The sequence below is a fragment of the Myotis lucifugus genome, unplaced genomic scaffold (assembly GCF_000147115.1).
Source record: "Myotis lucifugus unplaced genomic scaffold, Myoluc2.0 scaffold_20, whole genome shotgun sequence".
NCBI classification, from domain to species: Eukaryota; Metazoa; Chordata; class Mammalia; order Chiroptera; family Vespertilionidae; genus Myotis; species Myotis lucifugus.
This window is the reverse complement of record NW_005871068.1, coordinates 1,618,129-1,688,391: the sequence shown is the minus strand read 5'-3', so window position 1 is coordinate 1,688,391 and position 70,263 is coordinate 1,618,129. Positions and strand designations below refer to the sequence as shown.

The 70,263-nt window shown below is 39.4% G+C and overlaps 1 protein-coding gene and 1 pseudogene across 1 annotated transcript; one reads left to right on the top strand and one right to left on the bottom strand.

Moving 5' to 3' along the window:
* Nucleotides 1-43,626: 43,626 nt before the first annotated feature.
* LOC102431337 lies at nucleotides 43,627-50,967 on the top strand (annotated as a pseudogene).
* Nucleotides 50,968-52,190: 1,223 nt separating this feature from the next.
* On the bottom strand, nucleotides 52,191-54,113 carry DDX53 (DEAD-box helicase 53). The gene has a single exon (XM_006085669.1). The coding sequence runs from the start codon at nucleotides 54,111-54,113 to the stop codon at nucleotides 52,191-52,193; it is 1,923 nt and encodes a 640-aa protein (XP_006085731.1).
* Nucleotides 54,114-70,263: the final 16,150 nt, after the last annotated feature.

Here is a 70,263-nt window from a genome sequence, read left to right as displayed (position 1 = left end):
GGATGTCCGACTTCCGGTTTAGGCCGATCCCTGTAAACCGGCAGTAGTACATCCTTCAAGGGGTCCCAGATAGGAGAAGGTACAGGCTGGGCTGAAGTTCGTGCACTGGGCCCACTAGTATTTAATATAAAATTATGTGATGGTATTTGTGGTAGGCAGAATAACGGTCCCCTCAAAGGTGTCCATGTTTTAATCTCCAGAACCTGTAAAATGTTACCTTCCATGGCAAAAGAGAGTTAGAAGATATGATTAAGGTTAAGATGTTAACCTTAAGGGATAAAGAGATTATCCAGAGACAGAGAAGCATCGATCAGACTGTCAAACCTCAGAGGGAAGGTAGGGGAGGGTGGGGGTAATAGGGAGAGATCAACCAAAGGAATTGTATGCATGCATATAAGCCTAACCAATGGACACAGACAACAGGGGGATGAGAGCATGAGTGGGGGGGGATGAGGGGCAATGAGGGGATAAGGACAGATATGTAATACCTTAATCAATAAAGAAATTAAAAAAGATTATTCTGGATTATCCAAGTGGTCCTTGTGTAATCACATGAGTCCTTAAAATCAAAGAACCTTTTCTGGCTATAGTCAGAGAAAAAGATGGTAGCAGGAGAATGACTCAGTGACCCTTTGCTGGTTTTGAGATGTAAGGATCTGTGTTTAAGGAACTAAATTCTGCCAAGAACCATAATGAGCCAGGAAAGAGATTCTCAAAAAAGGAACACAGTCCTGCCAATACCTTCATTTTAATCTGATGAGACTTGGGTTAGACTTCTAACCTACAGAATAGTAGGATAATAAGTGATTTGCTTTAAGCCACTGTGTTTGTAGTACTTTGTTATGGCAGCAATAGAAAGCTAATATAGTATTGCTATATGATTTGTGGATTTATAGATTTTAATTCCATTATTGGCCAAGATTATGTTTTGTTCACTGGTATATGTCAAGTGCTTATAACAGTGCCTGGGAAATAGAAGCACTCAATAAATATTAGCTGAATTAATTTATTGGTTATCCAAATCAACAAATATTTATTGAGTGCCTATGAATACATGGCTCTGTGCTAGATGTTGCATTGGGATGTAAAGATATAGGACTTTTTCTAATACAATCTGGGTCAAGAAATTTGGATCAGTCTCGGGTAATAACCAGGGTGAGAAAACTATAGCCTGAAGGCCAAATTAGACCCACTGTCTATTTTTGTAAATAAAGTTTTATAGGAACACAACCATGCTCATTAGTTTACATATTGTCTATGGCTGTTTTTGTGCAACAACCACAGAGTCGAGTAGTTGCAACAAAGACCATATGACCCACAAAGCCCAAAATGCTTACTATCTGGACTTTTATAGAAAACAACAACAACAATTGTCAACTCCTGAGTTAGAAACCTGTCTTTTCAACTTTGGTAAAAGTATCAAATCTCTTTAATCTTCTTTTTTCTTTTCTGTAATATTGAGTTGGTGGTGCTTTTCTCACAGGATGATTTTAAGAATTAAATGTTGAATGAGAATTAAATGAGAGCTTCCAGTGTACAGCATATAGCAATAATTCAATAAATAGTGGTTATGATTTTAGTTGATTCTACTACTGCTACTTCTGCTGCTATCACCATCACTACATAATCAAGTTGAAGAAGATACATGTTCTGGAAAAGTATATATACCCCAGTTATTAATTAAAATTCAGATCTACTTTTCTACTTTGAATTTTACGGTCCATTTAGCTGGTCCAAATAGCTACCATTTAGCTGATAACTTTGTTGCTGGTTTTACCTATGCCTGTTATACCATTCTGATGCACAGCAGGGTAGATTCCTCATCTTTACAACAATTTATAAATGTTGTTATACCATTTTGCACAAGTTTTTCATGACATTCACTGCTGAGTCTTAAAGCGTCTGTGTGTGCATTGGTGCCTAGACTTGTGTGTGTAAACATGATTGATTATGTTTTCAAAGATAGACTCAACTATATCTCCCATCTCATATTGTATTTGCAATGTCATCTTGCCACACTCCCATCAACGGGTAGAGTGTGTTTTTCCTCCTCTTGAGTCTGGTCTGTCCCTGTGCATGTTTAGAATGGAATAGAACTCAGGAGAAAGTGTATAACACTCAAGGGTGAATATTAAGAAATCTCATTCACTTTTGGAATGGTCCTTCTTAGAACCCATATGCTATGTTGTCTAGGAGCCCAAGTAGCTATGTGGAGAATCCTATCTGGAGGAGAACTAAATCCTCCACCTGCAAACCCTGGCTCAGTATCCATCTGGCAGCCAGCCATCTGAGTGTAGGCATTTTGAACTTTCCAGATATCCGTGTCTCAGCCAACATCATCAGAAGCACAACAAATGCCTGTTAAATTCACCAAATCATGGAAGATAATAAATTGTTTTTGTAATTCACTAAATGTTGGGATGTTTGATACACACCAAGAGATAACTGAAAAACTAAGTTCATGAGACAAATAATCTTCATCTTCAGGATCTCTAATTGCCCATAGGAATCTTTGACTCTAGAGTTTTGTAATTTCAGATGAGGACTGGCAATACAGATATTAAATCACAATTGGGAATTATCTTTGAAAGTTTCAAGGTTCAAGGTCTCTTTGAAGGCTGAGGAGGGGGTGAAAAGCAATAAGCAGGTTTCCAACACTGGAGGAGACATCATTTAGAAAATAGTCTGAATAAAAGTAAAATTTATTTATCCTGGTATTAAAGGTTCCATAATTTAGCAGTGGATTACTGTTTTGGTTGGGTATCTTTAGAACTCATAATTTTGTTTTTGTTTTTGTTTTGCTGCCATCCCTTTACTCATGTAGATTCCTCTGTTGTTGTTTTTTTTTAAAATATATTTTATTGATTTTTTACAGAGAGGAAGGGAGAGGGATAGAGAGTTAGAAACATCGATGAGAGAGAAACATCAATCAGCTGCCTCCTGCACACCCCCTACTGGGAATGTGCCCGCAACCAAGGTACATGCCCTTGACCAGAATCAAACCTGGGACCCTTCAGTCCGCAGTCCAATGCTCTATCCACTGAGCCAAACCAGTTAAGGCCCTCTGTTTTTAAAAGGCCTCTCTACTCTTGAAGTACTTGATGAATACCTAGTTATTGTGTGAAGGGCAGCTAAAGTGTCACTTCTCTGAGAAAAATATTACTAATTCAGCCCAAAATTATGTATATGCCTGCATATGAGATAATATGCATATCAATTCATGGACAGAATAAAAGTATATTGGCTAACTTGAATATATAGACTGCAGGGATGTAGATTGGGTCAAATGTCTACTTTAGTATTGCATGTATTAAGGGACTTACACATGCATATTTAAAATCACATATAAAATACCAATTATTTCAGAAATACTACTTTGTTATAGTCTCACATTTTAAAGACAATTTTATTCAAACTATGCACCTACACCCTCAGCATCATTGAATTTCATGATCACTAAAGTCACTCCTTTTGGTTTCTAACATGGTTTTCCAGAAGATACCATCTTCTCTTCCACCTATGTTGTATAATATATCCCAGTTCCTGTGATGCTGCTACTAGAAACTTTAACCCAAAAATCCATTCCTGTGTGATTAGAGCAGTGTTTTATTTCTTTACTTCCATTTTGTCTTAGGCATGCATTAGTGATGTCCACAAATCAACAGCATATCATCATTTGCAAATGTAAGATCACATGCCCCAGGAATAATTACTGAATCCAGGTCAAATGTATTTGCCTCTTTAAAAAATATTTTAGCTAAAATTGATTGGCATTTATCCAAAAGAGGTTTTCAACCCCAGCCTTACCCTAGAATCACTAGAAAAGTATTAAAAACTACATGTGGGGTATCCTGGTGGCCCTCTCCCCCCAATATTGTAATTTAATGTATCTGAGATGGTGCCCTAAATTTTAGTTTTTGAAATGTCTCCCCAGTGTGCAACCAGAGTTGAAAAAACCCTGACCCAAAACTAACATTGTTAGAGTAGTGGTCCTAAAAAATGAGGTTCTAAGAACAGTGGCAATAGCATTACCTGGATATTAGTTAGAAATGCAAATTCTTAGCCCAGCTGTGGTGGCTCAGTGGATTAAGCTTCGTCCCATGGACCAAGAGGTCCCAGGTTCAATTCCCAGTCAGGGCACATGTCCGGGTTGCAGGCTCGATCCCCAGAAGGGGGTGTGCAGGAGGCAGCCAATCAATGATTCTCTCTCATCATTGATGCTTCTATCTCTCTCTCCTTCTCCCTTCCTCTCTGAAATCAATAACAACAACAACAAAAAAGAAATGCAAATTCTTAGGCTCTACCCTAGACCTACTAAATCAGAAGCTCTAGGGATGGCGTGCAGCAATGTGAGCTTTAACAAGCCTCCCAGGAAATTCTGATGTACACTAAAGTTGGAAACCCACTGATTCAGGCCATGTCTTTCTCAAATAGTATTGCTCAAATTAAATTAATTGCTAGAATAATATGTAATATGACAAATTTAAAAGGAATCTAATATAAGGGAGAGGTAATTTGGAGAAGAACTATTTGCCTATTATACAAGTATATAAATAGTAAACTATTCTATTGTTTTTAACTCCTGTAGAACTTTGTATGTCTTTTAAGCAATGGGCAATGGTAGGCCAAGTCATTCTTCTAAAAGGGTTGGCCAGCTCTGTGCATCTTTAAAGGGTAAGCAAGTGATCTCTACCCAGGATGCTCACTAACTCTGAGTCCATTTGAATATATCATATACCATACAGGTATTTTGGCCCTAGAATTTCATACTTTCATTTTTAAAAATAGGTTTTAGAATGGTACCATTCACCAGGATATCTTAGGGTATAAGAAGAGGTAAGTGAGACCACTAAAGTACAAACCTCCATTTTGATGGTAATTTTAGGATTTAGACACAAATGGCTTCTTCATTTGTACAAATTAAAATTTTACCTCAAGGCCTTAATTTAAGAATTGTAGACTTCTGTTTTTCATGCTGGGGAAGGAATCAGTAGTAACTTTAAAACACCCTTGAGTTTCCCTCTGCTCACTTGTCACCCAGATCTGTGCTTCATGTTTTGTTCAGTGGCATCCTTTTTCTTCTTGTAATTGACTTCTGAGATTAATAAATTCTTTTAAAAATATATTTTATTGATTTTTTTTACAGAGAAGAAGGGAGAGGGATAGAGAGTTAGAAACATCGATGAGAGAGAAACATCCATCAGCTGCCTCCTGCACACCTCCTACTGGGGATGTGCCCGCAATCAAGGTACATGCCCTTGACCGGAATCGAACCTGGGACCCTTCAGTCTGCAGGCCGATGCTCTATCCACTGAGCCAAACAGGTTAGGGCGAGATTAATAAATTCTTGAAAGCATCGAAAAGGATGAAAATTTCTCTTCTTGAAAATAGGAGCAAATGATTTTTTAAGAGAGAGAAATGGAAAGATGCAGTTATTGTTTTTAAAGCCAGTGGCAGATTGTGCTGGCAATAAAGGAGAGTTTGTGTGGTGCTTTATGGAATTGAAAGTTTTGTCTTTGCTTTCCTTGCATACTGAGGGAGCCTATTCAGCTGTCTGTTCAGTACCACCAGCATTTTTATAAACATGAAAAATACAGCAAAAAAAAAAACACCCCACAACACCCTTCAAACCTTAATTGCTGTTGAAAGAAGCTGTAGGAAAAATACAAGACTGATAATGTACACACTGAACATTTGTTGCTGTGTAACATTATTGGAAGAGAACGAACACCTTGAGATGGCACCAATTTTGATCAAGCTTTTCTTTGGAGACTACATGCAGGAGCAATTCTGCGAGTTTGCATGAGATGTGAATTGAATTTCTTGAAAAGGTTAATGGGAATCTAGAAAGTAGTTCTCTGCTATGTGTCACACAAGAGACTTGCTTGCTCAATGCCACCCCCATCTGCTTCTACTTGCCTTATAGCGCCCCCAAAGATGGGAATGTAAAAGACTGCATTACCCAGATTCCCTTGAAGCTGGTGTTTCTCATGTGAGCTAGCTTCTGACAAAGTGATATATGCACACTGGAGAGCAGAAAGGCAGAAGCAAGCACCATATGGCATGAGCCAGCAGTTCTTTGGACAGGCATGGTGGTGAAATAATTTGGTTCCATCGAGGCATGCAAGGTGAGGTTGTAGTGTCCAGTCTTAGGTTCATTGGCGTGAAGTAGAGGGCAATGGCAAAAACACCCGGGGTTTTTTCCTGGGACACTCCTGTGATGTGATGGGCATTTCTCTTGCCTGAATGGCTGCTGGCTATGGTTCATCCAAGCTTACTGGCTCAAGTCCTTCACAAACTACTTAAAACCTCTGGCTTCTAAAGGTTACAAGGAAAATTTAGGGCCCAGTACAACTTTGAGATTCTAAGAAGAGAAGGGATATTGTGAACATGAATATAAATATTTTAAGACAATAAAATACATTTGCCATATGCTTCTACACCACCCTAAACTCCCAGGCACCCTTGCTCTTCTGCAGTGCTCTACTTATACATCGCCAATGCTTGTGTCTTGTGTTCACATGATATTTGGTGCCACAGAAGCTGAGGTGGTATCCAGGCTCCCCCTCTTACTGGAGATGTGCCCTGTTCCTCTCTGAGCCCACATTGTAAAACCATACCACCTATTCATATCTATGTACCACCATGTTGTTTCTATTAAATGGATCAGTTAAAATAGATAGGATTGGTTTTTTGAGTTACTCTACTTTTGCATTAAAACAAAACTAACTCAACCTCTCTCTCTCTCTCTCTCTCTCTCTCTCTCTCTCTCTCTCTCACACACACACACACACACACACGGGTGTGCCTGAGTCTGTCAGGTTCCTTGGTTCTCTGCTGAAGCTGGAAAAATTAGTGTTTCGAACCTGCAACTCCCAAGCACATGCAAGGAGAGCTTACCACAGTCCTCCTGTGATCTCCATCATTGGTTTCAGGAGAGGCCAGAGTTAGAGTTACCGAGAACATTTCTGTTTACCACGTAGGCTATTGAAAAAGGGGCCTAGCCCTGGCTGGTGTTTCTCAGTGGTTAGAGCATTGGCCCATGCACCAAAGAGTCATGGGTTCAATTCCCAGGCAAGGGCACTTACCTGGGTTGCAGGTTCAGTCCCTAGCCCAGGTCAGGGCATGTGCGGGAGGCAACCAATCGATGTGTCACTCTCACATCAATGTTTCTCTCTCTCTCTCTCTCTCTCTCTCTCTCTCTCTCTCCCTCTCTCCCTCTCTCCCTCTCTCCCTCCCTCCCCCCTCCTTTCTTCCCTTCCACCCTCTCTAAAAATCAATGGCAAAATATCCTTGCATGAGGATTAACAACAAAAAAGGGGGGCTATAGATGAATAGTGAGAAGATCAGTGAAAGACCAAGGAATCTGATAGAGCCAGGATATGAGTGAGTGAGTGTGTGTGTGTGTGTGTGTGTGTGTGTGTGTGTGTGTGAGAGAAAGAGAGAGAGAGAGAGAGAGAGAGAGAGAGAGAGAGAGAGAGAGATGAGTCTTTTTTGATTTGATGGCATAACAGGGCAACACAAATAAATTGACTCCCATTTGTTGTAAATGATTCATTATATATGAATAAGAATGGGAAAGTGTGGTGTTTTACAAAGTCAAAATAGGAGAATAGGAGAGGAAACATTTTTTTTTAGTTACAAAGATCATTATTTATTTCAAAAACATTTTTTAAAAAGGAGGTTATCTCATTGCCAATGATTTTATTTTATCATTTTTCATTGCCAATGATTTTATTTTATCATTTTTTTCATTGCCAGTGATTTTAAAGCACAGCTGAAATATAACAGAAGGGACAGGGATCAACAATGTATTGCTGGAGAGGAGCCATCTACATAAACTATTGTGATGACGAAAGGAGGTCACTCATCTGTCTAGATTTTTGAAAAGCATTCCCAAAAGGAAGAGGGATTACAAAAGAAACAATAACTTGAATTATTCAATTCCTATTTTAGGTTTTTTACTTTGAGAAGAATGGTACTGAAAGTATAGCAAATAGAATGAAACCGATTAAGAGGGAAGTAAACAAAATGATATGTAAGAAATAAGGCATGCTTAGCTTCTTTAAATGAATCTAGCTTCTGAACTAGATGAATTACTTATAAGAATACAGGAAAATGTTTGCATATGATAAAAATATAGAAGTTTTTAGGATTTTGGAAAACATAAGTTTAATAGTCTCCAGTTGCAAAATACATATCCTACCAATGACTATAACACTAATTCTTGCCTGTTCAAATTACAAACTAGATTAATAGAGTGGGATTGAGGGATCAGGAAGTAAAACAGCGATTACTAGGATATAGCATAGGTTCACTAAGAATAAGTCATGCCAAACTAACCTTATTTCACTGTTGAGGGTAAATGGAAAGTCAGAGAAATGTATTTTGATTTAATTAATATTTGACAAAAATATTTTATGGAATTTACATAGAGAAAAAATGTAGAAATGTAGGCTGGATAATATCCAGTTAAATAGATTTATTGTTTGCCAAACAATTTCAACTCCTTCCCCAGCCCCATGGATAGTCCTTCTTTCAAAACAAATATAATGTCTCTGCCCTTGGTCTTGTCCTACTCAACATTTTAATGATATGGATAATGACATAGAAAGCATACTTATCAAATTTGCAGATGACATAAAGCTTGGAGCAATAGCTAATACACTGTGTAACTGAATCTTAACTCAAAATATTTTTGACAGGCTGGAACTCTGGCCAAAGCTAACAAGATGAAATTTAATAGTTACAAATGTTAACTCCTATATTTAAGTTCAAAAAAATCAACTGTACAAATGCTGGATGAGAGGAAATTTAGCTTTTTTTAAATTTAAAGAAAAGTCAGTTTTTTTCTGCCTATAAATTCAGTGTGAGCCTCCAATATTCATTGGTAGAAGCTCTTTCATTGAAAAAAATGTTTGTTACATCCTCACTATGTGCCAACTGTAGTCTGTAACTTATTTAACAGAGAATCTCTTCAAGACAGTTATATTTTCCCATACTTTACAGATAAGAAAATGAATGCATTTGTTCACTGTATACTGCTATTAAATTTTAGAACTGCAATTCAAAATTAGCTCTTTTATCCCTAATTTGAGCATTCCAGTATAGCTTTGCTACTCAATGTATGGCCCATTGTGGAGAAGAAATGTAGAATATCAGGTGTCACCCCAGACCTTCTGAATCAAAATTTGCATTTTAACTAGATTCTCAGGGGACATGTGGGCACTGAAATTTTGAGGAACACTGCATTGTATTACACCTCTCTCAGGTTACCATTACAGAGACAAGATAGTAACATCATTTTGGGAGGCAGGCTGGTTCACCAGTGACTGGAGCAGGTCTCATGGGACGACATTATTTTTTTAATCATATTTGTCAGTAACCATGTTTGTGTTGATTAGATAACACTTGAAAATTCTTACTCATTTCTGTATGCCAGATGAAATACTAGTAAACTAGGTCCAAGAGATGTAATTAAGTGATGAGAGATTTTGAAACAGGTCTTAAGAAGAAGAACTGAAGAAACCGTGAATGTATAGCTTTGAGAGGAATCCCAAATAATGCAGGATAATTTCCTTCATGTGGTTTTGGGGGGATGTCACTAGGAAACAGCGCTGTTAAAATTTCATTGATTCATCTTTCCTATTTTTTCTCATCAAATCTTTATTGATCACCTCCTGTGTACATGTCATTGAAATATACATATTATTAAAATATTAAGTAGGATAAGACCAAGGGCAGATACATTCTACCCTTTATTTATTTTTTGGGAAAAAAACTATGTGTGGCATTGGGTAAGAAGCCAGGCATTAAGATTACTGTTGTGAATAAGAAAGACAAGATGGCTGTTCTAAAGAAGTAAAAACCCAGTGGTTACATGGCACACAGTTTATTATGTGTACAGGTAATATGCACATAAATAAACATATGCCACTATTATTTCAGGAATTGGTAAGTGCTTTCCAGGTAATAGAGACTTGGTGAAAACTAGTTTAGTTTGAGCTCAGTTGGTCCGGGAAGGCCTCTCTGATGAGATGGCATTTGAGCCAAATCCTGAGTGACAGGGTGAAGCCTCCATATGATGAGCTTGTAGAACATTCCAGATATAAGGAAGAGTAAATGCAGAGGCTCTTGGAAAGGAGGGAGCCTGTCATGGTCTAGGGCAGTTCCAAATGGGGCAACATGAGGATGATGAAAGGGCCAGATGTCCAGAGGTAGATTTTGATTCATGGATTTTGGAGGACCTTAGTACCAATGACAACATCCAACAATGCAATGGATAGTGAGCGCCCTGTCACATATTATGTTCCAGTGGAGGCTAAAGGACTAATTAGGGAAGGTCCAGAGAATAATTCAAAAGAAAGAGATTGGAGGGGATAATCTCCAAGTCCTGTCCATCCTAAAAATCGAGGTCATGGTTGACTATAATTTTATATATTTCTAAGAAAATATCTTTGTTCCTAATCATTATAGTTCTTCCTATAAAGGAAAATACATTGCTGTTTTAAAATGTCGATATTATTAGTGTCTCTTCTTCCCTTCATTCTTTTTCTCCTCTCTCTTATTCTTTACACTTTCATGATTGCATGCACAAGTCAATCCCAAGGGAAATTGTGGCTATTATTAAAACACTATATTAGCTTAATTATAAATAAATAGCCCTTCTGTAGTTATCTCAAGATTGAATGTATGTAATGATGGTAAGAATACCTTATTTCTCCTCTGTACCACTCTCAGCTCTGGCAGTCGATGAAAACAGTAACTGATTGGTTACCATGGTTTCCAATGGAGGCAATGTAGCATGTAATTATTGCATACAGCTATCATTACTAAATTCTTTATGGCATTTTGATGTAATTCAATAAATAATTTGAGTTACAATTCTAGAAGGAGGGTGCAACTACTTATAGGGTAACATTTTTAGAAATAATACATAAAATAGTTTTTTACCATATAGCTTGCCTGTCAGGAGCATCGATGAATAAAATTTGGTAGTTGGTTCTAATTGCCTTTCTCTTATCACAAGCAAAATTGGTAGGTAAAGTTGTGTTGATTCAGGTACTAAATGAAGCAAAACCCTTCATTTGGTTTTTAGCATGGTATTTAGTGAATCATATTTCTTTGGGTTTGTACATCTTTAACAATGAAATAAATATGCATGCTTTGTGAAACATATAATAGAGAACAGAGAGAGACTTTTAAACCATTTTAGCATCTCCCCCCTCCCTATAAATTCCAGAGCAAGTTTTCCCAATTTGTCACCAAGTACTAACTAATTAAGGAGTTGTCACTTTCCTGGCCTTCTTTCAGTGTTATACACACTACAGGATATAAATGTGGGTGTGAGGGTAATCCTTCATTATATATTCAAGGGAACTGCCAAGTGTTTCCATTTGAATTGTTATCATTTGAAGATAAATCATTTCAATTTATTTTAATAAAAGACAAGCAGACATGTATCTGTTAAGTTTCCTGGTGCCATTGATAACCCCACTCTTAATCGACTTTCCCAATCTCTTGCTTTCTGTATTGCTGTGTGAGAAAGCCAAAGTCTTAACTAAGTCACATATTAGCACTAGCACATGGAAATGGAGACTGATGTAAAATTGTTTCTAATCTTTGTATAAACTGTGTATTTTTTGTTATGTTTTTAATTCATCAGGAATAATCTGGAATACTTACAGAAACCTACTCATTGACTTCCCTATTTCACGTTTTTCTCCTTGTTTTTCTCTAACATGTGCATGGTGTTATATGCTCTTTGTTATTCAAGATGTTGTGGGGTGGGTACAGAGAAGTACAATAAAGGCGTATGATACACAATTCCTTCTCTCAAGAAATGTGTCGTCTATAGGAGGGAAATCAGAATCACACACAATATAGCAGCATAGTAGTAAGAACACAGACATTGTAGTATATCTAAACTGGGTGTAACATCCACTCCCATTTTACCTGAAGTGCTAATTCACCCCTCTAGGCTTCTGTTCTCTTATATGTCAAATGGGGATGCTCGAAGCAGTCTAAGATAGTGCGTGTAAGGATTCAATTCTGTACATGGCACATAGTGGACAATCAATAAAAGACAACCAAATATAGTGGTCAAGGTCAAATATTTGACAGAGCCATTGAGCATTATGCATTTGGGTAGGAAAAGAGATTGGAGTGATTGGAGAAGACTGTATGAATGGAGGATATAAACTTAGACTTGAAGGAGTAGGCATGCTTTCAAGGTGTGGAAGCAAGGGGAGTGTTTCAGGTGAAGGGAATAACAACTGTAAATGTGTGGATATCTTCACAGATGATTTTTTCTATAAATTTTACCTTCAAAAGTCAGTTACGTTAGCATTGGACAGTTTTATTTTTTTAAATCATATTTGTATTTGCTTTTCCACAAGGTCATATTAAAATTTTATGTTGTTTTCTTCTTATTTGAAGAATTAGTAAACACATTCTCTATTTACCATCAAGTAAGTGTTGGGTGAAAATATCCTATGGCATTATATGAAGGTACAAATGTAAGCAACATTTGAAAAGTGGAAGTCTTCTGCAACTGTCGTTTATTTATTTTTTTGGCCCACTCTGCTCCTATGTTCCCCCTTCCCCTATTCTGTATGGTTATTACTTTCATCCAATAGCTTCATATGGTGCCTTGAGTGTGCTCTATGATCCTGATAAAGCAATTTGATAAATGAATATTACTAAGCCTGTATGATAACTGGCCGTAAATGTAGTGCCACTCAGGGAATATTGACATTTTCAGAGTGAAGCCAGAAAGAAAAAGCAAAGTCTTCATTGTAGACCCTGTTTTAGGTTATATGTCAGTACTCCTAAAGTATAGTGCATTGGTGAGAATCAACCCCAGATCCAAATATGGCGGGTAAGCTAGACATCTATATTTAAAGTCGGGACAGTGGTTAGGCCAAATGAGAATGGGTGTCTAATGCAGTATGTTTTGAAGGAGATGAGAGCACAGGTAAAGGACTCTTTCCTTGGGAACAGACTTTTTTTTGGATTTCATGTTGGGGTGAGAAGCAGCTATGCCTCCAGAGTCATGGAAGTGTCTCTTTCCCCGTCCCTCTCCCCATTGTATCTACTGAGAGATGCTCTGAATAGAAATGTGTTGCAAATGAATGGTGCTGAGGCTGAGCAATGTTTAAGAATTCTAGTTTGGAGATCTGAAATAGGCATTGTGATGTTCTTCCCAGATCTCCCTTTACTGAAATATTTGTTCTCTCAGTTGCTAGGAGAACTGCCAGCAAATAGGCTTCAATTTTCAGCCCCTTCAGGCATTGCCTCAGTGTGGAGGGCAGTCTTATCTAAGTCACACCCCTTCCTGAGGTAGCTTATATTCATTGACTGTTGGCTATGGGATACAAAGGCATGACCATCTTGGCCCATGTCAGGACCACTTTGTGGGGTCATTCTAGCCTCAGAGCTAGAATGTGGGTTAAACTGAGGCTTTCATTGGCCTGAATTGTAGCTTGACTTCTCTCTTTGCCCACTCCTCCTTCCTTCCCTCCCTTCCATAAGTGTTGGTACCAAGGATATTCCTTAATAAATGCCCTGCATTCTAAACTTCACCTCAGAGGGTGATTACTAGGGAACCCAACTTGCAACAAGATCGTTTTTTCTAGGTTAAGATAATTTCCCAACTAGTGTAATGTGGGATGCTGGTATTCCATAAATGAGATTAAATTGTATTGAGTTGTTAATTCTCTCAGCATTTAGCATGACTGGACCTAGTGGAGCAAATGGAAGCCCAGCTGGTCATCCAGGATTGCTAGGTGCTATGCAGTTGTATTTTCTATGTGAGCCATGCCATTTAAAGGTTGGATGAACAAAAACTCAAAGACACAGACAACAATATGGTGGTTTTCAGAGGGAAGGGGGTGGGGGTATAGTAAAAGGTAAAGAGGGTCAAATATATGGGGATAGAAGATTTAACTTTGGGTGATGAGCACACAATGCAATATACAGATATTGTATTATAGAACTGTACACTTGAAACCTATATAATCTTATTAACCAATGTTACTCCAATAAATTTAATTTAAAAAGAAAGTGGAAAAATGTAATGATAGGACTTCCTGTACATTTCTTTGCAATATACAATGCATGTCTAATTGTTTCAAAATAAAAATTCTGAAATCTCAAAAAAATAAATAAATAAAGATTGGGGTGTTTCAGGAATCCTCCAAGAATATGTTTTATTCCTAGGAGGTATACTTAGTTTTTACTATTAGACATTATCACATCAAGGTTGACACATTTATCAGTTAAACATCTGTAAACTGAAAAGAAGAGCCTAGAATTCTGAGGGACTGAGGCATATGATAGTTTTGTTTGACCTATAAACGAAGTTGGGAGAATATATTGAACTTGAAGAAGTGTCCAGTTAAAGGGACTTTACAGATTCTTTCCAAATAAATCACAATAGCTGAAAGTCTCTTTCAGACTGTGTGCTGCTATTGCTTTATCTTTTTCTCCATCACCCACTCAGTTGTATTCATTTCCAACAGCTGCACATAGCATTTTCCCACAATACATTATATTAATCTCAAACCTACACTTTATTATTATTATTATTTTAACCTTCTGCTGTCAAATAATTATTTTTAAAATTTTATTGAATTTATTGGGGTGACATTGGTTAATAAAATCATATAGGTTTCAGGTATACAACTCTATAATACATCATCTGTGTATTGTATTGAGTGTTCACCAACCAAAGTCAAGTCTCCTTCCATTACCATTTATCCCCCTTTACCCTTTTCTGCTTCTCCCCATCCCCCTTCCCTTTGGTAATCATAATACTGTTGTCTGTGTCTATGAGTTATTTTTTGTTGCTTAATCCCTTCACCCTTTTCACTCAGTTCCCCAACCCCCTCCTCTCTGACAGCTATTAGTCTGTTCTCTGTATCTATGAGTCTGTTTATATTTTCTTGGTAGTTCAGTTTATTCATTAATTTCCACATCTGAGTGAAATCATATAGAACTTGTCTTTCTCTGACTGGCTCATTTCACTTAGCATAATACTCTCCAGGTCCATCCATGCTGTCACAGAGGGTAAAATTTTCTTCCTTTTCACAGCAGAGTAGCATTCCATTGTGTAAATGTACCACAGCTTTTTTATCTACTCATCTACTGATGGGCACTTGGGCTACTTCCAAATCTTGGTTATTGTAACTAACACTGCAACAAAATAGGGGTACATACATTTTTTTTCCAATTAGTGTTTGAGGTTTCTTCAGATATATTCCCAGAAGTGGAATTGCTGGATCATAAGGCAGTTCTATTTTTAATTTTTTGAGGAAACTCCATAGCTGCACCAGTCTGCAGTCCCAACAACAGTACATGAGGATTCCCTTGTCTCCACATCCTTACTAACACTTGTTGTTTGCTGATTTATGATGATAGCCATTCTGACAGGTATGAGGTGATACCTCACTGTGGCTTTAATTTGTATCTCTCTGATGATTACTGACCTTGAGCATTTTTCATATGTCTATTGGCCATCTGTATGTTCTCTTTGGAGAAGTGTCTATTCAGGTCCTTTGCCAACATTGATACAGGTTCAAACTATGTGCCAGCGCTGGGTCTGAGGCCACTCCGTAGAGGTCCCAGGGTATGCCAAGTCTAGCTGTATACTGCCAGGTACCCACAGACCTTTGTGGTGGGGTGGGGTCTCAGGGAGTCTTATGGTTGAGATCAGCAGAGTTGATCAGGCCCAAACAGACCAAGATTTGGCCGTGTGAAGGGAGGGTTCTGCACTGGTTGGGACTCGAGGGAAAAATGGCCTCCATCCTAGAGCCACACAACCCAGTCAGTATCAGATTCTGCAGGGAGCCTTAACACAGCAGGGCAGGCCTCTGGGAGTCAGAAAGATGGGATGGGGATAGTGGATCTCCTGTGTGTGGGAGGTGCCAATCAGATTCACAGGGAAGTCGGGGGAATTGCCCCCACCTCAAAGCCACACAACTCAATCGCTGACAACCCCAGACCTCTACATTGACTCCTCAGCAGGGTGTGAGCTTTACAGGGTGGGGTGATGGGGAGTCTAGAGCAGCGGTCCTCAACCTGTGGGTCGCGACCCTTTGGGGGTCGAACAACACTTTCACAGGGGTTGCTTAAGACCATCGGAAAACACATATATAATTACATATTGTTTTTGTGATTAATCCCTATGCTTTAATTATGTCCAATTTGTAACAATGAAAATACATCCTGCATGTCAGATATTTACATTACGATTCATAACAGTAGCAAAATTACAGTTATGAAGTAGCAATGAAAATAATTTTATGGTTGGGGGTCACCACAACATGAGGAACTGTATTAAAGGGTCGCGGCATTAGGAAGGTTGAGAACCACTGGTCTAGAGGGTGGAACTATTGCATTCCCTGGGCTGATGTCCTAAGGAGGGGAGTGCTCCACCCAAGAAAGCTGGTGTCTGTGGTGTGGGAGAGGGACTCAGCACACGGATCCTGGCAGCTGTCCCATCAGCTCTCTCCTCAGAGCCATAAACCTCAGTCTCTCTTCACAGGACTCTAGTCCACTCCACTCTGCCCTCCCTCTGCCTGGGTCCAGGGTCAGTGACTATGGAGATTAGGTGGGCTCCTGGGTTTTTAGCAGTCATCTATCTTTCCCTGCAGACAGAATCCCCTGCAGCTTTACCCAGCAAGATGCTATGTGGGCACCTCTTCCCAGCTATGTTGCTCTGGACTGGGGAGCTCCATGTGGGATTGAAACTGCAGCTGGTCAGGGGGAACCTATGCAGCTGAGATATCCCCCCAGAATCTCAGCCATTGCCCATGGGTGCAGAGCCAGCCCTTTTCATGTTTCTCACCTTCCTACCAGTCTCAATGTGGCTTCTTCTGTAAATCCTTGGTTATAAGACTTCTGTTCAGCTAGTGTTTAGTTGGTTATTCAGGTTGCTTGCTCTATAATATAGTTTTACTTCCAGGTTGGTCCTGGGAGGTGAGTGTATCTTCCACCTACTCTGCCACCACATTGGATCCTCAAAACGTCACTTTAGATAGTGACACAGCTGCAGTTTTTTCATTGAACAGTGTATGAAATAACCTTGGAGTAGTAACTGTTACTTATTCTTACAGGGGTTTGGGTTTAATTCCATGTGGGCTTTGCCTTAACTTACTAGTATAAAAGGCATTTTTGTAATTCTCATTAATAACTGTAATTCCAGAAGTTAAAAGTTACATTTTGTTATCACTGTTCATACTAAGGACTTTGTAAAAAAAAAAAAGGAATTCTAAAGGGCAAAACTGCTATTATTTGGGTTTTAAATATTTGTAGGCTTTGGATAGAAGGAATTATTCCAAAGTCACCAGGGAATAGAAAAGGGTTTCTCTCTGTTTACTTTGCCTTCCAACAACATTGCCTCCTTTAGAACAAAAAAGAGCTGCATGGCAGTGCTGGCAGTGGAAGGCTAATCTTGCATATTTTGAACTATTGTTGAAGTTATCACAGTATTATATTTTAAGCTATTTATCAGTGGTGTGCTGGAGCTGTTTCCCACAACCTTGAGACAAGATGATTGTGGTCCATCCATTCTCACTGCTGTATCCATGACATCAGGTTGGTAGCCTGAAATTAGCTGTGGTGGGAGTGTTTATACCACTGCAGAAGTTTGAAGTCAGGGCTCTCTCCCACTCCATCCCAAGAGAGCTAATTGTTAAATATTTACCAGTATACCACTGCCATCGACTCGTATCCTTCACAGTAATAATTATAGTCTTTTAAAATATTTTTATTGATTTCAGAGAGGAAGGGAGAGGGAGAGAAAGATAGAAACATCAATGATGAGAGGGAATCATTGATTGGCTACCTCCTGCACGCCCCCTACTGGGGACCGAGCCTGCAACCTGGGCATGTGCCCTTGACAGGAATCGAACCCGGGAACCTTGAGTCCACAGGCTGACGCTCTATACACTGAGCCAAACTGGCCAGGGCTAATTATAGTCTTATATGGAAATTTAAAAAAAAGATAGAGTGTACAAACTCAGACTGAGCAATGATATACTTTGTACAGTTCAAATGCATCCAGAATCTGGAATCTTGATGTAGGCTGGATGCACTCACAAGGTTTGGGTATCGTTGGAAAGGTAACTCCCCTGCATCTTATACTATGCCTCAGACCCAACATTTTCCCCCCAAAATGAATGCCTCTTTGTAGGTGTTGTCTATGGCCAAGTTTATACTCACTCGAAGAAATAAAATAAAGTACTTTTTTTAGGGGGTTGAGGTAACTTTCCTTTGTGTTTTTTTAAAATATATTTTTATTGATTTCAGATTGGAAGGGAGAGGGAGTGAGAGATAGAAACATCAATGATGATGGTCCTATGCGTCCCCCACTGGGGATCTAGCCTGCAACCCGGGCATGTGCCCTGACCGGGAATTGAACCATGACCTCCTGGTTCATAGGTTGATGCTCAACCACTGAGCCATGCTGGCTGGGCTCCTTTGATTTTGAGTTTGAAGGCATTGTACCTGAAGTAAACATGATGACTGATTGACACGTGATTAAGCTCACTTGAATTTGGGCACAAATCATTTTAACTTTAAGGATGTTGGTTCAGAGTGGAGACAGAGGGTGATGAAGGGGTATCCAGCAGTTGGGGTATGATATGTCCATTCAGAAAGATGGCCAGAAATCTGGAAATCCCACCTCTAGTCTTTGAAATTACTCTCTTTCCCTTCTCAGGGTGTGTGTAATCTAACATCGTACTAAGGCACATCTGAACACATTAAACTTTGTAGATGATATAGCTACAGTTTTAACATAATATATGAAACTTTCCATGTATTTTTACTTTGACTATTACACTTGGGAGGGTCATAGTGTATGCCCTCTATATTGCTCCTCACTGAGCACTCAGTAGTTATTTACTTGAATAGATGTAATTACCTCTATATAGACAGCCCCTAAGTATTTAAAAAAAGATTATACATTTGGTAGTGGATTTGATTGTAATGATTAAGTATTATACTATACAAAACAATCAAAAACTTAAAGTATTAGAAACTAAATAAAAGAATGATACACATAGACCAGTGATGGCGAACCTATGACACGCGTGTCAGAGGTGACACGCGAACTCATTTTTTTGGTTGATTTTTCTTTGTTAAATGGCATTTAAATATATAAAATAAATATCAAAAATATAAATCTTTGTTTTACTATGGTTGCAAAGATCAAAAAATTTCTATATGTGACACGGCACCAGAGTTAAGTTAGGGTTTTTCAAAATGCTGACACGCCGAGCTCAAAAGGTTCGCCATCACTGACATAGACTATAAGACAATGGCTAAAGGGGGCAAGGACACAGAAAATTCATTTCCTGAAGCCTAATGAACTAAAGATAAAATGTAGTTTATTTGTCCAAAAAAGAGTAAAAAAAAAAAAAAAAGCAGAGACCAGACAAGGGAGATGAGACAAGCTTATTCCATCGATGTGAAACATGGCAGAAAAAAAAAACCCTCCAAAATTCTGTGTCTTAGTGCAGCAGGAAATAACACTTAGCAAAGGTGGATTGAATAAAATCCTGAGAATTCCACTTAATTCCACTCAATTTGGGGGAAATCAGAGTAAGGGGATAAATAAGCAACACGAAGAAATCAAGAACATATATTTGTGACTATATGCTCTTATGTTTTGGGCCAAGAGACTACAAATCTTGTTTTCCAAGTAGCAGTACAAAGTCCAGAAAACAACCTGAGTGATTAATTGATTCACAAGGTGAGAAAATCAGGGCAGTCTCAGAATCCTTCATAGTCACATTTAATGCCATAAAACAATGGCGAAATTCCTTTAAGTTGCAATGAAAAAGAGTATGACTCAAGAATATTACACACAGCCAGGTGCTTATTTAAATATAAACAACATAGCAGACACTCCCAGACTGGAAAAAAACTTTAGAAGTTCATAAAAATAAAAACAAAACCTCTCAGCAATAATATCCAATAACTAGATTAAACATCTGAGGAGTTATGGTTGCAAATGCAATACTTATGGGTAATAGGAAGAAAAAACTTTAAGTATCATAATCATCTCACCTTCCATAGTATCTAGTAACATATAAAATCAAAGCAAGTGTTACCTGTCTTTCTCTGAGTGGCTTATTTCACTTAGCGTAATACTCTCCAGATCCATCCATGTTGTCTCAAATGGTAAGAGATCCTTCTTTTATAGCTGCATAGTATTCCATTATGTAAATGTACCACAGTTTTTAAAACCATTTGTCTACTACTGATGGGCACCTGGAGAGTATTATACTAAGTGAAATAAGGCAGTCAGAGAAGGACAAGTATCACCTGATCTCACTTATATGTGAAATCTAATGAACAAAATAAACTGACGAATAAAAATGATCTAGAGACATTGAAGCATGCAACAGATTGATACATTTCAGAGGGAAGGGGGATGGCGTGAAGACTTTAAACAATGAGCTTATATGCATATATGCATAGCCCATGGACAGACAATAGTGTGGGGAAGAGCTGGGGAGGGCGGGAGCAGAGTGGAGGGGGTCGATGGAAGGAAAAAGGGGGCATCTGTAATACTTTCAACAATAAAGATACATTTAAAAATAAAATAGGAACAAGTACATTAAAAACAACTTTCATCTTTAAATGTTTTCTGTTTTCTTTCTTTAATAATCTCAACTTTGGCACTATTACAATTTTGGGCTGGATGAATTTTTATTGTTGTGGGGCTGTCTTGTGCATTGTAGAATGTTTAAGCAATATCCTTGGCCTCTACCCACTAGATACCAGGAGCACACACGTATGATGGCTAAAAATGTCATCAGACACTGCCCGATGTAAGACAAAATTTCTCCTATTTGAGAACCACTGCCTCAGATGGGTCTTTTAGAAACATGTATTTTTGCACCAAAGGAAGAGTTACAGTCAGTATTTCCTTGAGTTTCACCTTTGTTCTATTATATTTTAGTGGAATTAAATTTTGTATTTCCAAAAAAGTAGCATATATATATATATATATATTCATTATTAAAGTAATTTTGGTTATTTATGTATATCAATGAATCTATCACCTACTTATTATTTATCTCTCTTTGTATCAGTATATATGCACAGGGAGATGCTCATAAAATAACACTAGATATATAGTTGATGACATTTTAGTTTAATTGCTTTTTAAAGTATTGCTTGATTTTTTTGAATGATAGCAAAATATAAGTGGTAAAAAAAAATAAAGCCATTACTCTAATACTCTAAAAATAATATAGATAGACCTCTTTTTATAGAATTCATTTATTTATAACAAAGCATAATCTTTTTGTTGTGGTGGTTAATCCTCACCAGAGGATATTATTTCCATTGATTTTTAGTGAGAGTGGGAGGGAGGGAGAAACATCTTTGTGAGAGAGACACATTGATTGGTTGCTTCCCGCACAGGCCCTACCTGGGCTTCGAATGGAACCAACAACCCTTCAGTGAGCAAGGTGATGCTCTAACCACTGAGCGACCGACCAGGACACAAAGCATTGTCTTAAAGTCTTAAAAATATACACGTTCTTTAACACATTTTACTTCTTTCAATTTAACTGACTGGGATAATTGAAAAAAATATTTTAAAAGACTGTAATACTGAAAACTTTGAAACAACTCAAATGCCCTATAATACTATAGTAGAAATTCGGCTTAATAAATTATGATATAGTATTATCTGGAATTATAGTCACCTGTTGATAATAAAATGTAGATAAATAATACATGGAAGAGTATGAACGTCATATTAAATGAAATCATTAGGTTTTTAAATGTTTCTATTATAGTATTCCTAGTTTATATAAAGTGTTATATGGGTATAGAGAACCCTTTGAACTATACACGTCATGTTTTTTATCTCCAGGTGATAGGTAAAAGGTGACTTATATTTCATTCTTCTTAATGTTTATATTTTCTGTATAAGAAACTTTATTATAATACTATTATAAATGTAATGTTTGTAATAAGTATTATGAAAGGCACTTTTAATTCCAAAATGAAAATAGCATCATAGTTAGCTAGCTCTTTAGTTACCCTCGATTCCCAGTATTAAAATGTCACTCTAAATTTCCTCCAAACCTCCTTTGCTCAAGATTGCATGATGAAAATGGACATTAGACAAGAGAGGAATTTACAGGAATGAATGTTGGTAAGTTTGGAGCCAAAAAATTGAATGACAATCCAATATAATAGATCAGACTCTGAGAATAGCTCCTCAGAAAGAAAAGCACCATTGGATTCCCAAGGAGGAAAAGCATGGACAAAAATAATTCAATACCTAAATTATAATTGTAAAAGAGGGACAAGGTCAGAACTAACCAGGGGAGGGAGGATGGGCTTGGGGCTGAGGCACCTATGTTTTGGTCAGTCATATTAGCCAGTTTTCTGCTTTTCCACTGTGAACATAGTTGTGCCAACACATGTAGAGAGCTATTGGTGTGCAAAATCCTACAAAGAATGCACTAAAGCAGTCAGTTCCAACAGTCATGGAACCCTGTGCACATCAGAGATGTCTCATAGGATTTCTGGAGCACCTTGTTACAGCTGAAAACTGAAGAAGCTTAAGTCATCATGCAAAAAGCCTGTCATGCACAGCTCACACGGTAGGGGTCCCCAGTTTAGCTGCTAACTAATTGGAAAGTCTGTTTAACGCGAAATACAGGAAGATTTTCCCCAAAGTCCGCCTCTGTGATTGTGATGATGTAAACATGTTCTTGAATACAAGGAAAGAAAAGCATGTGTCATCTTTAAGTCTTGACTGGAGAAGAACAGGCTTCCAAGTGCATGTGGCTGGTAGCAGGAGTCCATTTCCTGTGGGCTGTTGGACTAAAGGCCTTAGTTCTTTTGTGTATGTTGACTGGAGGCTATTTTCTGTAATTTACCATGTGGGCCTCTCAGACATGCAATTTGTTTCCTCAAAGCTAGGAAAGAGGGAAAGAGAAAAGAGGAGGGGAGGGGAGGGGAGGGGAGAGGAGGGGAGGGGAGAGGAGAGGAGAGGAGAGAAGAGGAGAGGAGAGGGAAGGGGAGGGGAGGGAAGAGAAGAGGGGAAGGGAGGGGAGGGGAGGGGAGGGGAGAAAGAGTTAAGGAGGATAAAGAAATCAGGGAAGGGTGAAAGAAACTGTTGAAAGGCAAGGTGGCCAGGAAAGGCTCGACTGGGAGGGTGGTTTTAGAATAATGGCCTGAGGGAGGGGAGAAGAAATGACTCAGGTGTCATAGAAATATGTGTGGCAGTTTAAGGCAGAGTAAGGAGGCTAGTATGACAGGAGCAGAGTAAGCAACAGGTAGAGAGAGAGATTAGTAAAGAGGGGTAACAGAGGGCAGAGGCAGCTTTGCTGTCAATAAATCTATAGAAAGACTCATCATCTTTCTTCTATAATATATGTTAGTGTTTTTGATCTTTATTTTGGAGAGAACATTCTTCCTGTATTTAACTCAGTCCATTTGTCTACAATTTTACACTGTTGTAGCTTGGTCCCTGTAGGTTCTGCTCAAATAATGGAAATGATACCCCCTTCCCTGGGAACTGACCTTTAGCCCACTTCAGAACCAATATTCCCTTTTGCTTAGACCACATTCCACTTGCTAATACTATTATCTTTCCCCTCCGGACTTTCCCAGGATCCGGACCCACCCAGAGAGTTCCCTGCCGCAAAAGACCACCTAGAACAGTGGTTCTCAACCTTCCTAATGCCGCGACCCTTTAATACAGTTCCTCATGTTGTGGTGACCCCCAATTTCATTGTTACAAATTGAACATAATTAAAGCATAGTGATTAATCACAAAAACAATATGTCATTATATATGTGTTTTCCGATGGTCTTAGGCGACCCCTGTGAAAGGGTCGTTCGACCCCCAAAGGGGTCGCGACCCACAGGTTGAGAACCGCTGACCTAGCATCTTTTAAAACCTCTGACTCCCCATCCCTGGGTGCTGGCGCCATTTGGGGGCTCAGCCCATTTGATACCCAGATGTCCTAATAAATGTATAATCCCTTACCACTTTGGCTTCGTGGGTTCCTCTTTCCGTGACCCTAACGGTCCCCATTTCAAATGGCACACGGTTCCCCAGCTACTATCATTTTTAGCAATTGAAGTTGGTTACTAAATTGTCTCTTAGTTTTTCTGTGTTGTTTCCCTGTAAAGATCTTATTTTGCAATGCTGTGCCCATCCTTGCCACTCTTGTTTCTGAACTCTTTGGTGATTTCTCTACTCCCTCTTCTGTTGTGCAGCCCAGCACAGGACTTGACCTTTTATTAGGAATCTGATCTGAGGTTGAACATAATGATGAATGATTCTAGTTCAAGTTTAGATAGCACAAAATTAAAGCCCATTTATTTTCAGTTATAAACAAAAGCTTGAACTTTCTGAGAAAAGGGATATTTTAGCAGTTTTAGGGACAGGTCACTTTTTAATTGGTACTCAGCTCTCGAAATTGCCACTTGAGGTGAAAACAGTGCACTGGTTCTCTCATTTGAAATTTTTAGTGACTGAATATTAGTGTTTTTTTTCTCTCTGCCCTCCTTACAGACTAAATACTGAATATTTATGATTTTTTAAGTACATGGAACTCCCTAAACATAGCTGGAGAAAAGCCAAAATAATGAGATGATTCAAATTGCAAATCTTTTTCAGATGTTTCCAAAAAACCTGCTTTTAATATATGAATTATGATGTGTAATATAGAACCCATTTATTTCACTAAGTGTTAAAACAATATGTGTCAAGAAGATAAAGTTCTACTTTCCTATCTTCCATAGCTGGAGCAAAGCATTGAATGAACTGATGGGCATGTCTTTTATTGCCAAGGAAGAAGGGGGGACTTATTCTTAGCAGTAGTAGGTACTAAACCAATAAATTATCACCATACTGCAGAGGAGGGGAGATCCTCACAGATCCATTTAATGCACCCATCTCTCTTTCTTCAGAATCTCCCATGCTGAATATATGCCAGACAGATAAGAGCCTATCTTATTTTTAAAGGCCTATTTCTTTTTAAAAATATATTTCTATTGATTTCAGAGAGGAAGGGAGAGGGAGAGATAGAAACATTAATGATGAGAGAGAATCATTGATGGGCTGCCTCCTGCACGCCCCCTACTGGGGATCAAGCGCAACCTGGGCATGTGCCCTGACTAGGAATTGAACCGTGACCTCTTGGTTCATAGGTCCATGCTCAACCACTGAGCCATGCTGCTGGGCAAGTCCTCTTTCTTTTCACAAGAAGAATTTCTCTGTGGAAGGGGCATTGCCCCTGCGTCAGTAAATAAACACCACATGGCTCCTTGAGAGGGAATGCTTTCTCTGTTGGAATCTATCAGATAAAGTTTTCAGATTGGTTTTCAATAAATGCCAAAAGAAAAGGCAAGGTTGTACATATAATTTCTTTCTAATATCACATATGCATACACATTTAATATATATAGTAACCAGCATTGATTTGAGAGAGAGAGAGAGAGAGAGAGAGAGAGAGAGAGACTTTAAGAAATTTCTTCACACAATTGTGGAGGCTTGGTGAATCTGAAATCTGATGGGTTAGGCCAGGAGGCTGAAGACCCAGGAAAGAGTTGCAATTGAGTCCAAAGGCATTGTGCTGGCAGAATTTCTTCTTGCCTGAGGGACATTCAGTTTTGATTCTATTAAAGCCTTCAACTTATTCGATGAGGCCCACTCACATCATGGAGGGTGATCTGTTTTTTTTCAAAGAGCATTGATTTAAATGTCGTTTTTGTCTAAAAATCACCTTCACAGACTTTGAGCATGTTTTCATATGTCTTCTGGCCTTCTGTATGTCCACTTTAGAAAAGTGTCTATTTAGGTCCTTTGCTCATTTTTTGATTGGATTTTTTATCTTCCTTTTGTTAAGGTGTATGAATTCCCTATAAATTTTGGAGATTAAACCCTTATCACATGTAACATTGGCAAATATGTTCTCCCATGCAGTGGGCTCTCTTGTTTTGTTGCTGGTTTCTTTTGCTGTGCAGAAGCTTTTTAAAATACATATGAAAACAGGCTCAAAGTCACTAATCATCTGAGAGATGCAAATCAAAATGACAATAAGGTACCATCTTACACTTGTCAGAATGGCTATCATCAACAAATCAACAAAGGACAAGTGCTGGCGAGGATGTGGAGAAAAAGAAACCCTCATACATTGCTGATGGGAATGCAGACTGGTGCAGCCACTGTGGAAAACAGTATGGAGTTTCCTCAAAAAATTAAAAATGAAATTCCCATTTGACCCAGTAATCCCACTTCTAGGAATATATCCCAAGAAATCAGAAAGAATATATGACCCCTATGTTCATAGCAGCACAATTTACCATAGCTAAGATTTGGAAACAGCCTAAGTGCCCATCAGCAGATGAGCTGATTAAAAAACCATGGTACATCTACACAATGGAATACTATGCTGCTGTAAACAAGTAAGAACTCTTACCATTTGCAATAGCATGGATGGACCTGGAGAGCATTATGCTAAGCGAAATAAGCCAGTCAGAGAAAGATAACTATCACATGATCGCACTCATTTGTGGAATATAATGAACGACATAAACTGATGAACAAAAATAGATCCAGAGAAATAGAAGCATCAAACAGACCTTCAAACCTCAGAGGGAAGGCAGGGGAGGGTCGGGGGGGGGTGTAAGAGGTCAACCAAAGGACTTGTATCCATGCATATGAGCATGACCAATGGACACAGACCCTAGGGGGGGAGGGTAGGAGGATGTGCAGGGGGTTGGGAGCAGATGGGGAGAGGTCAATGGGGGAAAAAGGACACATATGTAGAGCTTTCAACAATAAAATTATAAATAAATAAGTAAATAATAAATATCACCTTCACAGAAACATCTAGATTAATGTTTGATCAAATGGGCACTGTGGCACAGGCAAGTTGATACATAAAATTAACTATCACAAGTTTATTAATAATATTGTTTAACTTGTTCATTAACAATAGGTCCTTATAAAAGTGGTTAATTTACTCCTTATGTTAGATTATTTAATTTGTCATTTCTAGGGAGATTAAAAGTGTAGTTTTAAAATGAGTAGTTACATATTAGTTAAAATATTAAAACATAGTGTAAAAGGTGAACAAAATTGAGGACATGAAATATAACTTCTCAAAAAAATTCAGATTAAAATGCAGTGCAGATATATTTTTGATTTATGAAGTACATTTGATGTGGAAATGTTACAGATTCTAATCCTAAATGATGACATGAATCTATTTTTAGCTACTTCCAGGGCTACTGCCAGTACTAAATGTGATGATGGAAACTCAGGGGAACTGTCTCACTTAGAAATTTATTAGAATTTACCAATTACTTCTGAGGAGTATTTTTTGTAGGGCCCAGGACTGAAGTGGACCCATGTGTGGCCCTCTATGGCATATTTCCATAAGAGATTTAAGAAAACCATCGTGGAGTTGTTCCATAGTTAGATTCTCATCTTCTAGTGACATTTCATCATAAAAGTGTCCCAGAATCAGGCCTAGGCATGGTTAGTGGCCCTCAAGAGGGTAGAGTTCGCCAGTAATAGCTGCATATAAATAGTCAATTATTTGGAAGGGATGATTCAAATGGATTCTTCCCAGGAGGAATAAACTTTGAGATGAGAAAAGAACAATGCCTAGATATTCTTTGTATAAGAAATTGAGAAGTGGCCCTCAAAGCAATATCAAGCTGGCCTCCAGAGAGCTTGCTGCTTGCTATAAATTGCCTAAAATTTAAAATGCTAATGTCTGTGTCACATTTTGGGTTACCTTCTTCGTGCACTGAATAGCTAATAGTTGCATTAGCAAAGAAGGCAGGTCTATTGTAAGTTGTGGGGGAAATTATACTCATTTCCCCCCTTATGCCAAGTTTTTATTTATTTATTACATGTGCAAAGCACTATTAGATGAAGTTTATGGGAGTTAATTTTTTAACCTGTCATATGTATTTAATAAAATAATAGGAATGCTATTTATCTAGAAATGGAGATAAAGGAACTAGTCTGGTAGAGCAGTAATTCTCAAAATTCAGAATCACCTGGAGGGTTTGTTCAAATACAGATAATTGTACCCTATGAATAGCATTTCTGATTCGGTAGGTTCAGGGTGGGGCCTGAAGTTTGGAATTTCAAAAAGTTTCCAGGTGATTCTGATGCTGCTGGTCCCGAGAGTATACTTTGAGAACCAGGGCTGAGGGTTTGACACATTCAACACTGTGAGCTATTGACCTTGAAGAAAGTCCAACAAAGACAAATAATAAATTCTCCTTTGCTAAAAGGATCTTATTTGATAGGGGAAATCGCTATTTAGGTTATCGATGTAAAATGGTAAATTAGTATGCATACTATGCATAGGTATGTTTTCAAATTTTCAACTTGAAAGTTTAGACTTGAACCCTCCGTGCTCTAAAAATTAAAATCATGGTGCTACTTGCTACCCAAGTCATTTGACACTTCTTTATCCACAAGTAGTATATACCGCATATATATTTTAATAATGTTTAAAGCTGTGGTTGCCTTAAACCTAGGACCGTGCTACTGAAGCATGGTACTCAGATAACCAGCATAAGCATCACCTGGGAAATTCGGGGCCTTGGCCCAGATCTACTAAATTCAAATCTGCATTTTAATAAGATCCCTAGGTTATTTATTTTCATATGAAAGTTTGAGAAGATATGCTTGAGAAATAATTTCTTAAGAAATGAAAGGAGAGGCAGGGGTGGGTGGAGGTGGGCAAAGCGAGGGGGGGGGAGGGACACCTACAATAATGTTGACATTAAAAATTTTAGTAAAAAAAAAGAAGTGGTTTTAATGCAGAAGCAGAAACTTTGTGAACACAATGTGAAGTGACGGTGCAGTGGCAGCCAGGTTGGGGGGGGGGGGGTCAGACCTAATAAGGTGTCACAGCTGGGCGGCAGGGAAGAGCTAAGCAGTTGACCACTCTGACTTTGGTCATGCTGAGTTTTTCTATTTGTGTAAAAGAAACCCATTAATTAAATCGCTTTAAATTCCAAACAACAGGGAGAAAAATCAATTAGAACACCTTGGAGAGTGAGGCAGTAGAGGGAAAATTCGTTATCAGATAGACAGCATATCTTGAGAGGGAAAGTGAGATATGACCTCTCCATATCAGCAAGTAATAATGCTCAAAAAATAATCATGGGAAAAATACTGCTTTTACCCAGGGAAGTCGACACTTTTCAATCCACTGTCCTAAAAAGACCTTGGTTTCTTTGAGCCAAAGAAAGACACATAAACTGGCCTGTGCAAATGAGAGGTAAACAGGTTCAGCACTATTATTTTTGTTTTTGCCACTACTTCTTTCTACCCCTTTTTAAAATTGTATTTTTCAATCACAGTTGCCAATACAATATTGTATTAGTTTCAGGTATGCAACATAGTGATTCGATATATGAGGCGATTCCCCCAGTCAGTCTGTTACCCATCTAGCACCATACATAATTATTGCAGTATTACTGACTGTATTCCAGGTGCTGCTTTTTACATCCCCATGGCTGCTTTTATAACTGGCAATTTGTACTTCTTAATCGCTTTCATCTTTTGCCGGGTTCTGCCTTAAACATGGATTGTCTAATAATAGTAAATAGAAATAATGCCATTTGCTGCATTTGAGATTTCAGTGCAGAGTATCTTATTTTTTATGAGTCCTGGGAACATATCAGAATGGCTACATAAAGCTTCAATGCAACAAGGACAGCCTCCTACAGCCTCCCCATTTCTCCTCCTGTACACCTACAGCCTTTTCTTCATCCTGTAGTTGGATGGATTCTTTTAAACATAACTTATGTCATTTCTCTGGTCAAAACCCTCCTGGGGACATTCCATCGCACTTAGAAAGTAATTCAGAATTTTAATCGTGTCCTCCAAGGTCATTATCAGGTCCCTGGTTGCCTCTTCCATCATTCTTTTGTTTGCTATTTCCCTTCCTCACACTGTCCTTGTTCTCCTTGATTGACAAGTATGCTAGGGCCTCAAGGTCTTCACGCATACTTCCTTCACATGGCTCCTTTTCTTAATTCTGCATTTCTGCTCCAATTGCCTCCATGCTAGGACTTTTCTGGACACCCAATCTGAAGTTGTATCCCTTATGTTTGTAATCTCCTAAACTTTGTTAGTTTTATTCATCCTGACATTATAGGAAAGAATACTTCTTTTGCTTGTTGTCCTTGTCCCTTTAGACCAGCGGTTCTCAACCTGTGGGTCGCGATCCCCTTGGGGTCAAATGACCCTTTCACAGGAGTCGCCTAAGACCATCGGAAAACACATATATAATTACATTTTGTTTTTGTGATTAATCACTATGCTTTAATTATGTTCAATTTGTAACAATGAAATTGGGGGTCACCACAACATGAGGAACTGTATTAAAGGATCGCGGCATTAGGAAGGTTGAGAACCACTGCTTTAGACAAACCTTGGTCTGTTTTGCATCTCATTCTAATTCTATGCCTAGCATAGAGAAAGGGTTCAATAACTATTTATTTAATGAGTTATAAAATCCAGTCAACTCATCATTCTGTTTAAGTATCTATGGGATTTCTTCTTTGCCCCATTGTAGCTCAGTGAAGATAACTGTATAGCAGTGGGCTTTGTTTCTTCTCCTGTTTGAGGGGAGGGCCACAGGAAGAAAATGGCTATTTATTTATTAAATATTGCCTGGTACATTTATTACCTCATTATTTTTATCTGTAACAATCTTGTGAAGAAGGCATTATTGCCCTTCTCTTATAAATTAGTAAGTGGAGACGTTGAGCACTTAATTGGTTTGTCAAAATACAGAGAGCAAAAACACACAACACAACAAAACAGAAATGATGCTATTCTGTAGAGTGACACCATAAAGAAAGTGAAACATAAGGCACAGATGGCAAGAAGACACTAGCAACCCTTATAATCGACAAAGGATTAATATGCAGAATCAATTCAGGACACTTGTAAATCAAATAGAAAAGGATAGGTGGCCCTATAGAAAGTGGAGTAAAAGCTATGAACAGGCAATTTACAAAAAAGAGTTCTGAATGGCTGATAAACTGACAATGTTTCACCTGACTAGTAATCAGGAAACTGCACATTCAAATAAGATACCATGTTACACTCATCAGACTAGTAGAAAAAAAGTCTAACAATATCAATTACGGGGAAATAGGAATGCACGTATGAAACTACTAGTGGGGAGTGTAAATGGATTGAACCACTTTGAAGAGCTGTTTGGTGATATCTACTGAAGGTGAAGTATGTATCCAGGGGTGATATTCAAAATATTTAATAACTGCTATCAGAGGTACCAACCAACCAGAATAAACATATGCTGCAAATAATTAGCCTGGTCATATTGATGTATTGCCTTTGAATATCAGTCCTGTATATGCCTTAGAGAAATTCCTGTACACATGCACAAAGAGAGGTGTATAGGAATATTCATGCACCATTGTTTATAATAGAAAAAGCCTACAGATAACCTATGTGCCTATCCCTAGGGTAAAGAATAAATTGCCACAGAGTCATAGAATGGCATGCTATTCAGCAATTTCAATGAATTAATCTGTATACATAAATCAGCTTTATTAAATTTCACTACATAATGAGGAAAAAAATCAAAAGAATTTATATGGCATGGCACCATTTATGTTTAAACAAGAAAAGATTATATATTGTTTATGGACACATATAAAAGTAGTAAACATCTAAAGTATACATGGGTCTCTGGCAATGAGGGAAATGCAAATTAAAACTATAATATGATACCACCTTACCTCAGTTAGAGTGACCATTATCAACAAGACAAGCAATAACAAGTGTTGGAGAGGTTGTGGAAAAAGGGAACCCTCATTCACTGATGGTGAGAATGTAGACTGATACAACCACTATGGAAAGCAGTCTGGTGATTCCTCAAAATATTAAAAATAGAGCTACTATATGGCCCAACAATCCTACTCCTGGGTATGTACCCGAAAAACTCAAAATCATTTATACGCAAAGATATATGCATCCCTATGTTCATTGCAGCTTTATTCATGGTGGCCAAGATTTGGAAACAGCCAAAGTGCCCTGTGATAGCGGCCTGGATAAAGAAGATGTGGTACGTATACACAATGGAGTACTACATGAACATAAGAAAGGATGAAATAGTGTCATTTACAACAACATGATGGACCTTGAGAACATTATGTGAAGTGAAATAAGTCAACAGAAAAAGCTAAGAACTATATGATGTCACTCATCTGTGGGATATAAAACTGAAACTTATGTATACAAACAGCAGTGTGGTGGTTGCCAGAGGGAAGGGGGTTGGGGGAGAAGGGGATCCTAATATATGGTGACAGGAGAGGATTTGACTTTGGGTGGTGGGCACATGGTGCTATATACACATTCTGTAACTTTGTAATCCACACATGAACCCTATAAGCTCATGTTGACTAATGTCACCCCAATAAAATTTAATTAAAAAAATTAAAATAAGCACAGTGAACCACAAAAATAAATAAATAGTATACATGGGAAAGATACACACCAGCTTCAAGGAAGTAGTTGGCCCCAGACTGCAAGGAAGGGAAATAGGAAAAGGTAGGGGAATTTTCACACTCTCTCTACTCTTTAATTTCTTAACAAAATAAATGACATATTAACATTTGCCAAATTTAGGTGTAGATGCCCGTTATTTTAAAAATATTATGTATGTTGGGGCTTTTCAAAGCCTAAGCTCCAGAAGAGAGACCCTAGCTCTATCTCACAGATGCCGCTTTCTCTTACCAATACTGCCAGGAATATGGTTGGATATCAGTGTCAATATGGTTATTTATTTAGTCATCATATCCTCAGAGGCCCCTGATCTATCTTAGGCCACATATCTGCTATCCAAGGAGTACAGGTGGCTAAATGGTGGAATTACTGACAGAATAATGAATGCTTTCTTTGCACATTCCAGGGTCAGATGAATCAAGGGCCAGCTATTGCCAGATTGGGATGTTTATACTTGCCAGAGAATTTCAGAAGTATTGCTGTCACTCTAAATATGGGGCTTTCTGCATGCACATTTCCTCACTTAGCTACTGTTAAATAAGGCAGTAAGAAGGCTATGTTGCAAAGTCCATCTAGTTGCTGTGTCCTTGCTTCTGCTAGATTTTGCACAAACATTTCAATTGGGTCCTTATATGTCCACCAGCTCATGTCTGAGGCCTCAGGAGGCACTGTGGTTTGCCATGAAAACCTGCAGAGCTAGGTTTCTAAATAAACAATGGGCCTTGACTATAGTGATATAGATCATTGGCCCTGGCAATCTAAGCATGTAAAGCCAGTGGTCTGGACCATTTCTTTTTTTCTCTACACAAAATGATGGTTGAGTTAGGAGCCCCTGGGGTTTAGATTTGGGATTGACAGGATGTATATAAATCCTTCAGGGAGAGAGAAACGGGGAGATGTTAGTCAAAAGGTACAAAGTTTCAGTTCTAAGTTCTAAGGATCTAATGTATAGCATGGGTGAGAAGGCTAAAAGCTAATTCCAATGTAACGCTGATATTTGGGGGGCTAGCAATCTGAATCTGTGCCTGCAATCTAATGTACATTCTTGATAACCTATAATTAAGTCATTGCCCCTTCCTCCGCAAACTGGTCTTGCAAAACCTGTTACCTAAATGCTCACATTTTACAGAGGACATAAACCATGAACAGCACACAGGCCCCTCTGGGGGCGTTATCAGCGCTGGTGCCAGGCCAGGCCCTTAGGTATGGTCTCTGGAAGTATAATCCATATTTGGGGGACAAAGACACCAAAAGGGTATAAAGGAAAAGCTCCCACCATATTGCTTTGCTCAGATTTTGGAGGTGAGTCCTCTGAGACCGCCGGCTTAATAAAGCTGTGTAACTCCATTTCTCTTAGCGTCGCTTGGGTTTCTTTGGTCTTCTACAACATGGGGACTATAGTTAATAATAATGTATTAAATACTTAAAAGTTACAAAGAGAGTAGATCTTAAGTGTTATCAGAAAAAAATAATTGTGTGACATGATGGAAGTATTAGCTATCTATGGTGGTAATCATTTTGCATTATATAAGTATCAAATCAACACGTACAGCCTTAACTTGAACATTGTTCTCGGTCAGTTATATCCCACTAAAGCTGGGGAAAAAGTCTTTCAATGTCTAGTCCTACCATAATACTTGATATGGTTTTCTCACTCAAAAATATATAAGGAGCTATTAACATGATAACAAAGAAAATAGGCAAGAAAAATTTCATGAAAACTTTCCTCTGAACCAGCCAATTTTGCCATTGAAACATTCCCTCAGTGGTTTAGTCCACATTTAATCACATAGTTTATTTTCCTTCTCTTCAAGGTTCTTTGACCTCAAGTGATATCTTGTAAATTCTTAAGATTTTTATGTTGGCACATCCAATATTGTGCTCTAAGATATTTTCTGAAGCAGCCAATGTGATTAATATTTATTTAGTTTTTTACATGGGCTACTTAAATCTCAGTGTAGTACACTTATATATTGAGACGAGATATAAAAAATAAATGAACAAGATATGATGAGTTAGATCTGTGGTAATAAGAAAAAAAAACTGATCTAAATCTATGTTGTATTCAGAGCATGACCCTAAATCAACTTCTTTGTGGTTTAAGATGAAATAAAAAGTAGAGCTAAGAAATAGCCTTGTCTTACCCAAATCACAAGTGTAAAGATTAACATATATTTTTAGCGCTAATATATAAATTTATAAATATGATAATACCATATTTTATATAAGTTACATATAAAAGTGTTTTGGGGCCAGATGAATTTAAGTGATAGGAGTCGTCTTAATTTATTTTAATTTTTAATTTTATTTTTATCTTTATTTTTAATTTTTCATTTGCAGCTTACATTCGATATTATTTTGCATTAGTTTCAAGTGCGCAGTATAGTGGTCAGACAACCATATATGTTGGCAAGTGCTCCCCCCAATATTTCAAGTACCCACCTGGCACCATAAGTGGTTATTAAAATATTATTGACTATATTCCCTTTACATTACATCCTCAGGACTGTTTTCTGACTACCAATTTGTACTTCTTAATCACTTCAGCTTTTTCACCAAGTCCCCCAAATCCCCTTCCCTCTGGCAACCATCAGTCTGTTCTCTGTATCTATGAGTCTGTTTCTATTTTGTTTATTTATTTTGTTCTGTAGATTCCACATATAAGTGAAAGCATATGGTATTTGCCTTTCTCTGCCTGACTTATTTCCCTTAGTATAATACCGTCTAGGTCCATCCATGCTGCTGCAAATGGTAAAATTACATTTTTTATAGCCAAATAATATTCCATTATACATATGTACTACCACTTTTTTATCCACTGGTCTGATGGGCATTTGGTTACTTCCATTTCTTGACTGTTGTAAATAATGCAGAAATGAACACAGGGGTGCACATATTCATTAAAATTAGTATTTTGGGTTTCTTCAGATATATACCCAGAAGTAGAATCACTGGGTCACAAGGAAGTTCCATTTTTACTTTTTTGAGGAAACTCCATACTGTCCCCACAGTGGCTGCACCAGTCTGCATTCCCACCAGCAGTGCATGAGGGTTCCCTTTTCTCCACATCCTCACCAGCACTTGTTTGTTGATTTGTTGATGACAGCCATTCTGACAGGTGTGAGGTGATACTTCGTTGTCATTTTAATTTGCATCTCTGATGATTAGTGATGTTGAGCATGTTTTCATATGTCTCTTGGCCATTTGTATGTCCTCTTTGGAGAAGTGTCTATTCAGGTCCTTTGCCCCCCCCCCTTTTTTTAAATTCAGGAGTATTTTATTTTGGCCATTGACTTTTATTTTATTATTTTAAATGTATCTTTATTGTTGAAAGTATTACAGATGTCTCCCTTTTTTCCCATTGACTCCCTTCACCCTGCACCCACCACACTATTGTCTATGTCCATGGGCTATGCATATATGCATATATGTTCTTTGGTTAATTTCTCCCCACCCACCACCTACCCCTACCTTCCCTCTGAGATTTGACACTCTGTTCCATGCATCTATGTCTATGGGTCTATTTTGTTCATCAGTTTATTTTGTTCATGAGATTTCACATATGAGTGAGATAATGTAATACTTGTCTTTCTCTGGCTTATTTTGCTTAGCATAATACTCTCCAGGTCCCTCCATACTGTCTCAAAGGGTAAGAGATCCTTCTTTTTTATTGCTGCACTAGTGCCCTGGTGCATGGATTCATGCACATTGAAAGGAAATTAATTAGAAGGTGGCTGGAGGGGCGGGACTGGGTGAGACGGGCCTGAGCCAACCTCCCATGGTCCCTCCCCGGTGTCTGCTGAGTGAGCAGGGTCCCTCCAGCAGGTGGGGTCCCTTAGCCTGGCCTGTGGGGATTGGGCTGAAACTGGCTCTCCAACATCCCCTGAGGGGTCCAGAATTGCGAGAGGGTGGTTCTTGGGTGATGCACCCCAGAATAGGGCTCCCTCCTCTCTGGATCCGGGATGAGTCACCCAAGAACCTCTGCTGCCAAGTCACCGCAGCTCGGCAGCTCCTGTGTTGAGTTTCTGCTCCCTGGTGGTCAGTGCATGTCATAGCTACTACCGGTCGGAGCGTCTGCCCCCTGGTGGTCATTGCGTGTCATAGCTACTGGCCGATGATAGTATTCAATGGTGTAAATGTACCACAGCTTTTTTTACCCACTCATCTACTGATGGGCACTTGGGCTGTTTCCAGATCTTAGCTATTGTAAATTGTGCTGCTATGAACATAGGGGTGCATACTAGTATATCCTTTCTGATTGTTCTTTCTGGTTTCTTAGGATATATTCCTAGAAGTGGGATCACTGGGTCAAATGCCTCTGCCCATTTTTTAATTGGATCGTTTTGTTGTTGTTGTTGTTGTGTTGTATGTGTTCTTTATAAATTTTCATATTGACTCCTTATTAGATGTATCAATGGCAAATATCTTCTCCTATTGATTAGGGTGTCTTTTCATTTTGTTGATGATTTATTTTGCTGTGCACAAACTTTTTAGTTTGATGCAGTCCGATTTGTTTATTTTCTCTTTGATTTTCCTTGCCCCAGGAAATATATGTATGAGAAGAAATATTGCTAACAGAAATATCTGAGATTTTACTGCCTATGCTTTCTTCCAAGAGTTTTATGGTTTTGAGTCTTACAGTTAAGTCTTTAATCCATTTTGAATTTTTCTTGTATAAGGGGCCTGTGGAACTTTGTGGTGAGGCCGGGTCTCAGTTAGTTATCAGGGTGAGGCCAGTAAAGTTCATCAGGTAAAATAGGTTAATATTTGGCTATGAGGACAGAGGGCTCTGCACAGGAACTGTGGTGCCAGTTGGGACATGTGGGGGGAAAATGGCCCTCACCCCAGAGCTACAAAACTCAGTCTCCCTGTGCATCTCTGACACCTGCCTGAGTCTGCCTGGACCTTCTCCAGAGTCTTCTAAGAAAGACCGCAGTGGGCTGGGGCTCCCCAAAGCAAGCTGCATCCTTGGTAGGGCTCGAGCTTGGCAAAGTGGGGCCACGGGGAATAGGGAGGGTGGGGCCAGTAGATATCCCCAGGCAGACACAGTATGGAGGGGGGTGCTTGACTCAGGAAAGATAGCGTCTTTAACAGTATAAGAGAGGGACTCAGCACAGGGACAATGGTGGCTGTTCCTCTAGCCTTCTCTCTGAAGCTGTGCAACCCAGTCTCTCCCTGTTTGACTCCAGTCTACTCTGAGCCAACATCACTCCACAGAGGCCAGGGTGGGTGCCCACAAATGAGATTGTGTGTGCTGGCCATTTAAGAGGATGCCTGGGTTGCTAGCAGCTATATCACCTCAGTGGATGGAATCTCTATTGATTTTCACAGTCAGATGTTATGTGGGCTCCTCTTCCTGGCACTAGAACTCCAGGCTGGGGAGCCTGCCATGGGCCTAAGACTCTTAGCTTCTCAGAAGGGACCTTTGCAACTAAGATATCCCTACAAATTCCCAACCACCACACATGGGTGCAGAGCAGCCCTTTTTTTCATCCCTGCCCTTCCTACCAGTCTCCACATGTCTTCTTCTGTGTGTCCTTAGTTATAAGACTTCTGTTCAGCTAGTCTTCAGTTTGTTATTCAGGTTGATTGTTCTATAATTTAGTTGTAATTATTATTTAGTCCTGGGAGGAGGTAAGTGTAACTTCTGCCTACTCCGCGGAACATCTTGGATTCTCGAGTTGTCTTATTTTACTCATGACATTTTATTAATTGAACAATTTTAGATTTTACAAAGAATAGGCTTGGAAAATGATGTTATACATATTATTGTGAATACTGTCCTTTGAAAATGGTCATTAAAATTAATTAGATGTAGATGTTGTTCATTAGATGATGTTATGAATTCTTCCAGGAATGGGATAGTTAAAATATGTGATAAAATAAATAATAATTGATATACCAGTGACTTGATTCTCTAGATAGTATAAAAATGCTCATATTTTAGATGAATGCCTAAAAAGAATTTTGATAGTTTCTGTGTGATAACTAGAGCTACTAACTGGATATGTATGTAACATCATTAATATATATATGCATTTTCATTATAAGAAAAACAGTTTAATACTGTAGCCTCTAAGGTCCCTTTTCTCTGAAGTTTACCTTCTCTCAAATATAAGAATGAGGTCCTAGCAGCTATGTTTTTGTTATAGGGCCCTCTACCACCAACCCTCCCACTCAGGATACTTGATTGGACCATGAGTGGAGACCTGATCCACATTGGTCCAATCACATTGTCTCTTATAGAGATATACACTTGGAGCTGAGACAGTCTAGCTCACTCTAGACCAGTGATGGCGAACCTATGACACGCGTGTGAGAGGTGACAGGTGAACTCATTTTTTTGGTTGATTTTTCTTTGTTAAATGGCATTTAAATATATAAAATAAATATCAAAAATTTAAGTGTTTTACTATGGTTGCAAATATCAAAAAATGTCTATATGTGACATGGCACCAGAGTTAAGTTAGGGTTTTTCAAAATGCTGACACGCCGAGCTCAAAAGGTTCGCCATCACTGCTCTAGACTGATATCATGAATGGATGTAATACAAACCAGAGAGCTGTAGAATCAGCCATTTTCTACCTTGTTCATGGAAAAACAGCAAAAATGTAGTTTGGGGAGGAAGAAGAATGAGGCAGACACACAGAAAGAAACAGTGTTCAAGAACATTCATGTTTCACAGGTGGAGACTGGCAACAAGTGCCTTCTCCTTAGAAAAACTCTCAAAACAAAACTACAATGTTTTTGGTAACACATTAACATTTATTATTTGTGAGAGTAACAATTAGGATGAATTAGCCTCATCTCCCCATACCATCTTCTCCTGTTTTTAAAAACCTGATGAGTGTACTGTTAATATTATTTTATCATTGATGCTTGATATGTATATAATTTAGTCTTCATGAGGAAGAAATTAAAATCCCCATTAATCTTTTACAGCTAATGAAACCAAGATTAGGTCCTTTATATGACTTACCCAAATTCACATGAACTGATTGTGAGTGGCCAAAATGAGACTCGTGTGCAGGTCTTTCCGCCTTTTAAGGCTTTACCCTTAATCATTATGTTATACTTGAATCTGAGGACAACAAGTACCTTCCAAAAAGGAGGAAAGATCTTTATCCCTTAGCAACAGGAACAGTACATTCAGCTAACTCTACATATTAGGCATGGTCTTCAGAGCTCCGAATGACAGAGTGAACTCTGGAGGAAATAGTGTCCGGGCAGGCTGGATGTTCTCAACAAAACTGGACCCGTGTGTGTGTGTGTGTGTGTGTGTGTGTGTGTGTGTGTGTGTGTGTGTTTACACTGTAGAAGGGAAGAGGAGGAGATTCTTTCCTAGGAGCATAAAATGCTTATTCCCTTTAGTTAAACATCATTTCACATTCTCTTACCCATGAGAGAGTCAAGTTAAAATGGATGTCATATGGCGCTTCCTGGGAAGGCACTGTGAAAGAGTGTGTGTTCTCAGAATAGCCCACAGACAGAACCAAAACCTAAACGCCTGGAAGAGATGTAAGAAGGCCACATTTATTGGTTCCAAAGAAAATTAAAACATTTTTGTAAAATAACATATGGGTCCTCACAGGACACAAGCCTAAAACCAATTAGTTCCGGCTTCAAAGGGATTTCGTTGAATATGAGAAATGGGTTCTAATTGAAATTTTAATTAGGACCCCAGAACACATTAGTGTACTTATTACTGAAAGTTCACCACAAATTGCAAGCTTTAAATGATTGGATGGACTTTATTTAAGCTGAGTAAACACTATTGCAGAGATTTTACCCTGTTGGAAGGCCTAGAATAAAACAAGTTTGCGGCAGGAGAAGGGACCTGAAGAGTAACATTTACATGTGGTGGAAAAGCAAGACAATGTTTTCACTACTGTATATGTGTTGGGTGAGGCGGGGATGTCATCGGTTACTATAGTTGAGTGGCACTGAACAGCTTCAGCAGTAGTTGGGAAGGGTAATGGAGGAGTCAGCAAAAGGGGAGAGGATCAGTCCTTCCATATTTTTCTGAAATAATGATAGATTTTTATTCAATCAATACACCAAGAAACCCTGAATTACCATTTATCATTAAGGGAAGAGCAGTTGGGTTATAGGGAAGGAGGTGGGGAAGAGTAATATTTTGCTAATTTTATTAGGGGAAGAGTAATATTTTGCTAATTTTATTAGTATTCTTTTAGAAAATACTCTCTGCTTTTTTAAAATTGAATTTTCAAGTTCAGGTGGAGAAACAAAATGGCCCATCAATTTCTCTCTCCTTATTCCCCTTCTGTGTGAAAAGATTTTTTTATATTCCTTGTGTTCAAGAGAAGATTCCCATTGCTTTTGGCTATGTATCTCCATTAGGTAGAATCATTCACCCTGAGCCCTCTATGTTGTTGATTGTAAGAAATTCCCTGGTCGGCTACATTTCAAACCTGTCAGAGCCAGTGATGTACTCCAGGTGCAGCCAAGTGTGAATGCTGTTAAAGCTATTGGTTCAGATGACCTTGATATTGGGTGTCTTCAAGTTTTCTACTCTGCTGGTTTCTCCTTCTGCTTCTTCCTCTAATTGCTGCTGAGTTTTCAAAAGCTGGGCTTGTTTCATATGCTTCCAATTTGTTATAAAATTACAGCAATTCCCTATAGAATTCTGTGTTTTTAGTGTCCTCATTAAATAAACATCTAGGGGAAGAACTTAATTTGCTTGTTATAGTCAACTTTCATCCTAGAGTACACCTCATTGGAGCCTCTTCTCAATAATGAAAAATTTACTGCCTCAACGCAAGGCACTACATGCCTATTTTTCCAATTTACCAGTTAAGATGCTTTGGGCTGCTGGTAATATAATATTCAGCTAGTAATGACTTAAATCAGTAATTTTTCAACCGGTGTGCTGCAATAATTTTTAAACATGCAATACTTATTTAGTTAGGGGCACTGACCTCTTTTCCCTTAGATTATCAAATTAAAAAGTGACAACAGCCAACGCAACAATAGCCATCTGGTGTGAATGAACCAAAATTATACCTATTTTTTTGTCAGATCATCAAAAAATATATATATTTGGCATGCCACAGAATTTTAGTAATTAGTGTACGTGTGCCATGAGATGACAAAAGCTTGAAAATCAACTGACTTAAAAAATAAAGACACTTATTATTTCATATAACACAAATTTCAGAGGTAGGGGATTCCTGATTGTATTCCTTGAGTGTAATATTTATTGGATGTCAGCACCTATGAAAGAATAAGAGGAAAAGGATGGGGAGTAGTCAGAGAATTTGGACCATGGCTCATGTCTGTGAAAGGGGTGGGAAAGGAAGAAAGATTGAGGAGGAGGAGCCTAGGACCACTGAGAGGCTCTGAGAAACCCACAGCCAGCTTAATAGGGAGCTCCACCAAAAATATGGCCCGTAGAGGAGTCCCACGTTGGGCAGAAATGAGCAGGCCCTACTGCCCCACTGTTTTCAGTTATTGGCTGGCACTTCCTAGAAGAGCTTTGCCTCCACTCGGATGCTACTATGGATTGCTTGAAGCTGGGGGCTGTCAGCTAATTTTACTCCTTGCAACTGATCAACAAGCTCTTTCTTTTTAAAAAAATTCTTTATTGATTAAGGTATTACATATGTGTCCTTATCCCCCCATTCCCCCCCCCCACGCCTTCCACTCATGCCCTCACCCCCCATGGTGTCTGTGTCCATTGGTTAGGCTTATATGCATGCATACAAGTCCTTTGGTTGCTCGCTCCCTCTTACCCCCACTCTCCCCTACCTTCCCTCTGAGGTTTGACGATCTGTTCCATGCTTCTCTGTCTCTGGATCTATTTATGTTCATTGGTTTATGTTCATTATATTCCACAAATGAGTGAGATCATGTGATATTTATCTTTCTCTGCCTGGCTTATTTTGCTTAGCATAATGCTCTCCGGTTCCATCCATGCTGTTGCAAATGATAAGAGTTTCTTCTTTTTTTACCGCAGCGTGGTATTCCATTCTTGAACAGAGGTCTGAGTGCCATACCTCTATAGTTGCCACATAGGATTTAATTGAGCCAGTTATGCCATTGGTAACCAGGTGCTTCACAAATTTACATTTGGTCATGCTTAACATGTTGGTATTCTTCTTCAGACTTATTTTCCCAGGTTTTATAAATGACTGTCAAAACCTCATGTCTTTGCAATTCTGTTATTTTAAACTTTTAGTTTACGATGCCTGCTGCTCCAGTGCAAAAGAAGGAAGAAGAACTTATCCTCACATGCCTCTATTTTAAGGGAGGAAGGTCTTTCTTTAAAGTTTCAAGCAGAATTTTCTGTCAGTCCCATAGGTCATGTTTCAGTCACATACCTGGTAGCTGCAAGGGAAGCTATGAAAGTGAATTTCTAGCCTTTTCAACTTATAATTATAGGAAGTGAGTTATGCCAGCAAATAGGAAGGGGCATAGGAGGAAGGTGGTGGGGGTGGCTGATTTGTGGGTAAACCACCAGTGCTTGCCACCCCAAATATTGCTAAGGTGGTTCTTCGTAAGTTTATTCCCAGGAATTTGGACATTAGAGGTGATAAATTGATTCCTGAATTATTTATGACTTGTTACACTGGCAGGTTCTTTTGCTTTTCTTGCATTCCTCAAATATTCCCATCTCTCCTCCCAACCAAGAATATAGGCTTTATTGCAGTCTTTCTTCATATCATTTTTACTTTTCTTTTACTGTTGTCGTGGTTCATCGTTTACTCAATGCCCAACTGAAGAGCTATTTGACCATACCTTTAGGCTAATCTTTTAAAAGGGCTTCTAAAATGCCTGATTGCATTAATCAATTATTATAGTTCTGTCATTTTATTTTATTTTAGAGAGAGAGGAAGGGAGAGAGAGAGACATAAATGTGAGAGAGAAACATTGGTCAGTTGCCTCTTGTACACACCCAGTTAGGGGTTCAAACCTGCAACCTGGGAATGTTACCCTGACTGGGAATCGAACCAGTAACCTTTCAGTGTACCAGACAATATTTCAACCAACTGAGCCACTCCAACCATTGCAGTTCTCTTATTTTAAACTTTCAGGTTACCATGCCGGCTTCTCCAGTGCTAGAGAACTACAGACACGTAAGGCCCAGGGATAAGAGTAGGAAAAAATTGCCTACTGTGAAAATACCTGTACAGGGTACATTTTTGGTACAAAATGAGGTACCCATATGTTTTCCCTAATAATGTCTTTCTCATTTCTCCGATGTTTCTGTATACTCTCCCCTGCTTCTTTACTGAATTTATAATGTTCAGCAATGAGCTCGTTAGCTCTACTATTTACCTACTGTTTGAACTTGGGAAAGCTATGTGACCTCTCTGAGCATTTGTCTCCTGATCTGTAAAATGAGATAAAAATGCTCCTTCATTTGGGTTCCACAGCACAAACAACAAATCATCATTTCCTCCTCTCCCCCATCCACCCTTGCTCATTTATTTATGGCATTAGAAGCTATTTATTAACATGGACAAAATTCATATTATAATCTGTACAAGTGATTATCTTTCTCCTTTTACCTTTTCATGCAATTATTTGATTCATCCTAAAAAAGAAAACAATTTAAATTTTGTAAATAAAACAAAAAATAACTCACAAATTTTATTTCTGCACAAAAGTAGATTTCTGTGAGGTTCTGCAATTGGTTTTCTTGACAAAGATAAAATATCCAAATCTTAGACTTAGTGTTGATAACATACCATCTCTGGTATTCATGCATAAAATATAGTTTACAAAGTAAGAGAGCAACATAATTGATTGTTTTCTCCAATCTCACGCCCCAGAGACAACCATTATTAATGTTATTGTGTATCATGACAAATTTGTCCCTATGCACTGACAAACATGAATGAGTATATGTAGTTATGTGAGTGTTTTTAAGCAAAACTAGAATCATAATCTTCGACAGTATTGCAACATCATTTGTTTCTTTTAACAATATCAACTGATCATTTTTGACTCTTTATTTTGATATATGAGAGTAAAAAACCCTGACTGTGAAATCCATGCAGTTATAAAAACAAAAAACAAAAACAGAACTGGAGTTTCCATTGGTCAGATGTAAAAGGACAACAAATCTCTAATTTGGAAGCCATGCCCTATTCTTTTCTTTCTTTTTTAATAACACCTTTATTGAAGTATTATTGATAGACAAAGAATTGCACGTATTTAGTGTGTACAATTTGATGAGTTTGGACATATGCCAACACCCGTGATACCATCAGTACAATCAAAGGAATAGAAATATCTAAGACCTCCCAGGGTATTCTTGTGTCCCTTTGTCTTTTTTCCTGTGTGTGTGTGTAGTAAGAAGACATAACATTGTTCTTATTATTAAACAGAAAGTGAGGTATAGGCCAACAGGTATGAACAGACAAAACAAGGACCAGAAATAGAAAAGCTTATGCCCAGCCAATGTTGCAGGCGCCAGGGAGACAGGGTTGGGGCTGAGCGCACCGGATCTGGGGAGCCGGAGGCGGGAGGATGGCCTGCGTGAATGCTGGGGAGCCAGGGGCGGGTGGTGTGCAGGGATGCCAGGGAAGCTCCTGCTTGGCTGGCGCAGGGGCAGGGGCCCCGGAGCCGAGGTCGGGGTGGTGCACGTGGAAGCCAGGGCCTGGAGTGCGTGCGCAGGCACTGGCAGAGGTTCTCGCTCTGTGGTTGCTTGTGTGCATGCCAGCGCCAAAAGGCCTGTGTCCCCCAGACAGGCATCCTCAGGAGCCAGGCCACCCTGAGCCTGTAGGCCCGCGCCTAAGCCCGGAGTGGCTGGGGTCCCGGAATGTGACAGAGGGTGCACGTTGGGCTGAGCGGACTCCCTCCCCTCCGAATTTCGTGCACCGGGCTCCTAGTATTAAATATAAATAACAATGATTGTGTTATATATTTTAGATCATCATCTGGTGTTTCCTTTGCCTTTTATGGCATTTTTTATATTTCATTTTTACATTGTTAAGCCTATTAATATTTACCTTTATTTTTTTTGTGATTGCTTCTATGTTTAAATTTGTTTCCACTTTTATATCAGAAATTGTTTTCCTATATGAGCTGTAAGTTCTTTTATTTTTAAATAGTAGTTTTATGGCCAATCAATTGTCCTGATGTGTGTGTATATATATGTATTATGTATTTTTAAATTCTTAAACTTGATTTGGAATAGACTTTCCTTTCTTCATTGATTTAAAATTTCTATTTTTATTGTATACTAGAGGCCCAGTGCATGAAATTCGTGGACAGGTAGGGAGGTCCCCTCAGCCCAGCCTGCACCCTCTCCAATCCGGGACCCCTCAGACATCTCACAATCCTGGACTGCTGGCTCCTAACCGCTCACCTGCCTGCCTGCCTAGTTGCCCCTAGCTTCCCCCCCCCCTTTGCTGGCCTGGTTGCCCCACGCAGCCTGCTGTTTGGTTGTTTGGTCATCCCTCACTCCCCCCGCCCCCCCACTGGCCTGGTCGCCCCATGCAGCCTACTGTTTGGTCATCCGTCTGGTTGTTTTGCTTGTGATGGCCCCTGGCTTTTTATATATTAGGATTGGTTCTTAGGCAGATTTAGCACAGGAACGTTCTCTTTTATTTATCAGCCATGCAGAATAAAGCTGTTTTAACTGTTAGATTTTTTATAATGTATTGAAATATTTGATAGTGCAATTTCTCAATTAATTTGAATTTTTCAAAATGATTTCTGTAGGAATGCAAGCTAGTATACTACAGATGTCAACATTATTGGTAGATAATGAGAGCTCTAGAAGTTTTGAAATGGAGGAGAGCAGATGGGATCTTAGGGAAGATGTGGTACTTTGGCTGGACCCAGGATGATAAATCTGGTTTGCCCAGGCAGAGAGGAAGGATAAAGGGCATTCCAAGAAGGGGAAACAATGTAACAGCCTCCAGATTTGTGACCAAACATTATGCAGTGGGTGATGGGAGAGGCAGGGTGGAAGGGATCTAATATTTGTTGAGTACCTACTGAATGTGAATCACCATGCCAAGTATTTTATAGGAATAATTCTAAGGTCAGCTGAATCCTTATACTTTATCATCTGCGTCAAACCATGTTCAGTGCCATGTTGTCACATTGTTCCAACTTGGATGCAGAACTCAGTATTTGTTTTAGTTTCTAAAAATCAATTTATGCCCTAGCTGGTTTGGCTCAGTGGATAGAGTGTCAGCCTGGGGACTGAAGGGTCCCGGGTTCGATTCTGGTCAAGGGCACATGCCTGGGTTGCGGGCCCAATCCCTAGCAGGGGTATGCAGGAGGCAGCTGATCAATGATTCTCTCTCATCATTGATGTTTTGTCTCTCTCTCCCTCTCTGAAATCAATAAAAACATATAAAAATAAAAATAATAAAAAGCAATTCACTTACAAAAACTTTGTCAATCAGTGTAAACCAATTTCTTAACCTCAATACCATAGATATTTTGGGCTGAAAAATCCATTCTTGTAGGGTGCTGTCCTGTGCATTATCTTTATCCCTGACCTCAACCCACTACTGGAAGCCAGTAGCAATCCTGCTGCCTCAGTAGAACAAGCAAAAATGGCTACAGATGTTGCCAAATATCCCCTACAAGGCAAAATTAATTGAGAAACATGTTATAGAGTAAAACAAAGATAGGAAAGTTGGTATAGGGTTTGATATAGGAGAGTATATGAAAAATAAATATCCTCTTTTTGTTTTCCTCCCTAAATTTCCTTCTTGGTTTCTCTGCAATTGAATTTGGGGACAGGGCGTGTTGTGCTTCATCTATTGCAAGGCCTCTCAACTGTGGCTCCACTGACATTTGGACCACATATAGGATTTCATTCTGCAGAACCCACAAGACATAATTTTAAAACTTTCTATTTTTTTTCCTTTGAAGTCCTTTCTTGGTTACGATACACTTAGTTGTATTTACTTCTGCTCTCTCATGGATTCTCCATCTCAGCCCTACTGATGTGTTGGGCCAAATCATTCTTTGTTGTGTGGGGCTGTCTGTTTAGCAGCATCCTTGATCTCTACCTAGTAGGTGCCAGTAGTACCTTGCCACATCACCTCCACCCTCTGTAGCTGAAAAAACCAATACTGCCTCCATATATTGCTAGACATCTGGAGGGGTGGGGCAAAAAGTACCCCGGGTTGAGAACCACTGTTATACCTCTACTTACATATCCCCATGCAGTGGTTCTTTTCTGCCTTTTCTTTTAGAAAAAGTGTGTTTCTCTCCTGTTTTTACTCATAGACATTGAGTGATAATTTTGTTTCTTGAACATGACTGAGGAACCTCACTTCCCATCTCAAGCGGTTTAATTGTTACATTTTTCTCTAACAAATATAGGATTGCCCCTAGGAGGAGTTCTAGCAAGTAACATACTCCAATTTGCTAAACATTAATCATTTCTCCTCTGAGTGAACAGTAACAGGCCATTTGAGCTTCTAACACGGGTTTGGCTATAGACTGCTTTGCTTTAGAGTAAATTAGCACATACCTCTCTGTTTCACTAAATCCAAACATGTGGGCAACCTCAAGACAAGCATATTGTCTTACACCATAGGTGAGTTAGTTCCTCTGACCTTGTTTCAATCTCTGCAAAATGTGGGTAAGATTACCTTCTGAGTGGGGTTTTTGGTAAAGATTGTAGGTTATAAGATAAAGCACCTGATATATATCAGACACTCAAAAATGTTAACCATTATTATTAATTTTATTAGGAGACTAGTGGCCCAGTGCACGAAATTCATGCATGGGAGGGGTTCCCTCAACCCAGCCTGCACCCTCTCCAATCAGGGACCCCTTGGGGGATGTCCCTGTGGGATCAGGCCTAAACCAGCAGTCAGACATCCCTCTTGCAATCTGGGACCACTGGCTCCTAACCGCTCACCTGCCTGCCTGCCTGCCTGATTGCCCCTAACTGCCTCTGCCTGCCTGCCTGATCACCCCTAACTGCCCTCCCCTGTTGTCCTGATCTCGTCCCTAACTGCTCTCCCCTGCAGGCCTGATCGTCCATAACTGCCTCTGCCTGCCTGATTGCCCCCAACTGCCCTCCCCTGCAGGCCTGATCTCTCCCCCAGTGGCCCTCCCCTGTCGGCCTGATTTCCCCTAACCCCCTCCCGGCCTGATCTTGCCCTCAAATGCCCTGCCCTGCCCTGCCAGCCTGATTGCCCCTAACTGCCTCTGCCTCGGTCCCCATGGCTTTGTCCAGAAGGTAGTTGGACGTCTGGAAGATGGCTGGTCAACCCAGTCTAATTAGCATATCACCCTTTTATTAGTATAGATAGATTATATAGGATAGGATTGCTTAAATGGGGAGGGGGAGCCATTTTCAGCAGGAGGAGATGCTCTTGGCAGACAAAAATACATAATCCCTATATCTGGACTGATAGCCAGCCATATGCACTATATTGCCAAACCGGTCATTAAAAAATTGAACCGCTTTCTTACACCTTACACCAAACAACTGTTGCCCTTAAAACTCCTTCTCAGCCCCCATGTTAGGTTCTGCCTTCGCAGTTCACCCAGATTCGGTTCTGATTGGTCGGTTTCGATGCCAGTCAGTGTCAAAAGCTCCGCCTCCTAGGCAGCCATTGGCTCCTTGCAGTTCACCCAGATTTGGTTCTGATTGGTTGGGTTCTATGCCAGTCAGTGTCTCTGAGCCTATCCCCAGGCCTGATCAGAGAGGCAGGGCTGATCAGCAGCCCTCATGGCTGCTGGGAGGCCCGGAGAGAAAGAGAGGTGGCTGCTGACCAGGCCCAGAGAGAAAGAGAGAGGCAAGGGCTGATCAGCAGCTGCCACAGAGGCTGTGGATCAGACCCTGCTTCTCTCTCTGGGCCTCTCTCTGGGTCTGATCCGCAGCCCCCTTGGAAGTCAGTGCTGGGTCGCCACACCTGGTGTTCGGTCATCCGTTTGGTTGTTTTGGACATTATGGACCCTGGCTTTATATATATATATATTGAGGCCTATATAAAGAACCTTTAAAGCCAGAATTTAAACCTCCAACACCTATACTTAGAGTTTTTCCTCTTTATTTCATTAATTTCTGAGTTAGTTGTTGTGGTCACAGCTGAGGCATGCTGGGGAAAAAAGATTGTTGCATTAATTTTTTGTTATTGTTTTACCAGAAATTTTAAGGCTTTGCTAATTCGAATGTTCTCAAAAACACTGACATTTAAAACTTAGCATCCTTGTATTTCTTCTTGCAATGTGAGAAGATGCAAATTGCGTCTAAAGAAAACATAAGAGATAGAATTTTAAATTAGGAGTTTTACTGAAATTGGTTTCTATGGCAAAAGTGTCATTTGATTGTCTTTTACTGTTTTTCCCAGTAGATTGGATATATTTTTCTTTCACGTTTTTTCACCCTGAAGTATGTATGTGGTTTTGACCTTTTCAAGACAAATTGAAAAATAAAATCTGATGAAAAGAAAATAGACAAGTTGCGAGTCACATCACAAAAAAAGTCAATAAAAAAGCAGAATGTGCTTCTTTTCGAGGAAACACCAAATGGCGGATGACACCAGCGCTGCGAAGGGCCAGAGGCGGGGGGAGGGTGTGTGTGTGAGTGGCGGGAGGGGGGTGCTGGAATAAGGGGCTACAAGGGCTTCAGTGGAGGATTTGGCAGCTGCATCAGGGCCAGATCTCTGGCTGCTGAGGTTGGGGTCGGGGCTGAGTCTGTGGAGCTCATGGAGGCAAGGCCCAGGACAATGAGTGGATTCCCAAGCTGGGCCACCTGGTCAAGGACATGAAGATTAAGTCCCTAGAGGAGACCTATCTATTCTCTTTGCCCATCAAGGAATCTGAGATCATTGACTTTTTCATGGGGGCGTCCCTCAAGGCTGAGGTTTTGAAGAGTATGCCTGTGCAAAAGCAGACAGATGCTGGCCAGAAGACCTGGTTTGAGGTATTTGTCGCCATTGGGGACTACAAGACATGTTGGTCTGGGTGTTAAGTGCTCAAAGAAAGTAGCCACTGCCATCCATGGAGCCATTATTCTGGCCAAGCTCCCTATTGTCCCCGTGTGGCAAGGCTACTGGGGAAACAAGATCAGCAAGTCCCATACTCTTCTTTGCAAGGTGACTGGCCGCTGTGGCTCTGTACTGATGCTGTCCATCCCTGTCCCCAGGGGTACTGGCATTGTCTCTGCCCCTGTGCCCAAGAAGCTGCTGCTGCTGGCCAGTATTGAGGACTGCTATACCTCGGCCAGAGGTTGCACTGCCACCCTGGGCAACTTCGCCAGGGCCACCTTTGATGCCACCTCTAAGACCTACGGCTATCTCACCCCAGATCTCTGTAAAGAGACTGTGTTCACCAAGTGTCCCCATCAGGAATTCACAGGCTATCATATAAAGACCCGCACCATAGTTTCTGTGCAGAGGACCTAGGCTCCAGCTGTGGCACCACATAATTTTATACAAGAAAAATAAAGTGAATGGAGCCTGCTAATAAAAAAAAAAAGCAGAATGCACTATTCTGGTTATTAAAAGGGGGTTCACTGTTCAATTTGTTACACAGGAATGTGCTCTTCCATAGATTAGAAAAGAAAGTGTTAATATAAGGCTGGGGTATGTAATTTTGGTTGTAATATCAAAGAATTTAGAGGTGAAAGGGACCCCAACATTATTTAATATAACCACCTGATTTTACTAGTGAAGAAAGTGAGAGCTCCAAAGTCAAGACTCCAACATTTTTACCAATGGTTGGTAACAAAATTTGTATGAAAATATGGTTTGCACTGAGTCAGACACCCTGTTCTGTTAGTCACATCTATTGGGAAAAAAATAGAATTTGGGAATCTTCTAGAAGATTTAGCAGTTATCCTATATAATAAAAAGCTAATATGCAAATTGTCTCCTTGACTGGGAGTTTGACCGGGAGTTGGACCAGGGGGTGGGACCAGCCAGCCAACCACCCATGGCTCCGCCCCTTAGCTGGCCCTTCCCCTGATTGCCCCCCCCACCCCAATCAGGGGCGGAGCCGACCAGCCAATCACCTGTGGACCCTCCCCCAGCTGGTCCCATCCCCAATTGGCATCCCCCCGATCAGGGGCGAGCCAGCTGGCCAAACTCCCACGTCCCTCCCCCCCTCCGCCCCCCAGCCACCCGGCCCGATGGCCCCGATCGGGGTGGGCCGGCCAGACCCCACCCATTCACAAATTTGTGCACTGGGCCTCTAGTTTTCTTATGAATTAAAATAATTAGGCAAGTACATTGGAGATATTTTTAGGGATTATTGTGGCACCGATCACTGGGTGAAAATGGAATATATTGACTGGGATAAGCTTGATAAAAACTATGTTTCAATTCAGTACAACTATTTTAAAGCAAGAAAAGTGCCATTGTTATCTACTACCAAGTCTTTTAGAGAAGACACAGATGGACATGGCAGGCTATAATAGAATCTAAACTTTAACCAACACATAATATCTATTTTCCCCCCACAGAATCTCTCACTCCATCATTTTCAAAACACTTGGCTTTATTAAGGAGTTTACACACAATATAGAAAGCTTAGTGGTATTATTAAATAATCAGTTGTCTTCAAACTATCAGTATGTTTCCAATGCTTTTCAATAAATATCTTGAACACTGCATATCTTTAACTTATCTTGAATCTTCTGGTAGTCTGGCACAACTTTTCACTGCAGATCTTAATGAAAGTCCTTGGGTTTTTGTTGAAATAGTTTTGATTTGTTTCCTGTGTCTCTATTTTGTTCACCTAACTTGTATTTTTTGGCCATTGTTACAAGAGCTTCTGGGATACTTTGATTTGATCTTTCCAGAATTTTAATCAATTCAGGGGCAGTCTTCCAATCATTTTTAGTCATAAGGGTAATGGACGTGCCAGTCTTCCCTGCTCTTCCAGTACGCCCTACTCTGTGTACATATTCTTCAATGTTTCTTGGGAAATCGTAATTATACACATGTGTGATATCATCAACATCAAGACCTCGGGATGCTAAGTCAGTAGAAATCAGTATTTTCACATTTCCACTTTTAAAGTCATCTAATGCCTGCTCACGTTCACTCTGTTCTCTGTTTCCATGCAAGGATTGTACAGATAGGCCTTGGACGCTTAAATTGCTGGATAAGTCATCAGCAACAATTTTTCTACTGACAAACACAATGACTTTGTCTTTGGGTGACAGGCTGTGTAGGAATTCTTTTATAAGAGATCGTTTTTCTTCTTCTGTGGTAACAATTATATTTTGCTTCACTGTATTTACAGCAACTAGATCCAGGGTACCAACATAAACGATCATAGGCTCTTTCAAATAAGTTTGTGAAAGTCGACGAATGGTATCTGGCCAAGTTGCACTTGTCATAATCATTTGCCGATCTGGGCGCACATCTAATAAAATCTTCATTATCTGAGGTTGAAATCCCATATCTAGCATCTTATCAGCTTCATCTAAGACTAGGTAGGTTATGTTTCTAAGGTTGACAAAATTATTCATTTGCAGGTCATGCAGTCGCCCAGGAGTTGCAATAATGATGTCTATGTCTTTGGCAACGTCTTTTATTTGTTGTTGTCTATTTCCGCCACCGTATATACAAATACTTTTAAGATTTTTATATGCATACTTAGAACATTCATTTCCTACCTGGAGAGCTAATTCTCTAGTCGGTGTAAGGACTAGCATGCCGGGACCATTCCTCTGTTCTCTGGGTGTTGGTTGAGAATTGATGTGAATAAGCCCAGGCAATAAATAAGACAAAGTTTTGCCTGTTCCAGTTTGGGAGACTCCTACAAGATCTATCCCTTGTAGAACAATTGGCCACACCTGTGATTGAATTGGCATTGGCTTTTGAAACCCTGCTTTTTGAATGTTTTTCATTAATTCAGGATAATTCTGGAAAGCGTCCTCAAATTTAATAGTTGGGTTGGGGATAGACCGTTTTTCACCATCTTTCAAATCATCACAAACTATATTGAAATGTTCCTTCCTCCAAAGGTCTGCCTGCATTTGAGACAGAGAACTTGTTGCTCTGGATTCTATGTAAAAGTCTTTTTTAATTGGTGCTAAGTCTTCCCATCTTCTTGTTTCCCACTCTGTCACTCTTGCCCTAATTCGATCCCAGTCTATCAATGGTCGAACTTCTCTAACAGTGTTATCTGTGGTTAAGTCTCTTGCAACAGCTGGTTGGGTTGCAGCATTATTAACAGTGCATTCTGAATATTGGTAGTTGCTTCCTTGTCTTTCAACAATAGTCTCTATAATTGCTTTGGCCTTTGCTTGCATATCCTTGCTGCCAAAAATGTTTACGTCTGCTTCGGAATCACCCTGTACCGGTATGATCTGTATTTTCGTCTTTGTCGTACTCTGAATGTCTCTTATTTTTGATCCGCCATGACCAATCACTGCACCAATCAGACTGTTTTTTATCTTAAAAACAAGAGGAGGGCCTTGGGGGCCAGGAGCCCTAGGCTCCAGGTAGCTGGAGGAGCTGCCCAAGCCCTGGCCTCTGCCACCTCTGCCACCTCTGCCTCCCCTGCCATCTCTGTAGGCCCTGCCAGCCCTGGGATCCCTTAGGCTTGGCTCTGCCCACTTCTGCTTTGGGGACCAGGCCATTGCTACATGGTATAATTGGTACAGACTTATAGCCTACCTCCAGTTGGGAGATATGGCCTGAGGTCTCTTTCTCTTCAGGCTCAGTATAACTGGTAGATAGGTAGTTATATAGCCGTTACCTAGGGAAACATTTAACGTGATGTCACAGAGGGATGACCTGACCAATCACAGGCCTGGAACTAGGATGAGGTAAGCAGGTATCTCTGAAGCAAAATTTAAAGTGACACTCACTCTCAGAGGTTGAGCCTATAGGCCTTTACAGGACCTTGAGAGTGAGTGTTTCCGCAACACTGGTGTCATAGGTGCCTCCATTGCTCACTTCATGCTAATTTTAGCTCCGTTTGGGAGCAGATTTGAAGCAAGCCATGAACTTATCCACATAGTTGTGCTTTTAAAAAAATAAATCAATTATTTCCACAGGAGGAAAAATAGTGGATTTGTTTGTTTCCTTAGATCCTACTTCTTTTGCCAGTTACATGTTCATGGCATTTTCCTCTCTTCAGCAAAAGTTGAAGTTACACAGAATAGGTTTGATTCTCTTTGTATCCCTGTATATGTAAGGACCGCTGTCAAATCCCCTTAAGGTTTCTGTTCATCAGGGCTAAATTCCTAGTTTTCTAAAATATTTCTTGATATGTCATGGTTTCCAAGATGCACATCATCCTGTTCCTTCTCCTTTGGGAATGATTCATTGAGGAGCTTTTGTGATATGGCACATAGAACTACACAAATCAGCAGAAATGGCCTTAACTTTATACGTATTCATTAATGAGCATGACAGTTGTACTCATTCTACCTATGAAGCCAAGACACAAAGCCCCTCACTGGAACATGATGGGCATTTGAGTCCATTCTTCCTCATCCTGTACTTACATGAATGATTTTTTATTTCTTTATTTAACTAAAAGTAGGCTATATATTTATCATTTATAGTCACCGTATGGTCAATTGCAGCAGTCCAATAATATAACCTTAATGCTGATTCTCTCATTCATCCTAGTATCTTCTAGTTTTAAGTCTTTTGCCAGTTACATATTCATGTAATTTTTCTCTCTCCAGCAAAAGTTGCTGATTAAAATTTGAACCCAATCAGATATTGGGTAAAAGTCGGTGAAACACTGGGAAAAACCTTCTCCATGCCAGCATTTTTCTGGAAAAGTACTTTCTAAAGAAAGAATAGGTAGCTGGCCAAATATGTTGGTAAATATAACATCCTATATCTCTTATAGTCACAATGCATATTAGGTATCTCAGAAAACTCTGATAATTACAGGAATTGAGAAACTCAATTGGGCATTATTTACTCCAAAGTTTCCAAACGAATTTGCCAGTAGAACCTCTACTTGATATTTTAAACTTTTTGTGTGGAAGAATTTTAGACTTATGGAAAAGTTACCCAGATAGTACAAGGGGTTCCCATATTCTCTTGAATGAGTTTGTTTCCTCCAATCTTATCTCACACTACTATGGCACATTTGTCCAATATAAGAAGCACACACTGGTGTATTAAATTAACTAATCTCCAGACTTCATACCACCAGTTTTATGTTAATGTATTTTTCCTGTTTCAGGATCTAGTCTTGGACATCACATTGCCTTTAGTGGTCATGCATGATTTGTGACAGTTTTTCAGCCTTTCCTTATTTTTCATGGCCTTGTCAGTTTTGAGGAGTAATGGTCAGGTATTTTGTAGAATACCCTTCCAATTAGGTATGTCTGATGTAATTTCTCATGTAATTTCCCAATTTACACTTGGGTTGTGGTTTTATTTGGAGCAAGTTTTGAGCTTCTTATGCCTTGGCGCTGCTATCTATAGACTGACATAGTAATACCTCTCATACACACAGACACAAACTCACAGTTATACTACTTGGTTTATAGTAAGAACTCTTTAAGTCCCAATTGCCCATGTTATAGAAACAATAGTTATATAGAGACAATTATGGAGGTCTCCAAATGACTGTCTAAGAATTTCTCTGAGAGTTTCCTCTAGTCTACACCAAAATAAAAAGAATAAGGATAATAAAAGGTTTTTTTAAAAAATAAATGTATTCAACTTAAATTATTTTATTCTAACGTCGTGCTCTTCTATTTTTGTTAATATCCTTTTAAAAATGAAATGAGGATTTTAAATGGTTTTTAAAGATCTTTACTAGAACAGAAAAAGTAAAACTAATACCAGTAGCCAGATTAGGTTTTGAAATATTACTGGTAAGTGAAATCAAAGGCATTATAAGCACTCATCTAGCACATTAGTAATTGCATACAATTTAGATATTAATGATGATGGCAGGCAAGAAGGGCTAGAGTGAAGTCTGGGAGGCTGGAGAGTAGAGGCAAAGACCTATAAGGGATATAGGTTTTATCTGTCACTAGGAGGTCTGAAATTAGAGATAAGAGGATGTTGAAGTTTCAGGGTAAGAAACCAATGTGACCTTGGGAAACAGATGAAGACAGCCTGAAGGACTGGGATAAATGATGCAGGTTATAGAGAGAAGGGGAACTGGAGAAAGATAGTTTAGGTCAGAGGAAAGGAAAAGGGAACTGTCAGGAACCATAAAGACAATCAAAGAAATTGCATTTAAATTTGCCAAAGAAATGGAGTGAATTTAGAGTGAAGAAGTCAAATGACACTGTTGGTATTAATTAAGGAAGCAGGTCCATAGGAAGAAAGCAGGATGCAGTGAGGTATAGGATGGGGGCTGTGTTTGTGGTATTTTAAGTACATTAGACTCAGAGATTTGAACACCATGGCAGTGGTAATTCAGAGAAAGTAACAGCTAGGAAGAGAAGGGAGCCAAGTAGCAACGAACATTTTCTTAGTCCTACTATATACACAAGAATACATTCAAAACGAATAAAAGACTTAAATATAAGTCGCAAAACCATAAAAACCCTAGAAGAAACCATAGGCAGTATAATCTCAGATATATCTTGGAGCAATATTTTTGCTGATATGTCTCCTAGGGCAAGAGCAACAAAGGAAAAAAGAAACAAATGGTACTGTATCAAACTAAAAAGCTTCTGCACAACAAAGGAAACCATCAACAAAATGAAAAGGGAACCCACTGAATAGGAGAACGTATTTGCCAATGAGGCATCTGATAAGGGGTTAATTTCCAAAATATGTAAAGGACTTACACAACTCAACACCAGGAAGATAAACAATACACTTAAAAATGGCCAAAGGACCTGAATAGACCAAAAAGAGAATATGAAAGATATTCAACATCACTAATCATCAGAAAGATTCCAATTAAAACCATAATGAGGTACCACTGCACACCTGTCAGAATGGCTACCATCAATAAATCATCAAACAATACGTACTGGCAAGGATTTGGAGAAAAGGCAACCCTTGTGCACTGTTGGTGGGAATGCAGACCGGTGCAGCCACTGTGGAAAATAGTATGGAGTTTCCTTAAAAAATTAAAAATGGAACTGCCTTTTGACCCAGTGATCCCAATTCTGGGAATATATTTTAAGAATTCTGAAACACCAATCAGAAAGAATATATGCAGCACTATGTTCATTGCAATGTTATTTACAATAACCAAGATCTGAAAACAGTCCAAGTGCCCATCAGTGGATGAGTGGATAAAAAATCTGTGGTACATTTACACAATGGAATACTATGTAGCTGTATAAAAGAAGGAACTCTTACCCTTTGGGACAGCATCGATGGACTTGGAGTTTATTATGCTAAGCAAAATAAGCCAGACACAGAAAGACAAATAGGATATGATCTCACTTATATGTGGAATCTAATAAACAATGTAAACTGACAAACAAAATCGAACCAGAGGCATGGATATATGGAACAGACTGACAGAGGTCAGAGGGGAGTGCAAAGGGAGGAGTGGGTGAAAAAAGTGGAAGAGATTAGCCAAAGAACATATGCAGATGCATAGCCCATGGACACAGACAACAGTGTGGTGATGGCCAGAGGGGGATGGGTGGAGGTGGGTAAAGGTGGGACATCTGTAATATTTTTAACAATAAATTTAAAAAATACATACATTTAAAATGCAATTATCAAATTATTTCATTTATGTATCTCATTTAATCATCACAGCAACTCCATGTATTTTTCTTCTTCATGTGAGAACACTGAAACTCATAGATGTTACATAATATATCCAAGTTCATGCAAAGCTATCCTCCTATATATTAAAACCTTAATATGCAAATTGACCGAACAGCTGAACGACCAGTCACTAGGACATGCACTGACCACCAGGGGGCAGACACTCAGTGCAGGAGCTGCCCCCTGGTGGTCAGTGCGCTCCCACAGAGGGCGTGCCGCTCAGCCAGAAGCTGGGCTCACGGCTGGTGAGGGCAGTGGCGGTGGCAGGAGCCTGTCCCACCTCCGCTGCAGGTGGGCAGTAAGGAGTGAGGGGTCCTGGACTGCAAGAGCCCCGGGCTGTGAGAGGGATGTCTGACTGCCAGCTTAGGGCCTAAGCCAGCAGGTGGACATCCCCCAAGGGGTCCTGGACTGCGAGAGGGCGCAGGCCGGGCTGAGGGATGCCCCCCTCCCTCTAGAGCTAGTGGTAAATAAGTAAGCTGAATTTATACACAAGTCTAATCAATCAGCTCCCTGGCCTTTCCCACTCCTCTCCACTCCTGTTTATAGAGGAAAACATGATGGATTTGGTGTCTGATTATAGAGATGGAATTAAAGAAGTGTTAAATCAGAGATAACTTAAGTTTATGAATTAGAGAGTCATTGAAACAAAGAATCTTGGAGCCATTTTACAAAAAAAATTGGACTGGAAGTCATTGAGAAGGCAAGAAGTGTTTGGTTTCAGACATTTCCAGGTTGTGGTGTGGTGCCAATGGAAATGTTAAGTAAGACTGGAGATTTTGGACTATAGTTCAGATGAGGAGATAAGGAGTAGAGATATGAACATAATCAGCATAGAAGCTGTAGTTGAAACTGAGAATGGATATTCTTTCCAAGAAGTAGAATACCAAAAGACAGGTTGAAGAATACCTTACAGGATTAGTAAATTCATATTATTAGATAGTGAGAAGAGAAGGACAGGGAACCAAGTGAAGAAACAAGACATATTTAATAGAATCAGAAGAAAGTGTTCTAATATGAAATAAGGGTAAAGAACATGTTGAGAAGGCCTGGTAAGTAGAATACTGAATTTGAAGAAGGAAATCACCAATGACTTTCAGGAGGGCCTTTTTTTGTTGAATAACAGAGGAACACATATTACAAGGGAAGCAATTGGGATGAGACAACTGAATCACTGGGGAACTTTGTATAATGGGGACAGAACTTTACATCTTGTACCAAAAGCTGAAAGGCACTGTCTTAATTTTTAAACAAGGCTTCTAGTAAATCAGGATTTCATGGCCAAGTTACTAGGATTGTTCTGTGAAGGAGCCAATGGATTTCAAGATTAATTATCATGAATATTGGAAGAAAATGAACTCTAATAGTCTTTCAAAATATGTGGATGGAAAAAAAAAACCCAAAATATGTGGGAGGATAGGATTAGGAAGAGAATCACAAGGAAACAAGAACCATTCATTAATAGTTTCAGAAAAGGAAAGTCTTTCTAGAAGGAGGGGGAGGGAGTACTGGGAGTTCTTTCAAGGAGATTACAGTGCTATTTTTAGCTACCCATTAAACCTTTCTCTATCAAATTTAGTTTATTCTTCACAGAGTGGGAGATGCATTATTTAGGTATATGAAGAAGTAAAGCTATTGAAGTAATTAATTCTCCTTTCAGCACAAATAGTAAAAAAATATTGTGAGCTGATTAGCACCTGCAATAAGCTCCTTTGGAGAAATTCTTGCTTACCAGCTACTTCCTATGGAAATTTTAACATATTGGCATTTATTTAAAAATAATAACCTTCAATTATCCCGTGGCTCTATTTTGAGGCATTTGAAGGGCTTTTCAGGACTATTTCATTTCTGATAGGTATGATGTAGGTAAGTGGAAAGAACAACGGTATTATCTACATCATTTGCATTATATACAGAAGCCAAACAATAATCCTTAGAATCATGGGATTATAGAGATGGAAAGGACAGACTGGAGAGCATCTATTCTTAACCCTCTCATTTGCAAGTGAGAAATCTAAGGTCTACAGAAGCTCTGTTCAATAGAAGCATGATGCAATTTTAAATTCTCAGTGGACACATTTCTTTTTTTTTAAGTGAAAAGAGAAAGAACTCATGGACACAGACAAATGCGTGGTGATTTTGGAGGTGAGTAGTGAGTAGAGGTGGAAGAGGGTATAGTGGAGATAAATAGTGATGGAAAAATAAAATAAAGAAAATAATAATTATTATTTAAAAGAAGTGAAAAGAGGAGATTTCTAATTCTGGACAAGATGGTGTAGGCAAATTTCCCCATATTCCTCCTGCTTATTTATTCTATATCTAAAGCAAACAAGGAGACTGTAAAATCTGCAGAGAAGGCAGACCAGCGAAGGACTTTGGAACTTGAGGAATGACAAAATGGTGAGGTATCTGGGTTTCCTTTTTTGCCTCCCTTACATTATCCAGGATTGGGTGCTGGAGAAGCTTACAACTCAGAAGTACCCACAGGCATGGCCAAAAGCAAAGCCCTAATAAAAACCTGTTCTTTTTGTTGTTGTTGTTGTTAATATCTTACTGTGCCCAAGTTGGAAATTAAACTTTATCATAGGTATGTATGTATAGGGAAGAAACATAGTATATATAGTGTTCGGCACTATCTGTGGTTTCAGGCATTCAAGGAGGGGGGTGTGTATCTTGGAATGTATATCCCACAGAGAAGGAGCACTACTGTATATCTAAGATCCATTTTGAGTTAATTTTTGTATCCTCTGTAGGGTGGATGTCCAAATTCATTCTTCACTTGATCTTAGCCAAAAGGCCGAGAAGCGATCAAATTCATTCTTTAGCATGAAGATATCCAGTTGTCTCAGCACCATTTGTTGGGAAGATGTACCAGCAAGAAATGGGTTGTGAAAATTGTAGTCTCCAAGGAGGGCTTACTTCTTAGTACCACTTCAAATGTGGCCATGGAAGATAGAGAACAAGGAAGAGCCTTCCACAGTGTGGAGTCACGGGCCACAGAAATTTATGATAAAGCGTATTCATCCTTTTTAAAATATATATATTTTATTGATTTTTTACAGAGAGGAAGGGAGAGGGATAGAGAGTTAGAAACATCAAAGAGAGAGAAACATTGATCAGCTGCCTCCTGCACACCCCCTACTGGGGATGTGCCCGCAACCAAGGTACATGCCCCCGACTGGAATCGAACATGGGACCTTTCAGTCCGCAGGCCGACGATCCGTCCATTGAGCCAAACCAGTTAGGGCAAAGGTATTCATCCTTTAGAGCAGAACTAGGATATAATGAAAACCTGTTATTTTAAGCCATAGGCTAGGAAAGGATCAGCCTTGCACGAAAGAAAACTTGTTGATAATAACTGCCCTACTCACACATTACAGAAAACAAACAGACAAACAAACAAACAAAATCCAGTGCACCTCTCCTGGCCCTATCAGCAAAAGCCAAATGTGGAGCCTATATTTCCACTCTCATCCGTTGGTAATGAGATATCTCTATCTCGCCCCACTGGGGTGGTGTCCAAGGAGCCCAAGTCTCTAAGAATCTATTTTCAACATTACCCAGAGGTAATGAGGTGCCCTCTCCACATCCCCTCTATCAAGTCAGTAGCAACCATAAGGGGAGTCTGGACTTCTGTCCTCACCTAACAGTAACGAGGCATACCTTACTTCTCCACAGTGTATGTTAGGTTTGAATGGGGAGCTTGGACTTCCACACTTGCCTGGCAGTAATGAGGCAGGGCCTGACTTTCCACAATACATAGGGTCAGTGGAGACCTGAAATAGATTTAAATAATATTCAAAGTCCATAATATAAAAAATATCTAAGACAGATTGAAAATCACTCATCATACCAAGATTCAGGAATAATGAGAAAAAAATTAATAGGTTACAACACTGATAAAAAACAGATAGTGGAGTTATCTGAAAAGGATTTAAAGGCAAGGATTGTAAAAAAAAGGTATCAGTGATCAATTATGCACATACTAGAAACAAATGAGACAGAAAGTGTTAGCAAGAAGTAGAAGATATAAAGTAGAACCAAGTAGAAATTTTAGAACTGAGAAATATAATAAAATAATCTCCCTGCATGGGCTCAGTGAAAGAATGGAGATGAGAGAGGAATGAAGCAGTGAACTTGAAGATGGGACATTAGAAATTAACAAATATTAACAACAGAGAGAAAATAGACTAAAAAATATAACAGCCTGCGGGATCTGTAGATAATAATAAAAACTCTAATATTCATGTCATTAGGGTTCCAAAAGAGGAGAAAGAAGATGAATATGAACAAACATTCAAAATAAGGACTGAAAATTTCCCAAATTCATGAGAGGTGTAAGCCTACAGCTTCAAGAAAATTAGTAAACCCCAAACACAATAAACCGAAATAAATCCATGCCAAGACATATCATAATCAAACTTCTGTATTATGAAGACAATGAAAAACACTTGAAAGCAAATAGAGAAAAATTACACATTACGTATAGGAGAATGCCAGTTCAAATTTTAGCAGATTTCTCATGAGAAATCATGGATGCCAGAAGGAAGTAGCATAATATTTTTCAAATGCTGCATAAAAAATATGATCAACCAGAATTCCGTATCCTGAGAAAATACCCTCAGAAATGAAGATAAGATCAAGATATTGTCAAATGAAGGAAAATGAGAATTTATTGCTAGCAGACCTAACCTAAAACAATGACTCAAGAATATTCTATAAATAGAAAGGGAATGAAAAAAGAAGGAACTTTGCAATATCAGAAAGGAGGAAAGAAAACAATAAGCAAAATATGGGTAAATATAACAGAGTATCCTTCTCTTCTTGACTTTTCTAAATTGTGTTTGACAATTGAAGCAAAATTATAACAATGTCTGATCTGGTTTTAAATAGTGAGAGGTAATAGTTAAAACAATTATAATTGGGGAAGGGAAAAGGGACATAAAAAGGTAAAGTATCTGTATTTCATCAAACTGTATAATAATGATACCAGTAGACTATGATAAGTTATGGATATATAATGTGATGCCTGGAGCAACCACTAAAAAGCCATATAAATAATGCACTCAAAAGCACTATAGGTAAATTAAAATGAATTCTAAAAAAAATTTAACTAATCCACAGGAAAAAAGCATGCTCAAAATTATCAGTTTTAAGCATAATGAAAATACCTCACAATGAGATACTATTTCATATCAACTAGGATGGCTATAATAAAAAAGGTAGACAATAAGTGCTGGTGAGGGTATGACAGAGAAATTTAAATTATTGTACATTGTTGGTAGGACTATATTATTAGTGCAGTCCCTTGGAAAACATTTTGACAGATTTTCAAAAGGTTAAACGTAAAGTTACTATAGAAGTAAATAAGTAAATAAAGTTACCATATGACTTAGCAATTCCATTCTTAGGAACATACCCAAGAGAAATAAAAATGTATTCACACAAAGACTTGTACATAGAGGTAAACAACAGCAGTAACAATAGTAGTCCAAAAGTGAAAATAACCTAAATTTCCATCAATTGATGAATGGATAAATAAAATGTGTTATATCCATGAAATGGACTGTGATTCAGCAATAGAAAGGAATGAAGTATTCATAAATGCTATAACATAGATCATCCTTGAACACATCATATGAAGTTAAAGAAGCCAATCACAAAAGACCACTATTTTATTATTCCATGTATATGAAATGTCCAAAATAGGCAAATATACACAGAGAAAGTAGATGAGTGGTTTCCTAGGGCTGAGGATGGGAGTGGGAAGTGAAGCAGACTTGGGAATAAAGTGGGAGGAGTAATGGGTAGTGACAGGTATAGAGTTTCTTTTTGGGTGAATGTTCTTAAATTAGATGGTGGTGATTGTTTCAAAACTGTAAATATACTAAAAACCATTGACTTGTTCCCTTTAAATGCATTAACTGCATGGTATGTGAATTATTTCTCAATCAATTGTAAAAATAAATAATACATGGAACTCTATGACTCTTAAGTTTCCAAGTACTTTGCCTCCTTACATGGTATTTAATTTCATCACCCAATTTCCCCCTCTAAAAGCAACACAGTTTACAAATGAGAAAACCAAGGCACAAATATTTTGTTATTTTTTCCAAGGTCACACAGCTAACTCTTGAGTTCCATGAAGCAAACTCAAACAGATTTCCTGACTACACTCAAGGGCGATTAACAATAGGCTTGGGAAACATGAGGAAGGTAAGAAACGGAAACCATTCCCAATAAACATATTCAGTGGTGATAATCTGGGATAAAAAAGGCAATCCGGTGCGACAGAAGTTTGTAATGCCTTCCTTGGGGGCTCTGACACTGCTTGTAGTTGATAAAACTATTCAAATGGAGGATTTGGGGCAAGGGCTTATGTTCAGTTCTTTGCAGTGTGCATTACTACTGAGGGAGATAGCAGGTGACTTAAGTCTTTAGTAAGAATCGTTGTAGGGAAAGAGAAACACAAATAACAGTGTTAACAACTCCCAAAGCTTCTCTTGGGGAGTTTATTGATATTCCTAAATGATAGGAGTAGAAAATTGATGGGAGAGAGGCAACCGTCTTTAAGGGTGGATTAATTTGGCAACTTGTTTTTTGGTCAGTCTCATTATAGCACTTGACAGGAAAATAGATGAATTTGATGGCATTCACTCTTTTCAATGTAGCCATTACTTCAGAAATATTATTGCTTTTGATTTTTCATTTTTTGCTGAAATGGTGTTTGATTTAGTTTTGTTCTCATTATGGAGTCTGTCTCAATTTGCTGAAAAAGATTGCAACCCCAGTGAAGTCTGGCAGAAAATGAATTAATGTGTATGTGGCTATTTAAAGATCACTCAAGGAGATCATCAAGTGGTATTCTCTACACTGTCTGACTTTGATATGAATATTCTCTTCTTGGAATGGCACAGGTTTCATGGATGGTAGCCACGAGTTAAAAACCTAGGAAAAATTTTGAGGCTTGCATGTCCTAGCTCAGACAGATTGAGGTCCTCAGGGATGGGCCAGTGGGGAGGGGGAGCAGGTGAGAGAAAGGGAGATGGAGGTGAGGGAAACTGGCTTGGGTATGGAGGATGACTCCAAAAGACAGCCAGCCTTTCTGATGTGCAGAGTCTAAAGAGATGTTTATCTTAGACAAGGTCTAGTTTCATGGTAGATAACGATATTCTAATCCTATAGCTGTAATTCGCACAGCTGTGAGTACAAAATGTTTGGTATGAGAGGCTATTGTGGTTCCAGACGACTTGGCAGTCAGAGTCAGGGAGTCTTTGGGATTATTCAACTCTCAGGAACAAGTAATTGGTGAGGTGTCAGGAACCCACCCAAGAAGGGTATGATTCAGGGTAGGATTTTGTTGCCAATGTAACATTGGAGAGTTGGACGGAAGGGAACAATATGGGAACTTGTTGTATAGACTGTTTCAATGTGAGGCGGAGCTTATGTGAGGTAGAGCCCATATGCTACACTTGATATTATGTCAATGAGAGCAACACTGATTCCCGCCCATTGGATAGTGGGCCAATGTTACTAATAAATGTCATGCCATGATCAGGCCTTGTGGAGGAGCCAGCTTTTAGCGAGTGCAGGTGGGAGTGTCTGGCAAAGACAGAGGTGGACACCCACTCACAGATGGGGCCAGCAATCATCACTGTTTTGTAACAGAACACATGCAATAAGGTGCACTAGAGTCTAATGATTATGAACAGAGACTGTATTATATAGGTTGAAAGTTGAATTTCAACATTTCTACTTATTATTTGTATAACATTGGGTAAGTTACCTAACTGCTCTGTGCCTCAGTTTCGTTTGTTGTAAAATGCAGTTAAAATTATATTTATCTCCTGAGGTGGTTGTGAGGATAAAAGGAGACAATTCATATCAAGCACACATAATAACATGTTAGTAAATTAAGCTATTTTTACTGCTCCTATTATTAAATTGTCCCTTCCAACTCTGGTCACTGATTTTTTTATCCTCATCTGAGGATATGTTTTTTTAATTGATTTTAGAGGGAGAGGAAAGGAGAGAGAGAGAGAGATAGAGAGAAAGAGAGAGAAGAGAGAGAGAGAGAAGAGAAAGAAGAATAAGAATAAGAATAAGAATAAGAATAAGAAGAAGAAGAAGAAGAAGAAGAAGAAGAAGAAGAAGGAGAAGAAGAATAGAAGAAGGAGAAGAAGAAGAACAAGAAGGAGAAGAAAAGGGGAGGGGAGGGGAGGGGAGGGGAAGGGAGGGGAGGAGAGATGTACCCCGACCTGACTTGCCATCAAACCCACAACCTAGGTATGTTCCCTGACTGGGAATGAACCCACAACCTTTTGGTGTTCTGGACGATGCTCCAACTAACTGAGCTAGCTGGCCATGGCAGGTCACTGATTTTTTTCATTCAGGCTTTGATCTAGATAGAAAGATGGAATGTTTTCCTGTTAAATATGTTCAACACAGTGCAGTACGATATACTGCCTTGCTATTCAGTATGGCCTGAAAACCAGCAGCATCACCTGAGAACTTGTTAAAAACACACAATCTTGGGCTCTATGCCAGTCATGCTGAGTCAGAATCTGCATTTTAATAAGCTCCACCAGATCATTTCTATGCATATTAGAATTTCAGAAAACTTCTATAATGGATTACCTTATGATTTGTATCCTGCTTTTACCAATAATTGGCTCTTTAAACTTGTTCAAGTTACTTAACTTCTCTGAGTACATTTCCCCATCTGTAAAAATAAAATAACTACTATGTGTTCTGGCTATGAAGAGTATAAGAAATAACACATGTTAGAGTTCTTAACAGTACTCTAGCAGTGTATATGTAGTGCAATCTCTGATTGCTAGGAAATAATAATGACAAGTAATTAATTTTCAGGACTTCCGGTGTGATCAGCTGTTGTTAACGCTTTGGCTTTATACATCCTTCACCATGAACCTAAAATAGATAACAATAGATCTTTAGTGACATTAATAAGTAATTCCTGGTCCCCCCACACCCCAGCTTTATTGAGGTAAAAATGATATATATTTAAGGCATGCAATCTGATGATTTGACGTACGTATAGATTGTGAAATGATTACCACAATCAAGTTAGTTAACACATTCATCGCCTCACATAGTTAATATGTATCCCAAAGTGATTATAAATAGGAGCCAGCAGACTTTTTTTTCTATAAAAGCCAGATAGTGATTATGTTTGGCTTTGAGGGTCACACGGTCTCTGTGGTGACTACTTAACTCTGCCCTATGAGTGAGAAAGCAGATACAGACAATATGCAAATACATGGGCATGGCTGTGATCCAGAAAAGTCCAGAGCAGGTGGCATGACACATTAGATTATAAGGAAACAAAAAAGAAATGTGAGGCAGATGTTAGTGTGCATTCCAAGCCCTGTCCTCAAGGGCTTTGGGGACATTGGGAGGAAGGTGAGATGATCATAGTATTGGCTCTCTCTTGGAGCTGAGAAGTATGGGTTGAAGAGCACTGTTGATCACATCCTTTGTGTGATCTGAGTATTGTTTCTCAGTTATCAGTAAGGTTCTGCTTGGGAATGGCTCTATTCCTGGGGCAATGTCTCCTCATTCAATGTTTGTTCATGCCTGGAGTCCTCCAGGCCCCAGTCCACTCTGTTAAAATCTTGCCAGAGAGTCATATCATATTCCCTGGAAATAACCTTGAAACAACATGGACCATACCTGGATGATTTTTCCATGGCCACACATTGCAGGTTTCAGTGCCTCTTAATAGAGTCTTTGGTTTAAAGGGGAAACTGAGCAAGAGAATGTATTGTCATAAACTGTGTGTCTCTAGTTGCTGGGACTCTAGCTTTGAGCAGGGAAAGTCAGGGGCATAAGCAGAGACCCGAGGGCCCTGGAAGGATTGACCCAGCTGGAGGATCAGTGTCTTCAGTGTCTCAGGCTTTAGCACATTTATGTGAAGAGCTGGACGACCATTGCATCCAGAGGACTCAGGCAGTGGGTGGAGTTTTGACAGCAGGAATCTCGGGGTTGCAACTTGCTTTCCAGGGGAGTTGATTGAGATTGAAGCAGAGCCTGAACAAGTGGAAGGACCAGGCTCCAGCTCTCCAAGAAAGGAAGCCGGCAAGGGGATTGGGGCCCTAAGCCGAGGTGGAGGCAACCCAGTACTGGAGATGAAAGCTCGGGAACAGGGAATGGGTATGTCAGTAGGAGGTAGGGGACAGCCTCAGCTCCAGGAGGCTCCGAGTACCACCATTCAGCATGTCCTTATTGAAGACAGGTTGTCTGCTGTGGGCATGGGAGTATCAGGTAGGGACTGGCTGGCACGAAGTCCCAGAATTATACATATCATTTTTTGTACATCACCGGATGCTAAAGTCTCATGACTTTGTGGAGGATGTTGGCTTTGGTGAGAAAAAGGGAAATTCACCTGTTTGAGTGCTCAGTGGGATTTGGTAGTTGGATGGTTTAGCTGTTTTCCGAAAACCTGTTGTATGGTAAAGGCTGAGCGCTCTCGAGATTATGTATCAGTTAGGGTCCAGTGAGGTGGCAGAAACCTTACCAATAATCTAAGTTCTCACTTAACATTGTTGATAAGTTCTGCAACTTTAAGTGACATGGCATATAAGAAAAACCAGTTTTACCACTGGCTAATTGATATCAACAAGAGTTAAGTTCCTACTGCATCTTATCAACACTATAATGAAATGACATTGAACAAAATGATGTTACCTGTTGAACTTTCATTCTGTACAAAGAATTGTTAATGAGGTTTAACATTGTTAACGAAGACATTAAACAGTGAAAAAGAAAACACTGAGCCATCAGAGAAGTGGATGGAAACTGCAGGAAACAGCATCCACCTCTGGGGCTAGGAAAACAAAAAAAAAAAAGAGGTTGGAATTCTGAAAACTTAACACCTCAGAGGAGGGTGTCCATGGAGGTAAACACAGACCTATGAGGATGCCTGGTTCTGGTGTTTCTGAGGGGAAAGTAATGAAGGGGTTGTACAGGATTGAAAAATCTGCAATCTGCATTGAGCTGCTGTCACAGGATGGCACTGCCACTGCGGTGAAGTGTTGGTGGACAAATCCTCATAGAAAGAGAAGGAAGGAGCAAGTCCCTCCTCCTTCCTCCAGCCCTGCAGTCCCTTCTAGAGGCTAATAGGGCTCCAGCCAGCAAAGCAGAAATGTGGAGTGCAGAGTCCCAGCCCCCACATCACAAACCAGCCCAGGGAAGAGGGAGGCCAGGTAGGGGCTGGGAGAGAAGGAATTAATAACCCACAGTGTGTGTCTGCCTTCCCAGGACAAGCTTTGTGGGTTTGCTGGGCCTGTCATTCCAGTGAGATGAGAAATGACTCAGGAGAACCGTCCCCATTTCTCTGCCACACGTCCTCCCAGGACCCATAGGGTGACCACAGAGAATCCCAGGGTGCACTGTGCATCGAGCAACTGACAAGATGAAGTTAGAGCTCTCGAGTTCTCTGATCCTGGGGATGGAAATGAATGCCACATTTTCTCTCGTTACCTTTTTCTAGAAAAATAAAATTCATGCTACTGTAGCCCACACAGGATTGGGCATGAAATGACTAAATGGCAGACTTAGTGTAGCCAGGACAAATGATTGATTTTGTGACAAGAAAATGAGGGGCAGTGATTTCTGCTGGGGAGTTCTTTAGAAAGAGGCACATGCTAGAACATATTCTCTTTCTCAGAAATTCAGGGCAGGCAGTAGGAGAACTCCATTTCATACACTACTGCTCTGAGGGAGGAACCATTCTGAGATAACCATGAGGTTATTAGCAGCACATATTGGTACTGTTTCTATCCCTGCATCTAAAGTGTGTTTGTGATGAGGACCTGGGGAGGGGTGAGTGTTATGTGTGTTTTTGTATATGTAGGGATGGTGGTAAAGATGGTGTGTTGGTATGTGTTTAGAGGGGGTATGAGTCTTTACTGTGTGTATGTTGGACTGGTGTTGAGAAGGAGTGAATATATGTGTGGGTGTGAACATGTGGGATGTGTGTCATGCTGAGGTTAGTAGGAATAGTTTTTGCATGTGAGAGATTATGTTGTTTCATAGGGGTGGGGA

Bases quoted from the DNA above. Each gene is read 5' to 3' on its own strand.
- DDX53 (XM_006085669.1), bottom strand. From the start codon at position 54,113: ATGGCCTGGTCCCCAAAGCAGAAGTGGGCAGAGCCAAGCCTAAGGGAT.